General features: G+C 47.4%; 1 protein-coding gene across 1 annotated transcript; it reads right to left on the bottom strand.

Moving 5' to 3' along the window:
• Positions 1-20,347: 20,347 nt before the first annotated feature.
• Positions 20,348-70,681, bottom strand: ZMAT4 (zinc finger matrin-type 4). Its single transcript, XM_064731133.1, has 7 exons — positions 70,548-70,681; positions 56,593-56,694; positions 43,919-44,008; positions 38,931-39,087; positions 31,899-32,126; positions 27,270-27,366; positions 20,348-20,796 (listed from the first exon to the last, which is right to left on the bottom strand). Exons 2-7 carry the CDS (start codon positions 56,692-56,694, stop codon positions 20,781-20,783), a joined length of 690 nt encoding a protein of 229 aa, XP_064587203.1. The 5' UTR covers positions 70,548-70,681; the 3' UTR covers positions 20,348-20,780.
• Positions 70,682-71,878: the final 1,197 nt, after the last annotated feature.

The raw sequence follows: 71,878 nt of genomic DNA, 5'->3' as shown, positions 1-71,878 counted from the left end.
ACCAGGACCTGTACAAACAAACCCTTGTGTCTGCTTCCAGGGGTGGGAAGCAGCTCTGGGTGTGAGCACTCCCTGTCCTGAATCACCAAGGACTAAACAACAGCGAAATGGGAATTGTGATTGTGTCAGTTTGATGCCATTCCTCATGAATCATTAAAGAAAATCCATCCTCAGGAAAATCCATCCTCAGCATCCTCAGGAAAATCCATCCTCAGCACCAGCTGGAGGCTGAGCAGGTGGCTGAGGGTCCCTGAAGCTCCAGAGCCTCAGAACTGGGCACACACCTCTGTCACACACCTCTGTTCATCTGGGTACATTTGGGGTAAATCTGCAACACTGACCAAGCCATTTCTCCTCCTGAAAGCTCCCATGGGCTCTTATTTTTATCTGGTCCATAACTGATGGTTCTGTGGCAGAAACTCACTCCCAGCTCTGTCAAAGCCCACAGAAATCACAGCACAACCTTGCCCTGAGCTGGAGCATCCAAAACTCCACACTCAATAAATTCAGGGCTGCAGCAGACAGCCTGACAGCTGGGTGCTGCAGCCATTTAGCAGATAACCACATTTTATCCTGACCCTTATTTCATCCTGCAGCAATTAGCCAGGAAAAAAGGGCTGCATCCCACTGTCACTTCAGCCTGGTGTTCCAGCATGTTTAGTGAGGCAGAACCCAGGCATTCCTTCTGGATCCTGAGTAAAAACACCATTTTCTGCTGGCCCACAGCAGTTTTCACAACTACAGCACGAGGGGAAAAGCTGCTGCTGGGTTTAGCCAGCTTAGAGGATGATTTTGAAGAAATCTGAGGCAATCCAGTGAGCCCTGTGCACTCTTGGTGGGGCAGTGCAGCAACCCTGGCCTGGGGATGAGCCCCCCACCAGCACTCAAGACATTTATTGCATGTTAGATCCTTCCCTTTGCTCCAAACATAAATTTGATGTCCATATTCCAGTTTTCTGAAATGATTTGATGTCCATATTCTACTTTTCTGAAATTATATCTTCCCCATAAATATAATCTCAATAGTCCCAACCCCAAGCCCAGCTCTAATAAAAATGCTCTTTATGGTTATTAGACAAGTGAGATGTCCCTGGACTCAACAATTACTTTCAAATTTCTCTCCAGAACAGGCTGGGAGTGGAAATCAGCTGCTTCCTCCCCAGGTACAAATCCATAATGAGGATTTATTTCTGAGGCAGTGGAAATGAGGTAATCCCTCTCCTTCTTGAGGTGAGATAAGGAGAAGGGAAAAAAAATAAAATAAAGCAAGAAATTGTACAAGTGAATAGTGAAGCAAATGATTTGCAGGAGGTAGGGGCAGGAGAACAGCTTTGGGTAAGAAGGGAAAAATGATGGATTTGCCTAATCTGACCTGGGTGGGGCATGTCAGCCTCTCAGTTATCCTTGGTTGCTCTAACACCCACCAAAAGCAAACCAAATACTGAAATCAGGTACTGAAATCAAATACTGAAGTCCTGGGGAAGCCTTGATGTGCTGTTCCTGGCAGCTGACAGACAGACAATGCTCAGGACAGACAGACACCAACAGGGCTGAGGTTACTTTGGCACAGGAATAATCTGAATTTCTGGGCATGGCCCCTTTCTGCCTGCTTTGTTTCAGCAAATTCTTTACTATAATAACCCAATTTCTGTAAATAACAGAAAATTGCCATGAAATGAAGCAGATGAGGAGAAATTAAATCATTGTGGAACCCAAACTGATGCCCAGTCTACCACAGCAGATCTGTGCTGCCCTGTGCAAATGTAGTGATTTAAGAAGCTGTGCAAATGATGATAAAGGTGTGTATTTATGGGAGAAATTGAGGAAAAGCACCTTGGCTCTCTCCTGGGATTCACACTCCAGGTTTGCCATTGGCTTTGCTCTCTGCCAAGCCCCAGCAGCTCAGAGGCAGAATCTGTTGATGCTACAAAAAGCAAATTCATGCAGAGCAGTCAATGGGAAATAATGGATATCAATTACACAGCTTGAAGTGCCGACTGGATCAGGTTTTATAACTCCTTATTCTTGCGGTCTTCTTAATAAATCCATTGGGAGAGATGTCATATCCTTTATAGCAATGTTTCAATGCTTTATTTCCTATGGAGGAGCAAGTGGCCACTTTACAAAATGCTCCTTGGAGTTTCCCACAGCCTCATGAAGGACTCAAAACGGTGTGAGATGAGCAGGAGCTGTTTGTTCTCTACCATTTTGCCATGAGGTTCAGCTATTGCTGCTGGAAATCACATTAATTCCTTTCCTTATGCTTCAATCCTGTTTATAACACGGGCAGCTTCTGAAGGATGTGGGAGCCTCACAGAGAGGTGCTCAAAGCTCAGGTCACCCCAAAGAAAATCACACATTGAGGAGAACCGACATTTTTGTGGCAGGCAGAAAACAGCACCAGTCTGTGGGGGTGTGAGGTTTTCCAGCCCTGCAAGTGCAGGGAAAGAGCAGACACATCACTCAAATGAAGGTAAAAAATTCACATTGAACAGGGGTACAAACCCCCCTCATCTTTATCTATCACTTGCAGTCTCTTATCTGCATTTTTATTTCAACCAGCACTAGAAGCAGAAATGCAGCTTTCTTCCATGGCACCTTCCCTATGGTAAATCTAATTAAACAGACATTAAAATGTGTCTTAGCTTGATTATATCAAGGTGACCTGGAGCTCCTGCTAAATGTTAGCAGCAGCATTCCCCAAAACTGGCATCCAAGAGGGAACAGGCAGTGCTGTTTCTCCTGATGTGGCCTTTAGATGAATGTGGTTATTAAAGTGCTTTGTGTACAACAGATTTTCAAATAAATGAGTCTCATTTTCTGGCAGCTGAAGCGCTGTGTGTGCCCCTCCAGTGCTCCCAGCCAGGGCTGGCATCCCAGTGAGCATCCCAGCTGGACTCTGCAGCACTCCAGCAGGATGGGGAATGGCACACGGGGACAAAAAGGCAGAGCAAAAGTGCTAAAATGTCAGAAAGGGGAGAAGAGAGAGCAGAGTTTTACCTGCAACAGCCAGAGCATCTTCTACCTCTGTGGAAGGACATTCCACCTGCAGACAGCAAGGCTGATTGCTTCCCAGCCCAAGCAAACACCTGGTTTGGAGTTTAAATATCTTTAAATCCCTAGGTCTCAGTTCGGATTAAAGTCTAGAAACATTCAGATTAAAGTCTAGAAATATTTCCTTGATTTTCACTGTCCTGACCTGCGGTGTCAGAGCCACACACAGTTCATATCCGTGATGCAAAACTCTGTAAACCAAATTCCACATCTCACAACCAGACCTGCTAATGGCCAACAAAGAAATAGCTGTTTTATAAGCAATTTATCATGCTCAGGTTAATGAGAGCAAAATGCTAATGATCAGACTGAAAACAGAACAGTGTCTGTTGATTACTGCAGGTTTTTATCATGCACCCTAAGAAATATCATTATGCTAAAGAAAATGTTCACCAGGTAGTGAATCAGAGAGATCTGCAGCTAAAAAAACTGCTTCTTTTGGTTGTTACCTTATGTTTGACTTCACAAATTTATTCCTTTAACTGCAGCTACAGTTAAAAATAGGAAATATCCCACCAAGCTGCAAACGAGCTGAACAGGTGGGAAATGTCTCACTTCCCCCTTGCACATGTCAGCAGCCACAGTTTGGGCACTGGGGCTCCTTGAGTGTGGAAATCTCCCCCCACGCTGTGTGCAGGGGGCTGGGGAAGCTGGAGGCACAGGAATGATGAATTCTCAGGTGCAGAGAGAAAAGATTGAACTGGGTTTAAAAACAAAATGAGAGATGGAGCCAGGCAGTGGCACAGAGCTGTGGTTCCCTGGGTTTTGGAAGCCTTGGGAAGCCTTGGGAACACAAACAGCCTTTGTGGGCAGCCCACACAGATTTGCTCAGGGCACCTTGACAGTGCTCACAGCTTAAATTCTGCCTCAGCCCAAGGTGTGACAAACCTTCGTTTTCAAATTCAGTATATTCAAATTCAGTGTAGGAATGTGCCCTTTGTTGATGGAGTGACAAAACTGTCCTTTGTCCCCTTAAAGAGAAAATAAACCCAGAAGTTTCTCTCCTCAGTTGGGTAAAAAGACATCTCATAGGATCTTGAGGACTTCACCTCAAAGTCAAGGATACCCAACTGGACAGAAGCCAAAAAGTCTTGTATAGGAATGTGCCCCCTGTTGATGGAGTGACAAAACCATCCTTCGTCCCCTTAAAAAGGAAATAAGCCCAGAAGTTTCTCTCTTCAATTAGGTGGAAAGACATCTCATAGGACCTGGGGGACTTCACCTCAAACTTTAGGACAGGAGTGAAAAAGTCCCACCTGAGCAATTCACTAGAAAAAGAAGAGAACAAAGAAACAAATTGCTTTTGTGAGGTAACAGCACCTCTTGCACCTGGCTGGGTTTTTCTCTGTAAAGAGTTTTGTTATTTTGCCTTTTATTAAAACCTCTTTGTTTCCAACACTGTCACAGAAGCCATCCTGCTGATTTTATGCCTTCTGAGGTAGCTGAGCTCTCTTGGGTGTGAAATAGATCTCCAAGAGCTATTCAGAGAGGGAAGGGGATGAGGTACACAGCAGGGAAAGGGGTGATGTACAGAGGGAAAGGGGTGATTGTTGGGAAGGGTAAAAGTTTGACAAGGAAGTCTCACAGATATGTGTGCTTAGCAGAAAGATTTTTAAATGTTGAGGCTGATGAAGGAATAGAGATGGAAGCAAGTTTTCATATGGAAGAAAATAATTGCTGAGCCAGTCTTGTTGGATAACCAAGGAGGCAAAGGGTGTGTTAGTTAGAAGGGGTTTTTATGGCTTAGAGCAAAGGATAAACCCACCCCAAACAAGAAGATGTTTTTACCAAGCAGAAAGAGAGCAGAGGCAAACAAAGTTGCAAGTAGAAAAAAGTCTCCGAATTTTCCACTTCAAGAAAACTGAAAAACAACTTCTAGCTTAAACTGTAATGTACTGACTTTTAGTGATTGGAGAACAGTAACATGAATATGGTAATTGCAGTAATTATGATAGGCTGTAGATAATAGTTAAGGTATAGATTGGTTCTGCTGTATGAAGATGCTCAGCTAAGAAAAGTAAATAATGCATTGTAACCAAAAGAAAAGTAAATAATGCATTGTAACCTAAACCAAAGGGTCTCCAGGCCTGCCTGCAGCTGGAGCTGACAGCTGTGGGCACAGCTCTGTCACCCATGGCCCTGGACTGCTGTAACCTCTTGGATGGAATAAACTGCATTTTGTATAAAATAAACTGCATTTTGGAGAGCTCCTTGAGTCCCACATCTCTTATTTCCGCTCTCCCAGTGGCGCTCAATGTGGGGCGCCATCAGTAAGAGCCTGAATAAGGGATGTGGGTCTCCAGGCCTGCCTGCAGCTGGAGCTGACAGCTGTGGGCACAGCTCTGTCACCCATGGCCCTGGACTGCTGTAACCTCTTGGATGGAATAAACTGCATTTTGTATAAAATAAACTGCATTCTGTATACAATAAACTGCATTTTGAAGAGCTCCTGGAGTCCCACATCCCTCATTTAGGCTCTTACAGGTGATGAGCATATAGCAAGGAAAGGGGTGATGCACAGAGGGAAGGGGCTGATGGACACAAGGGCAGGAGGTGATGTGCACAATCCATGGTCACCATCAGCTCAGCTCCAGCACAGGGCACACACAGTGTGGGGCTCACAGCCTGTCCCTGCATGGTGAGAACCCAAAGCTGAGCTGGGCACAGCACTGCTCCACCCAACCCCTGGGGCACAGCATGCCCCAGGCTGCTCCCACCCAACCCCTTTGTCTTCCCCTCCAGGAAGAAGAGCAAGCTTGGAGGATCCTGCCTGGAAGGGACATGGGGAATAAAGGAGCATCTCTGTGCAGAAATCTACTGTCACAGGGGGTAATGAATTAAATGAAGTGGAAAGCATGGCATGAACGGGAGATTTGCTGTAGTGGCTAATGTAATTAACCTCTATTGAAATAATTAAGCCTCCTGATTTGTGCTGCATGAGCAGCACAAGTGCAAGGGCAGGTGTGGGCAGCACCCATCACACCGAGGGGGCCTCCTCTGCTCTGTGGAGCTGCTGGGCTTCTCCTGCAAATAAAACCCTACAGGTTTAGGAAGAACAAGCCATGATCACAAATATCCCACAAAATGCTATGGCTCGTTCCTCTTGGACTTGACCTGCTTCCTCATAAACTGTGACATTTTTCCTGCTTTCAGCACAGGATTGCTTTATGCCACTCAGAGAAGCAGCGTTTGTTGTCTCTAGTTATTAATTTACTTTTATTGACTGCAGTGCCTTTCCTGGTTTTATTACCCAATAGCTCACAGCAGCAGAACAGCTTTTCTTTTAGGTTACACATAAACATTTGACTTTCCCAAGCGGGCACCAAGGAGAGGCAAAACCACTGCAGCTCCTGCTGGGTGCATCTGCTGCCCCCAGGAACACCAGACCATGTCTGTCACAGCCCCATCCAACCAGCAAAAATGCTGATCCCTTTCCTCCCCTTTTCACTGCTCAAGCCACATGATGAAAAAGCACAAGATTTAGATTGATTTTTTTTTTGTGCGTCCTAAAAATATGCTCTGAAATGCTCCCATTGTCCATGTGCTGCTCCCTGTGATAAGGCACACTTTCCCTCCATAGCAATTATTTTGAACACCACTATTAGGCTGACAGTGAAAACCCAAGAGCACCACAGAAGGTTCTGGGGATGTTAAACCATCAGGTTCCCTGCTGCTGCTGGACACGTCCTGCTGAGGCCAGGACAGCAGGGAGCTGCAGAGAATCTTTTTTTTTTTCTTTTTTGACAAAACAGACAGCTGAAATGAGTCCTCCACTTAAACAACTATTTGTGCTAAAGCTAAAAAAATAAAATAAAAATAAAAGCAGCTCAATGCTTGGCTGGCTTTGAAGCCCAACAGAGGAAATTCCCTGGAGCTGTCAGGGATGGGGAATTGAAGGTGGTGGCTGGGAAGGGAAAGGCAGCTCAGCAGGGACATGAACCTGGGAGTTCTGTCCCAATTCCCAGCATGTTTAGGGATAGGAGCAGAGGATTAGCAGTGTGCCAATGCCAGGGTGAGGGGCAGAGCAGGGTGGAGGAAATTCCCTGGAGCTGTCAGGGATGGGCAGTGCAAGGCAATGGTTGAGAAGGGAAAGGCAGCCCAGCAGAGACACAAGCCTGGGAGTTCTGTCCCAATCCCAGCACATTTAGGGGTAGGAGCAGAGCATTAGCAGTGGGCAGAGCAGGCTGGTGGTGCCCAGTGCTGCTGGTGGTGTGTGCCAAGGCTGGGTGAGCACATCCCCACTGGGGCTGCTGCTGCAGCATCAATTCTAACTCACTGCATCCCTGTCAGCAGTGCTGAGCAGCACAGCTGCTCTCTAAATGTGATTGTAGCTGAAGATTCACTGCGTTCACTGCTGAAGATAACTGGGGGACGTGTCATCAGTCTTACATCAAGTACAGCATGTATTTTGTCTTTCAGTCATATTTACTTCAACTTCACAAAAGGATTAAATGAAGTTTACAGTGATATGCAACAACTGTTGTGAGAAGGTGAGAATTCAACTGAGAAAGAGGGAAAAAACCCCCACAAACAGGAAAAAATTAGCTCAGCAGTGTGTTATCCTCCCTTTCTCACCCTGCTGGAGATGATTTTCCCAATTCCACTCATGTGCACAGAAGAATTCTGAGAAGTTTAGGAGAAAGTGGCCTGGTGCAGGTTCTGCCAGAGTTCTGAGTCGTCCCTCAGCCCTTCAGATACAGCATTTCACCTGGAAAAATGCCCTTGGATCCTTCTCCAGAGCCCTCAGTTCTGAGTTGTCCCTCAGCCCTCCAGACACAGCATTTCACCTGGAAAAAGGCCCCTGGATCCTTCTCCAGAGCCCCCAGCTCTGCTCTTGAAAGAGGCAGAGCTGAAGATATTAAAGGTTTGTTCATTTGTTTGGGGGGTTCACTTCCCTGGAAGATTGACAGGCTCCCACAGAGTGTTGATATGAATCCATTGAGTCTCTACATTTAATTACACTTGACTGAGTGCATTAACACAAGCATGAAATTTTAAAAGGTATCAGTTTGATTCTGTTTGACTCCAAACCTGACAGTGAGTTGCTTTGCAGCATATCCTATCCTCCAAAACCTTTTCCCAGGTGTCTGCAGCTGAGCTCTGGCAGCTTCTGAACCCCCCAACACCCCCCTGCAGCAGGAAAACACCAATTCCAGCCCACAGGATAATCCATGTGCCCTGAGTCATGGCAGGAAAGGCTAATTACAGGGGAAAAATGCATTAACAAGGCTGAGCTGGCTGAAAGATGAGCCCCATGCTCTGGGTCAGCAGCACTGTTAGAAATGGCTCCATTAGAAATGCCCTTCACTCAGGAATAATTAATTTAATTCCCAGCTGCTCTCACACATGGGACAACACAAAACTCCCCCCAAAGAGCCCAAATCACCTGCAGGGCACCCAGGGGGAAGCACCAACCTCACACAAACACACAGGTAATAACTGAGCTCAGAGCAGGGTCTGTGACGGTGTTCACAGAGATCTCAGGGTGAGGGAAGAGACAAGGATTTTTTTATAATTTTGTTTACTGCACAAAAATATAAACTATCTCAGAAAGCTGCTCTGGATGACTTTTTAAGGATTTTTTTCACCTGTAAAGCAGGTTTCTTGGAAGGATTTCACTATGTGAATGAAAGACTCTTTCATCCACCTATTATTTGGAATTTATCCCTGTGCTTGCCCCGTGGAGAACCAACAGATTTCCAAAAAGTGAACAGTTTAAATGCTACTGACAACACACACAAACACAATCATTTAATTTCAATGAGCTGCCAATTTAAGAAATGAAGTGGCATGAAGTACAGCAGGAGGGGAGTCTGGCATCAGCAGGATGGACAGGGAGATTTTCCTGTTGGTTGGAGTCTTTCCCACAGCCTGGAGAGAGAGAGGTGGCATCTTGTGCTATTTTTAATCTGCTCAAAACACATTATTTAAATGCTGTGAACTTTAAGTAAAACAAGAATATCTTATAAACATTAGCAAAACATGCAAAAGGCAGCTGCTGCAGACAGAGGAAATCACATTCTGGAGATTAACAGCACCTGAACTTGTGGAAAGCTGCATTTGGAGTGGCCATTGAGCACTTGTACTGCCTTGTACCTTGTTTTCTGCTGCCTGAGCGGCCAAGTCAGCCTTTAAATAGGTGTTTAATCGCTTGGTAAATGGGGCAGTTTATTACCTTCCTGCAATTCTGCCTTCCACCTGCACTGCAGCACGACTGCTGCAGCACAGCCCCTGTGCACCTGCACTTGCAGACACCTCCTGGAGCAATTCCCAGCAGAATTGTTGGGAATTATCAATTCCCAGCAGAATTGTTGGGAATTGTCCACCTCAGGGCCAGGTGAGGACCCTGGACAGCTGCAGAAAGGGCTGCACTGCATGGTGGCTTCAGTGGTTCAAGGTCTTACAGCTATAAAAGTATTTATGACTATAAAAGCTCCCAGGAGCTGCACTTAAAGCTTTTCACATCTTAATGGCATTAGAAGGTGGCTGAGTTAATCAGAGAATCCCAAAATGGCTTGGGTTGGACCTTAAAGCTCATCTCATCCCACCTCCCTGCCATGGGCAGGGCTGTAGTGGAAATTTTTGCCCCTGACGAAGGAGAGGAATGATGAGGAGGACTCCATCTTATCAGAAGGCTAATTAATTACTTTATTATACTATATTAGTCTATACTATATTACATTATATTACATTACATCTAAACTGAATCTGCCAAGCACTCAACTCTGCACAGAATCTTGTGAATTTTAGCTGACAGTCCCCACACACACTTGGCCCTGGTAGGCCAAGGAACCACAACACCATCACTCTGGGCAAACAATCTCCATATTGCATTCTACTTTGGCACAGAACAGGCACAGCAAATGAGATTAAGAATATTCTTGGGAAGAACTGTGCCTTGCTTTTCTCTGTGAAGAGAAATGTGGGCCTACAAACTCGGCCCTGACAGGCCAAGGAACCAAAACACTGGGTAAACAATCTCCATATTGCATTCTACTTTTGCACAAACACAGGCACAGCAAATAAGAATTGTTTTTCCTTTCTCTGAGGTTCAGAGAATGTGAAACCCAGGAATATTCTTGGGAGGAATTGTGCCTTGCTTTTCTCTGTGAAGAGAAATGTGGGGCTACACACTTGGCCCTGACAGGCCGAGGAACCAAAACACCCTATCTCTGCATATTGCATTCTACTTTAGCACAAACAGAGGCACAACAAATAAGAACTGTTTTTCCTTTCTCTGAGGTTCAGAGAATGTGAAACCCAGGAATATTCTTGGGAGGAATTGTGGCTTGCTTTTCTCTGTGAAGAGCAATGTGGTTACAGGTGAGTGATAACAGCGTCAGGGCATCGATTCCAGCGTGAGGAGCAAATGGAGAAGGATGGCACCTTCCAGCTCATTGATCCTGCCTGTTAGCCAGCATGGCAGCTCACTCCATCCTGCACACGAGGGGATCACAGCCTCAGCCACACGCCTTTGGCCACAAGGGACATCTGAGGTGCTGAAATCACATTTGCCTTTAAACCCTCGGTGCAAGGGGAGCAGCTCCACACTCACACACAGCTGGGCTCCCCCACCAAACACCCCATGGCACCAGGAGTGATCCTGAGTGCTGCCTCATCCAGCTCCAGCCCTGGGATAAGTGGATCTCCTCCCTTAACACACTCAATTATTTCACTCCAAATCCTCTGTGATCCTGCCTCCCCTGCTCTGATCACAACAACTGAAATCTGGACTTGGAGCCCAGATTAGAAAGCCAGTCCTCTGCCAGTGACAAGGTGATGTTTGGGGTTTTTTTTAAAATCTATTTCAAGTTACAGTTCATGCACTGTGGTTTAATTGCATTTGCCCTCCAGCCTTCCCATTAAAAATAGAACAGAAACCAGCACTTCCAAGATGGAAATGAGAATGAGAAAAAGGCCTTTTAAAAAGGAAAATGCTATGTTTGGAGAGGAAGAATAATTATTGCCACAGGTATAATAAAGAGGGGAAATAGTTGGATTCTGTGTCATGTCCAGGGGCCAAATGCAAGTTATTCAGACCTTTCAAAATGAGGTCACACTGTCACTGGAGGCAAAATGAGAACTGCAGGTAATGGCAGAGCTCACAGATTGATCTGTTCTACCTGAAATTCTGAGATGCTAAAAACCCTGAGCTGGAGAGAATTCAATCCATGATTTTAGGGAACTTCCCCTGAAATTCTGCTCCATGGCACTGAACAAGGGCAGTCACCAGGAGCACTCAGGGAAAGCTGGGCCCCAAAAGAGCCATAGGGGAACTTTAGGAGGACACAGCAGGGAAACCTCCACCCCAAACACCCTCCCAGGTTTCAGAAGGAGGAGGAACAAGGGAGGATTTGCAGCTCAGATGGTTGAGACCCACCATCTCCATGAGGGCAGGAGGACACATCCAAGCCCAGCTGTGCCTGCCACTCTTCACTCAGGGCCACCTCTCTTGTCTCATACACTAAGAAATTGTGGTGACTCAAAACCTTGGAGGCTTGTGGCCCTGAATATTAACCACCAACATCCCTGCTGGCTACAGCTCTGGAATATTAAAAAAAAATATAAAAATCAGATTGTACCTTCAGATAAATCATATCACACTTTCCACAGGCTGAGCTCAGTGATGTGGGATCTCTCTGGGGATGTCTCAGCAGGGACACACTGACATGTGCCTGGTGCAAACACATCTCCAGGCTGGTTTGGTTTTGGTTTGGATTTCTGCGCTGCCATTAACGTGTGCTGAAGCCACGGGGAGCTTTTAAGGCAAACTCACCGGGTTTATGTGATGATGTGAAGCGTTTGTTCCTCCCACGCTTCCCCTCAGTCCCAGCTCCCACCCAGATGGGCTTTGCCTCTTCAGCCCACTCGTCTGTAAAGGAGGCACCAGGCTTGGCAAGGGGAAAATAAAGGCAGCAGCTTTCCACCCAGCAGGGCAGAGGAACTGGGAAGGAAGGGGGAACAGGGAGAGTGAGTTTTAATGGATGGAATGGGCACAGAGCAAACCAGGCTGCAGAAACTCATTGTGCTGTGTGGACAAGTTTTAGACTGCAGATTTACAAAGTTGGATGCCTAAAAACCACTAAGCATCAATGCTGCTTTCTCACACCCCAGCTCACCTCAATTACTTTTTAGTAGAAGCTTTCCTGCCTCTACTCAACGCTATCCCCAAGTCCACACACAGCAGAGCCATCATCCCTGGGCATGGCTGGGGTTATTATTAGTATTCCCTGGGAATATTGCTGGGAATCCACTTGAGTGAAAACCCAAACATCAGGGAAATAAACGTGCCAATAGCAGGACCCCCTGCTGCAGCGTGTGCTGGCAAACAGATACTGACAGAGGGAAAACAAACGAGATAATTGACTGAACATTAAAGACATCTCAGCAAAGCACTTTCACCAGGAAGAGACAGACACAGAACTGGCTGCAAGGAGAGCCTGAAACCTGCTGGTTTGCTATTTAAGATACTTCTAAGGCTATTTAAGATATTTCTCCTGCAAAATGCATGTGCAGACATGCATGGACCCCTTCAGCTCATCAGGTCACCTGCCTGGGAGCACAGCAGCAATCAAAGCAGCACGCCCCTGCTCTGCATCTATTGCAGCTGGCAGGAACTGCTCTGCAGCCCAGCCAGCCTCTGCTAGACAGCAGCAACAGGAATGGAAGGAGCTGATGAGCAGCAGACTACAGAGTTCCCCAAAGCCTGCTATTTTTGGCTGAGGCATGGTTAAACACTAGCACAGACAGCACATAAAACCCAGCATAAAAACCCAGCACATTTTGCACTCTGGATTCATTCTCTGGCTGATGGGGTTTTTTTCTACACAAGTCTGTCAAGCTAGTATGCAGGAGGCCAAGAAAAATGAGGGAAAGTTTGTGGGGAGGAGACCCAGGAGATACTGAATGCCCCAGACTGATCAGCAGCAGAGACAAGAGCACCTCCAGCCCTCAGGGCTGCCCTGCTGTGATGCTCTGGCACAGGCACAGCTTTGTCACAGCAATAAATCTCCCCAAGGGCCCCAATGACTTCATAATCCTTGGGTTCTTCCAAGCAGGAAAGGGCAGGGACTTGCTCTGGGCACCAGCATCATCCCCAGGGACACTGCTGAAGCTGCTGGCAGCTTATTGCTCAGCAAGGAGGGGACAGCAGTGCCCTGGTGGCACTCTGAGGGGCAGGGCAGGCACAGAGCATCCCTCTGCAAGCTGCAGATATCCTTTAAGTGTGTGTTTAATTAAATAGAACGCTGGTGTTTTGTGTTAAACCCGCACGGCAGCTGACTATTTCAAACATGCACACTGAAGCCAGCCAGCAGGGAACGGCTCCAGAGCTGCTCTCTAGATTGACTTCCAAGAGAAAATTCTGTTAAATGTCTCTGAGGCCTTTCTAAATGCCCCTCCTGGGATGGGAGCCTGGTGTTGCTATGCAGAGAAATGGGTCTGAACCATTGGGTCTGAATTTAAAATATTACTTTATTACTCATCCCCATGAACACACTGAGGCAACTGGCACGGAGGGGAGGCAGGGCTGGCCGGGCTGTCAGCACGTTTGCACGGTGCTGAGAGGGTGATGGACGATTTCCTGAGCTCCGTTTGCTGTTCCCAGCACTGCTGTCCCCTGTCCCCAAGCAGGGATGCAGAGATCTGGGCTCCTGTTCCAGAGGAAACCTCAGAGAGGAGCAGGTGGGACAGGGAGAGGCTGGTGTCACCCAAACAAGCATGCTGCAGTGCCAAAGCCTCTCTGAGATGAACAGGGTTTGGCTGGGGAAAGAGAGACACAGCTGAAATAAATCCTCACAAACCCCGAACTAATCCAACCATACAGCAGCACGGTGTAAAATAATTCATTTTTAACATTCCTTTTGCAATGCACCTCTGTGTTTGTGCTTGCACAGACACAAATATCCTGTTCTCAGAACAGCAATCACCACGTTGGGCATTTTCACACACAAGTGCATGATGCTGAATGGCAACAGAGGGGTGGACAAGCCCCCAAACACAACCCTCAACATGTGCAACCACAGCTGGCACTTCCTACTTTCTGTCCAGTGCAAAACAACAATTTCATTTCAATCCCTATGAAATTAGGTGATGGTTGTAACCTCCCAAATCTGAAATTTTAAATTAGGTTTATACTACTTAATTTTACAGGGACTTACTACCTTTTGCCCCACACTGTCTAATTTGTTGCCATAATTACATTAAATTAGAGCTGATTTTTTTCTAGTCTAGATCTAGCTGGAAGCTTGTTGTTCCTACTCTTGATTCAAAGAAGAATCTGTTGTTGCCCTAAAGCCTGTCTGGATACTCTAATTTCACTATAAACCTTTGTCCTAGGTTGACTCCTTTGGAGATTCTTTGCAAAATTTGCCCTGAACCAGGACAACCTTATAATACTATAGTCTTAGATCCTCACTGATAGTAAATTACACGGAACTAATTATAAGGGTGAAATAAGCACCTGAGCAGGGCCAGAGAGAGGCTGCAGATATTTGGGATATTGGGAGGGGAAAACAACCTTTGGGCACAAGAGCAGAGATTGATTTACCTTCCTGTTTCCAGAGCCTGTGGGCATTCACTGGTCAGTGGCCAAAGATGCTCAGTACAAGAGGGAGGAATTGTTTGGGTGTTGTATAATGAGCTTTGCCTTTTCACTGAGATCCATTTTAATGCATTACTGCACTACTGAACTAAATATCTGCATTAGAAAGTGACTCATGGTGGGAGCAATCGAGACAGCACACCCTGGTTTAGAGGTGCATGCTGTGTGCTGGATTCTGGCCAGACCTTTCCAAATTTAAACTGCAATTTAAACTGCAGGAGCCGCCAAAGGCATTGCCTGAGCAGCCTGTGCCACTGCTGAGGGAAGAGTCCACATGGCTCCTGTTCCATCCACAGCCCTGCCCCTGGCCACCCCAACCAAGGGGCCCAGTGGCACAAACCTCTCCATCCCTGCGCTCCCCAACACAAAGGCAGCATCCTCACAGCACCCATCCAGAGGTCCCACTCACCCCTGACCACGTTTTTGGCACTGGCAAAGATGCTTTTCTGTAATTTAATCCTGTGCACCTGCTGGGTTCCACATTCCCCAGCACAGATAACAATTTCCTCATGAGGAGAAGCTGTTGAATTGGCAGCAGAGGGTGAGCTGAGGTTGTCTGTCTGTTCAGAGCAGCACTGCCCTCAATAAATGTGTGTGTGCAGCACTGCAGCTCTTCCTCCAGCTCATTTCATGGAGTGCAATGCTTTTTCCTCAGGGCTTTTTCCTTGGCATTTTCTATTTCCATAATTCTCCTTTATCACTGTTTGAGCCATGCCATGAGCTCTCCCTCATCCCAGTCCCCCTGTGCATCCCCTGAGGAGCAGCAGCCCTGTTCCATCTGCCTCCTGTGCCACCAGCACCACCACAGCCCAGGCCGGCGTTTTGTGGAGATACAGCCAAAAACTCCACAACTTTTGTGAAAGTTGTAAAGCTGGGATGTTTGTTACAGCGCTGGAGGCATGTGGGAATTGTTCCCCTCAAAATGACATGAGTAACTCTGGGAACTTCAGGTCCCTTTTTATCCCCCTCTCAGATACATATGCATACAATTTCACAATAGGTTCATACATATTCATTTTTATGAATTTCGCATGACATTTGCTGCTAGTTCTTCTTTATCAGAAAGAATTCCCAGGTCAGGTTGAGCTGCTCTCACAGCAGTGTCTGTCTCTCTCTATCACCCTCTGTCTCCCCTCCTTATCTCTGTCCTTCACTGAAGCAGCCTGGGTTCTGCAGTCAGGCTAAATAGCTGTGGTTTCTAACCACAGACTCAACTCAAAAATGTACATTTCACCTAAATCAAAATGGATTTCTACCCTGGAAAATTTCCACTTTGCCTCACTGGCACTGGGATGGATGGGGAAGCCAACACAGTGGAGCTGTGGAAGGCTGGAACCTGGAGAGCACTGCCATAATGTTAATTATTCTTCTGGGTCAGCTGCAAAAAATGGCTCCCAGAGCGGGGCCACCTTTTGTCATTTTACAAAAGTCAAAGGCACTGAACAAGACTGTTGTATTTAGCTTGGAGCTGTCACAACAGGCACAAAATCCTGTCCCAGGCTCTTGTTAAATGATCCTTGTTCTAAAGGGGAAAAAAGAAGCTTAATGAATGCATCTATATGAGCCATTAAGAGCAAAATAAAGGCAGAGATAAAGGAAGATAGAGACAAAGAATGGACGATCCTCAGACATGTTTTCTGCCAAAGTCATTCTCTACATAATAGATGCAGTTCCTTTCTCTCCTCAGATGGGAAGATGGGCTTGACACCATCTCATCAACAGCAGCTGTAATACCAGCTCTTTGCTATTAATATGCAAATTGAAATGCACACACTGATTAAAAACGTGTTAGACAAAGGCTTTTGTCAGAGACCTGCGAGTGGGTGCCAGGGTTCAATGAGGGAGCAGTGCCCCACTACTGAATTTCTCCTGCAGGAACTTCATCAGGAGCACACCGCAGGGTTAATGGACATTTGTTTCTCTCTGGAGCTCTCATTTAACCCCCAAAGTGGGTCCTGCTTGTCCCCAGCCCCACTCCAGCCCTGGGCACTCCCCACAGCCTCTTGCAGGTCCCTGACCTCAGGCAGGTGCAGCCCAGAGGAAGAACCAGACTTCCACATACTTCATTTGAAGCTTATGGAAGGTGGTTTTAAAGGTCAGGACTTGCTAATTAAGTTGATGCAATAGGAACTTCACAAAGGAAGCACCACTTAGGTAGCAGGAGCATTCTTCTGCCATGATTAATCTCTGTACGGAGCTGCTGCCTCAGGGCTGCCTCAGGTTACACCCTGTTGCCATAGAGCTCCATTGCCACCACATAAGGAGCCCGATAAAACCACATTTTATTTGTTCTGGGCTGTGACTGAGCATAAAACACCACTGGAAGTCAGTGTCCTGGCCCTGAAACACAACCTGACTCACAGCAGACTCTGGAGAGCTGCCTCAGTAGGGCCACATTAATGAAACACTTCTAAAACATCACATTTCCTTGCAGCTGTCTCCCAGTGCCACCTGCATTCCAGTTAGCACTGACTGCAAAGGCAGTCTGGGGAGAGACCAAACCACACTGAAGATCTATTATTGAGATTTAATTTCTTTACAGACTATCTTGCACAGCATTTTAAACCAGTAAAACATTTGGCCAGAACAGACAAAAATCAAATTGTTACCTGTAGATGTTCTGCATGAAAAATGCTGAGTGTGTTTATGGGGTTTTTTTAAATGAAGAAAATATACTCAAATGTTTTCACCCTTCAGTTTAAAGTAACCCAGGGGGATGCAGTGGTTGCACTGAACCATTTTCAAAGCTTTCTAACACATCCTCTCACTCATTTCAGCCTGGGGCCATTGGACCAGGCTTGACATCAGAGATCTGGCGTCACTTCTACAAGGATCACTGGCTTACCATCAGGAAATTTGTCTTTTCATGTCTTCCTTTGAAAGCCTAATGAACTTAGGAAAGCCAAGAGATTAAAAGGATTTAGGAACCAAAGACCTGGACAATATTGGCAACAAATGGAAATATTGTGCTGCCCTGTCCCTCCAGGGGTGTGATGGGGCAGCTCAGCTGCCTCCCACTCACCTGGGCCAGGTGCTGAGGGGTGGGAATCCCATCAGCAGAGCTGAGCCTGCTCTGCAGTGCCATGAGACACCAGAGTGACACCAGAGTGACACCAGAGTGACACCTGGACACCCCAGGGAGAAGAGCCAGCCTAGCAGAGCCTGAGTCCAACCCAGCTCACTGCAGAGCTCTCTCCATGCCTGCCTGGGGAAAGAAATTGTGTTTGTGCTGTAATTAATTTGCTGCAATTAGCTGGTAGTGATTACTAGAGCACACAGATTTTTGGACTTGTCTCCTGACAAAAACGCCTCTGCAGCACCCTGGATGCTGCTTGGGGGAGGGCTCCTTTGGGGAAAGGAGGCTTGGAAAAGTCAGGCTTGAACCCACATGACTGATGTGCCCTATTTCTGTAAATCATTCTCTCTGTAAAGAGGCAGTTTAGCTTCAGGAACACTGGCAGCTCGTGTTATTACCCAAAACACAATAAATGAAACCACCCCACAGCTATGAAACCCAAGGAGATGTTTACTCATCTGTGAAAAACTCATTCTCCTCCACACATGAAAGGCATCGATGCAAGAGCACAAATTAATCACACAGAGCTTCTGCAGTGCCTCTGAGTGTCCCCAAAGAGGGAAGGAGGTGATGCTGCAGTGCACCCAGGCTGTCCCTCCACAGCTCTGGAGGCTCAGGGACAGCCCCGGGGCTCAAGGGGAAAAAACGGCAAGAAAATGGGAAAAACTGGGGGAAAATCGGCAAAAATTGGGGGAAAAATGCTGGAAAATTGGAATAAAGTGGGGGAAAAAGTGGGGAGAAAAAGGGGAAAATTGGGGAAAAATAGGAATAAAATAAGAGGAAAATTGAAATAAAATTGGGAATAAAAATAGGGGAAAAATTGGGAAAAAATAGGAAAAAAATTGGGGAGAATTGGGGGGAAATGGGAATAAATGGGAGAAAATTCCCTTATATGGACTTTGCCCCACCCCCATCCCCTTATTTGGGGTTTAGCCCTCCCACATTTCCTTATTTGGCTTTAGCCCCACCCATATTTCCTTATTTGAGTTTAGCCCCACCCCATCCCCTTATTTGGCTTTAGCCCCACCCATATTTCCTTATTTGGGTCTAGCCCTGCCCACATTCCCTTATTTGGGTTTAGCCACACCCGCATTTCCTTATTTGGGTTTAGCCCTTCCCACATTCCCTTATTCGGTTTTTAGCCCTGCCCACATTTCCTCATTTGGGTTTAAGCCACTCCTACATTCCTTTATTTGGGTTTAGTCACACCCACAGCCCCTTATTTGGGTTTAAGCCCCTCCCACATCCCCTTATTTGATTTTTAGCCCTGCCCACATTCCATTATTTGGGTTTAGCCCATCCCACATTTTCTTATTTGGGTTTAGCACACCCATATTTCCTTATTTGGGTTTAGCACCTCCCACATTCCCTTATTTGTGTTTAGCCCCACCCATATTTCCTTATTTTGGTTCAGCCCTGCCCACATTCCCTTATTTGGGTTTAGCCCCTCCCACATCCCCTTATTTGGGTTTAAGCCACTCCTACATTCCCTTATTTGGGTTTAGCCCCTCCCCAATCCCCTTATTTGGGTTTAGCCCTGCCCACATTCCCTTATTTGGGTTTAAGCCACTCCTACATTCCCTTATTTGGGTTTAGCCCTGCCCACATTCCCTTATTTGGGTTTAGCCACTCCCACATTCCCTTATTTGGGTTTAGCCCCTCCCACATTCCCTTATTTGGGTTTAGCCCCACCCATATTTCCTTATTTTGGTTCAGCCCTGCCCACATTCCCTTATTTGGGTTTAGCCCCTCCCACATCCCCTTATTTGGGTTTAAGCCACTCCTACATTCCCTTATTTGGGTTTAGCACCTCCCATATTTCCTTATTTGGGTTTAAGCCACTCCCACATTCCCTTATTTGGGTTTAGCCCCTCCCCAATTCCCTTATTTGGGTTTAGCCCTGCCCACATTCCCTTATTTGGTTTTTAGACCTGCCCACATTCCCTTATTTGGGTTTAGCCCCTCAGGGACAGCCCAGGGCTCAGACACAGCCCAGGTAGGGCTCAGGGACAGCTCAGGGCTGGAGCTCCTGGCCAGCAGAGCTCTGGGCACTGCCCAGGGGCTCAGGGACAGCTCAGGGCTGGGGCCCCTGGCCAGCAGAGCTCTGGGCACTGCCCAGGGGCTCAGGGACAGCTCAGGGCTGGGGCCCCTGGCCAGCAGAGCTGTGGCAGCCCCAGGTGCAGAGCACTGCAGGGCTCTCCTCACACTCAGCTCCTTCCCTGCCCAGGTGCCCAAAGCAGGACGAGTTGCTGCAGGGCACAGCTGGGTCAGTGCAGGGCCAAGCCCTGTCCCTGCAGGTGCACAGGGCACCAGCCTTACCTGGGAGGGCCTGGCCAGCCCAGCCTGTGCCAAGGCTCTGGTGGCACCTGCAGATCCCCCGGTGGGCACGGCAGCATTTGGCCTCGCAGCAAAGTCAATAAAGCAAACAGCTTCTGCTGAGCCTGCAGGAATCCTACCAGCAGGAAAAAGAATTCACACTTTCTTTTCAGTGTTCTTTACTCACGGAACCCATTTGTTTCTTTAGAGACAAAGAGGGAAGGAAGGAACTCATCCATTACACAATCCCCACGATTCACTGCTGCTGCTCTGTGTGTGTTGACACAAACCATGCTGGAGAAGGTGAAGAAAGTGTGTTTATTTCTGATTGAAGACTGATTACATCACTATCATGGATAATGTAGTAGAATAATCTTATACTCTTGGGAGAAATCTAGGAATAAATATGAAAAAGTAAAATAGTTTGTTTCCACTGTCCCTGAAGATGACTGATGAGTAAGTGCTGTATTTACAGGATAGTTATCATACTCTAGACTCTGTGCTGAATAAATATTGTCTTGAAAGGGTAAAAAAATCCATCGAAATATTTTAACTCACCACAAAATTAAAAAAAAAAAGAAAATCCATGTACTTGTCCAAAGTAAAGGTTAGTTACATGTTAATTATTGAATCCACATAGGATCACTGTCCAAGAAAGCTTCCTCTCCTGCTGGCCTGCTCCCCTCCACAGAAGCAGCATTAGTGCTTGTCCTCTTCTCCACTGATGAGCCACTATTGGTTCTTCAGGCTGCAAGAGAGAAAAGAAGCCCAAGTCACGCTCCATCTTGGTGTGTTTTATGAAAGAAAACCACCACAGCAAATTGGAAAAAGTCTCCTTTCTTTAGGTCTTAAATTTGAACTTAAGAGCCTCACAAATCCTGCCCAACTCGCCTCCTCAGCTGATGAGGAATTCCTCACTGGAATTGGCATTGGCAAGCTCAGGTTTGTGCTTTGAGCAATTAACCCAGTGTTTGGGTTTTACATTAAAATGATTAATCTGTACACCCCACACCACAACACAGAGCTGTACAGGCTGTTCTGGGGCTTTCAAATGATGATCAAAACAGAAGATATCAGAGATATCTTCATTTTCACTTACATTAAAAGGGAATGGAGACAAGTCAGATCTATAATGAGGGGAAGTATTACATTCCCTTTCTTCACAGGCAGTGTAATTATTCAGCTGCTCCCTGGAAGTGAAACTATGACAAATTAAAATGCCTATCAATTCGATCTACCTTTTGTAATTATTCATCTTCTGGAGCTGTTACTGCTCTAAAGGCTCCTTTACCATAACCCACTATACACTGCAAAAAGCACATGGAAATGTTACTATTTCCAAGTGTTACTGTTACTGTACAACAAAATTATTTGGCTTGGGTGTGAAGGGCACAATACAACTCATTTTAATTTCCAGAAATTTACAGGCAATCTTCTGTCAGAGAACACCTTCATCCTGAGTGAGGATGTCTCAGGTTTCTGTGACTGAGATGACCCCTGAGGTATTAAAAAGTCTTTTTTCCCAGCCCTGTGACTGAAGAAGAAGCCAAGAATCGTTGGTTCTGCTTTTCAAGGCTGTTTATTTTCTCTCATCTATTCCATTCTTTCTCTGACCTGCTGAGATCTGTCCAGCAGGTTGGTTTGAGGCACAGTCCCTGCCCTTGGGGTGCTGTTGGCTTTTTATACTAAAAACTACATGTACTTTATTTACAATAATTTTCCAATACCTAACACCTCTGTTAGACAGTCTGTCTCTACTCTAAACCAATCCAGAAGTGCCACCATCACAGCAGAAGATGGAGGACATGAAGAAGGAGAAGGAGAAGAAGGAGAAGAAGAAGCAGAAGCAGAAGAAGTAGCAGTAGTAGTAGAAGAAGAAGAAAGCAGGAGGAGGAGGACAGGACACACCCAGATTCCTCCATCTTGCCTCTTGAACCCCCATTCTAAATCCCCAAAATTCTACTTTTTCACCCTGTGACAAATTCACTATCATTCTACTCAAACTCTTGTGGCTTGTAACTCTTCACACAAAGTTGGAAATTGTTTCCATGGGCTAAAATTGAAGGCACATCTGGTTTTGACTCTGTGCCAAGACCTCTGAGCCCCCTGCCAGGGTCTTGAGTCCTCCAAAGGAATGTCCTGGGTTCCATCAAGGATGTGCATGAGGAGCCCAACCTGCTGGCAGCAGGGACAGGGCTGGAAGCACCCAGGAGGAACAGAAACACCACTTGGCACTAAATCTGACCCAGGTGGAGCTGGGCCAGGCAGCCCCAGAGCTCCCCATGTGTTGGCTGTGCCAGACACACAGACCCTGGGACAAGCTTCAGCCACAACAGGCTGTCAGTGTTTGTTCACACCTTCTTAAATAGATGGGAAGAGTGATGTAAATGCAACCATGGGAAAGGGTGACATTTCTCCAGGCATGATATTAACAATATTTTGATCAGCTCATGCCTGAATAGCCAAGCAGCTTATGTTGATAAATACCCTGTTCCAATTAGACATCTGTGTTCTCAGCCTGAAAATAAAAAAAGAAAGAAAAGAGGAAAGAGCCTGCCCAGGCCTAAGCCTGCTGCCTCTGCTCTTCAGCAGGACATCAACCATCAGGGTTTCCCTAAAGTCAAGGTGAGAGTTGGGCAGGAAAGGCTGCAGAGCCACATCCCCTACTGGAAATGACCACTCTTAACCCCTCAGAATGAATTTTTTTGAATGGTTCAATTAACCATTGAATTGGTTTTACCCCAATGGTGGCTGCAGGACTGGGTCCTCTCTCTGCAAAAATCCTGAAATTAACCAGCAAGCCTGAGTCTGAAAGGGAAACCCTTCCATGTATTAGCATCTATGAAAGTGCAAATGAGTGATCATAAAAGCCTGGAATACATTTGTGAGCTCTAGATGTGGCAGAGAGGTCTGGCTGATCAAAGAGACAAAATGAAGGCAAGAAGACAAAGTTCTTCTGTATGGAAGTGGGAATGATTATCCCCACACAGGCAGACTGTTAATTACCAGGGCTGGATCTCAGCCCTCTGTGGCTGCCAGCCCAAGCAGAGGAGCTCAGAGCTCAGCTCTCATTCTGGCACCTGTGACAGACCCACAGCTGGCCCAGGGCTGACACCACCCCAAACCTGAATCTGGGCTCTCTGCCCTGCCAAAAGCACCTCTGCTCCTTGCACCCATGTCACAGACATCTTTTATGGAAAATCCTTTCCTTAGGATTTTTCCTCCTGAGAAGCTGACAGGCCTCAGGAACAAAATGTAAACAATGATTATCTGCTGCTGTGGAATGCAACAGGTGCATCTGTGATTGGTCTCATGAGGTTGTTTTTAATTAATGGCCAATCACAGAGAGTCCGAGCCACAAATCTTTGTTATCATTCTTTCCTATTCTATTCTTAGCCAGCCTTCGGATTAAATCCTGTCTTCTATTCTTTTAATATAGTTTTAATGTCATATTTATCATAAAATAATAAATCAAGCCTTCTGAAACATGGAGTCAGATCCTCATCTCTTCCCTCATCCAAGAACCCCTGTGAACACCATCACACCCCAACACTTGCTCAGTGCCAGCAGCATCACCCATGGGAGCCTGAGCTGAGCCCTGCACTCCCCACATATCCACTGAGGCATTTAACCTTCATTTTCAAATTAGGCTCAAGTACCTGGAGAAAAAACCAGGAGCTGGCAGATAGATCTGCTTTGTGCCTGCACAGCTGGAGGGATAAGGGCCAGCTCAGTATTAGCTCCCTCTTCCTGCATCTTTTATTTAACACCAAAATACCAGCCAAGAAACCTCCAGCTTCCTTCCTAAGCCCTATTCCCTCCTCTTTTGGTCAAAGAAATGCAGTCAGAAGCACTTGGGGCAGCACCTGAAGTTCCTATGAATGGTTCATTTCTGCTGGTCAGACCACTCAAGGAACAGCAGCTCAGCTGCTGGGTACAAACCTCAAATTGTGTGCTGCCCATGGACCCCCAACCTTCAAATTGTGCTGCCATGGAGCCCCAGGACCCCCAGCCCTCCCCAGGGCAGTGCCAGGCTCCTGGCTAACACAGCTGCCGAGCTCCTGGTGAGTGTGGTGGGTTATTTAAGGCAGCTCTAACTGGGGCTCTCAGCTCTGCAGAGCTCTCAGGAGCAGTAATAAATAACCACAATGCAGCTCATGCCTCATAAAAGTTCTGAGCTCCTGAAGCAGCTTTCCAGGAAACTCATCTGCCTGGTATTTTTTGGGTGGTGTCAGCTTCCAGCCTGCAATCACTGCTCCCTGTTTTGCCCTTTGTCCCAAAGCAAAATCCCTGTGTCCCTTCAGCCCAGCCCTTCACTAACTGCCCCTTTCTTCAGGTTTGTTTAGTTTTTAACTGTACGAAGTAGGACAGCTACATAAAATGTTTTGTTGCCTTGGCAACTGCAGTCCAGTGGCTTCAGCCTGAGTTAGGAGGCAGAGGACAGCCTTGACATTAAGCAGCAATAATGAGAACAGCAGAAACCAGGGGGAACACTGGCTGAGGAGTGAGCTGGGGATGATTCTCACTGAGCACAGAGCACAGTGGGATCCACAGTGCTGCCATGGGACACCACAGCTCTGGGAGCTTAGCAAAGGACCAGCTCTGCATTCCCGAAGTCCCTTTCTTTGTATGGAAGAGGCAATTGCTTGGAAAAGCTAGGGAAAGACATAGATACAGCCCAGAATCTGTTTGTGCTGCCCAGCACATTCCTTTGCTGGACCAAGCACCCTTCTGGTATGGGGACTGGTGACACATCTTCCTGAAAATCTCCCTCCCATCCATGATGCTGCCCTTGTTTGAGATAAACTTCTTCATCTGGAACTGGCTGAGCCCAAGGCACATGTGTCATCTGTCACTCCTACCACAGTCAAAGCACAAATAACTTCCCCAGGTGTTCATTCACTAGAAATTAAGATTTCTTCATCTCTGCTAATTGCAGGAGACTGCACAACAGAGCAGAGGGTGTGGGGAATTAGACACATCTTCCTGCACATCTCTGTCTCCCGTCCATGAGGCTGCTCTGAGTTTATCTCTGGTTTGAGATAAACTTCTTTATCTGAGAACAGGCTGAGCCCAGGGCAGGTGTGTCATCTGTCACTCCTGCCACAGTCAAAGCACAAATAATTCCCAAATTCATTAACAGAATTAGAAATTAAGATTTCTCAATCTCTGCTAATTGCAGGAGACTGCACAACAGAGCAGAAGGTGTGGGGATAACCCAGAGGACCCTTCTGGTGTGGGGGATTGGACACATCTTCCTGGACATCTCTGTCTCCCCTCCATGAGGCTGCTCTGGTTTGAGATAAACTTTATCCTTCACAGTAATACCAACAGCAACCACAGCAATAATCACACAGACTTGGAAGGATTGGAAAGGATAAATGACAGCTCTGGGCCAGGGCAGCACAGCACAGATGCTGCCATTCCAGGTTTCCAAGAGGAAAAGCTCTCAGCTCTATTTTCCAGCAGTGGGAATTTGTTGCACTGGGTGTGGATTCTGACCCTGTCCCTGCTGCTCCTGCATGACCTGGCTGGGCAGGGATCCCCCAGCTGTGATGAAGAGGAGGAGATGAAGGCAGCCAAGGTCTCAGACTGTTCATGGAACAGCGCAAAACCACACCTGGCTCACTCACCTGGCCCAGCCCTTGCTCCACGACACACCTGCACTGCCAGGTGTGCTGCACCACTGCACTTGGAAGGCATTCAAATAAATAAATAAATAGAATAAAGCTAAGGTGAGTAATACCAGGAACCAGAGAAGGTCTGACATCAGCTGGGGAAGGGTTGGCTTTATTCTTTGCTGGCTTAAGCAAAATGAGCCATTAGCAGTCATTGCTACTTCTGCTCATCCTGCTCACTTTTCTGAGTACCCTCAAAGCTACCTGAAGCACTTCAGGTATATCCCTTTATATTCCTCTCCTAATCTGGGCAGTTCCAAGTGATTCAGCCTCAAATGGCTCCCAAAGCTCACATATAAGTGCATTAAGAGCAATTAGTTCATTAATCTAGTCTCTGGTATCATGTTTCTCCATCACTTCATTTTAATAATTTGTGGTAATTGACAGAGCAGACTCCCCCCAGTTCTCATAGCTGGGTAATGCATAATTAGTCTAAATCACAGCAAAAAAAAACCTGTTTCACTGGGAAACACCTAATCCCCTTAGGCTCATGGTGTGTCTTCTGAGGTTCCACACATGAAAGAAGCTGCAGACTCAGTATCATTATCCACAAGTCACTGGGACTCCAGCAAACCCATGTAGGTTCAGCTCCGTATTGGAATATTATCAATATTGCTGGATGGGACGTGCATGAGCTTGTCTGGCCCTTGGTGCTGAAGCAAATAGTGGAAACTGTGGTGTTTCACCCCACAGACACTTTTGGCTGGCTGGGTGTGTGGTGTTTCACCCCACAGACACTTTGGGCTGTGGGTGTGTGGTGTTTCACCCCACAGACACTTTTGGCTGGCTGGGTGTGTGGTGTTTCACCCCACAGACACTTTTGGCTGTGGGATGTGTGGTGTTTCACCCCACAGACACTTTGGGCTGGCTGGGTGCTGCAGCTGGGCCCGTGGGGACAATTCCAGGCCTGCAGGAGCTCTGGTGGTGCTGGGATGGAGCTTCCCCCCATAACAGGGGCTGCTCCTCAGGTTTCCCTCTGTGGAGAAGCTTTAAGGTGATGGTGAAGGAAAGGAGTCGGTTCTGATGGAGGGTTTGGATCCAGAGCTTTATTCTGGCCCACAGGCCTCTGAATGCAGCAGCAGCTCCAACAGAACTCCCTGAGCCCGTGGTTGCTGCTCCTTTAACCCCGGGGAGAGGGGCAGGGAAGGGGCAGGGAGCCACCAAGCAGGGACAGGAGGGGAGGGACAAAGGGACAAAGGACACCTGGATGGCCCAATGCCCCCAGGGGTAGAGGGCATCCTTTGGATCTGCCAATTCTGGAATTCCAGGACTGACAGACAGTGCTGGGAGGGGGAAGGAGAGGTGCCTGACACATCTGGCAGGGAATTATCAGGGGAGGTTCTAGGTAAACCCTGAAATCACAACACAACAGCCCTGCATTCCTCCACCTGGAGGTGCCTCTGGTACCTGTGTTAGCACAGCCCCCAGTGCTCCTCTGCTGAGGGAGTGGAGGGCAAAGCACTGTCCCAGAGCATCCCACCCTGACAGACAGACAGACTGACTGACTGCAGCCCCTGGGAGAGAGAGGCACAGGGACACTCACTTGGTCTGGTGTTTGGAGCCCTTCAGGTGTGCATGGTACTGCTCTATGGAGTTCAGGGTGACGTTGCAGATGTTGCAGGTGTAGCTGCGTTTCAGGCCTGTGAGGAAAAATAAAAATTAATTCATTGTTAATTAATTAATTAAGGCTTGGCTCCACCTGTGCCACGTGGTGAGGCCCAGGGGAGCACCAGAGGGAAACACTCTGGGCTACAGACTGTTCAAAATGGCAGCTAGGAATAACAAGTAACTGAAAATGACTGAAGAAAGGGAGAGAAATAGGGGGAAAAAAAGCAGTAACCTGTGCTCCAAGCAAACTTCTAGTTAATTAGAAGCTACTTGGAGCCCACATTTCATTTCCATTTTCACAGACATTTCTCTTTACAGTGACCCCTCTGTTGACTTTTCCAGGCCAGGCTATCCAAGCATTAGAGAAACCTAAAGGATATTTTTAGAAAAAAGCCAGGTTCAAAGGCTCATCCCTCCTGAGAGTGTGCTGAATCTCTCCTGTACCCTCCTCAGGGCACCATCACTGTGCTCACACTTACAAAGCACTCCAGGCACCATTTATCCCTCTGCTTTTTGGTAGTGATCATAATTCAGAGCAATTCCCTGTTAGCACATCCAGCAGCCAGATCACTTAGGAGCTCTCTTCTCCCCAGAGGGATCCACTCTGATTTATCCACCACAGTGAACCAGCCAAGCACAGATTCTGCTCTCCCACAGCCTCTGGCTGAAGGTCAAGGCTGGCAGCCCCAAAAAGCCAAAGCAGGAGCTCTCTCACCTGCTGGGCTCTCTCCTGGCTGCAGAACAAGGGCTCTGCTTGAAAACACTGGAGATTCCTAGCAGGGATTGCTGTGCTCCTCAGCAACACTCCTAATGTTTCTTGTAATAGTCTCTTCTGGCTTTCTACAGTATTATTTCTTTGCCAAAATTGTTAGAACGACCCATTCAGAACAAATAAAGCGTGGCATTGTCAAATTCCATCAGTCCATGCTCACCATAATTAACTGCACAGGTAATAAACACACTGACTCCTCCCCAGCTGGACCTGCCTTTTTTGGATCTTAAAAATTCCCTTGTCTTGTTCTGCACTCTAGGCACAGCTACACCAACAGCCCCATTTTTCTCATAATATCTCCCACCCAGGAATTTGGCACAACTTGAAAATCATCTTTAAATAATATTCCAAAATCATTCAGATGAGTGCTTGAAAACAACAAGCCAGCAACTGCAGAGGTATTTAAGTAGTTTCTGTATTTCTGTGTCACGACGTGGCACAGAACAAAAAAAATCGATTTGCAAATGTGCATATGGATTTTCTCCTCACTGAATTTATTCTTGATGAAGAAGTGATGATTTTACAGTCACGCCCTTTGTCCTGTTGGCAGCTCCTGTTTTCCTTTATTCAACCAACAGGCATCAGAAGCCACATGAATCTCTCAGAAGGAATGGGAAGGCCGCAATGGGAAGGGCAGGAATGGTGTCAGCACATTGCAGCAGCCTCAGAACTTGGAACCCACCAGGATCTCCACATCAGGAGTGGGACTGGAGAACTAAGAAACAGGTAATTCTTTAATTTAAGGTAATAAGGTTCTGCTGCTCAGCCAATTTAGCAGCACGTTAAGAGCAGCCTCAGTGAATGTTAATTACTGGTGTAGGTGGAAACGCCTTCAGCAAAGCAGCTCCTAAGTGGGGATGATGATTTTCTCCCTCAGCATGTCAAGGCTACTCACAGAGATGAACCAGGGGGAACCCTGCTCCCCCTCCCTGTGGAATCTGTGCTGGTCCCTGCTCTTCCCACAGGCTGGAAGATGCAGCCCCAAACTGGGCAGATCCCATGAACTGGGATGGAGATGGAGATGGAGGAGGAAACCAGCCTGAAATGAACAGCAGGATGAGACCACGGGCAACAATCACTTCCAGGATTTAAAAATTACCACAGTCTGAGCTCACTGGAGCTCATCAAAGCTGCTGTTGGCTGAAACTGGTTTTATAAACTCCCCAAGCAGTGCTGAGCTCAGCCCTGCAGGCCATGAGATGTCCCAGCCTGACCAGTCCACACTGGGAGCTCTGGGCTCTGCCTGTGTTCACATCCCCTCCTGCATCCTCCAGACACATCAGCACTGCCTCCCCTGCAGCGTGACATGCATTCATGTAAAATTGAATGTCCTCCTATCCCCATTAAATAAAATATTAACAAGTCGAGTTATTAATGTCGTCCTGCATGAAATGAATTAAAACCCATTCCAGGGGAGTTCTTGTTAAGCAGCTTCTGACTAACCACAAGTGACAGCACAGAATGAGAGGTATTTATAAGGCATACAAAGAAATTATGAGCTGGGATGAAAAAGGCAACACAGCTCATTGCCTGATGCTGGTGCATCTGCAGCACCACCAATTCACCTGAGAACACAAAGGCTCCAAGTGACATCATCTCTGTGCCCTTGTCCATCTGTCCTGCAGAGGCTGCTGTGCTTTATTTTAGGGATTCAGAGCACCTGTTGCAGGGTTTTTTAGGGATTCAGATTTATTTCAGGGATTCAGAGCACCTGTTGCAGGGTTTTTAGGGATTCAGATTTATTTTAGGGATTCAGAGCACCTGTTGCAGGGTTTGGGTGGCCCCAAAACCTTCCAAACCAGTTGCCACTGCAGAGCCCACCTGCCTGGGAGAGGGAACAGGAGAGCTGGGCCATGGGGGACACCAGCCATGGTGAGATGTGAATTGATGGAGGAAATTTGACATTCCTCCTGTGCCAGGCTAGGGAGGGTGAGAGCTGTCAGATGAAGCCCAGGGCTGCTTCCACCTGAGCCATGGCCACTTTGAGCTGTGGAATCTGGGGCTTGGTACCCACCAGGTTTTGTCTTCCTATGACAAAAGGTGCAGCTGTGCAGGAAGAAAACTCCCAATTCCTTCCTCTTTCAGGGGTTCCAGGTCAGCCACACAGCTGGGTGGGTCCCAAAGCAGCTGTGCCACAGCTGGAAAGCCCCACAGAACTGCTCTGAGGGTGAGCTGGACCCTGCATCCCACCCAGCCAGGGAAAAGGGATCTGTGTGCCCTGTGCTGCAGCTTTAACTCAACACAGACTGCAGAAACAATGCTCATTTCTCCTCTTTTTTCCCCCCTCTCCTCATTCTTATTTCTGAGAAGAAAATAGGACTTCAAAATTGCAGGATGAGCACTTGGTGACAAGAATCAATGTTTTTGTTTCCTATAAATATCAATTGTCCAAAAATATATCTCTATTCTTATTTCTCTAAATATACACTCATGTTTATCAATAAATATTTTATTACAGCCATTATCAAAACATCAAAGGCTGCTGAAATGTTGTACTTCAACTGACACTGCCTATTCCAGGCTCACACAATGCATCAAATGTTCATCTCCCACACTAGTCAAAATAGAATTAATATTTAAATTGCGATGGGAGAAGCCACCGGGGATGCAGAGGAAGGAGATGACTTTGCAATCCAGGGAAAACTGAGGCAGCAAAGACAGTGTGGAGCAGGGAGAGTACGGGGATGGTGTCCCCAGCACATGTCCTGCTGCCACTGCTGCCCTGCAGGCAGAAATGATGTCACCTGGCCAGGTGAGGCTGGGTATCATGGTGTGGTGGCCACTGCAGAGGCTGCTTTGCACACCTGTCAACATCTGCTCTGATCTTGCAGCTAAATGCAAGGGAGGGAGGGTCTCCAATTTCAACTCTCCCAGGAGCTAAATGAATAAAACACTTCCCAATTGATTTATTTACACCTAATGACATTCCTCAGCCACTCCTGAGCTTGGCACAGCTCAAAGTACTGAGCACTTCCACGTTATTGTCCCTCCCAGGTTTTATTCCCACATATTTCCAGCAGCGGGCAGTGACTCAGCCACCATGAATCATTGATGGCACTGTGAGTCACACTAGGTAGCACAGGAGGATCAAGATAACCATTACAGGGTTTATGGGAGACCAAGAAATGCACAATATACTGTACAGTCATTAGCACCTAAAGAAAAATTATTTCATTTAGCAAGGAGGAAGACCCAGGTGCATCAAACTGTTATTGCAAAGCCTCACTGGCAAACCAAAGCTCTTGCACATAGCTCTGAATCAACCTTGTCCTTTTTCCTCAGCTGCCTGAGTCAGTCCTTGTGTGCACATAGGATTGTGACCCTGTGCCTACAGCCCAGAGCAAGCAGGCACTTGTAGCAGACATCGTTTATGGAAAATCCTTTCCTTAGGATTTTTCCTCCTGAGAAGCTGGGAGGCCTCAGGAACAAAATGTAAGCAATGATTATCTGCTGCTGTGGAATGCAACAGGTGCATCTGTGATTGGTCTCATGTGGTTGTTTCTAATTAATGGCCAATCACAGCCCAGCTGGCTCAGACACAGAGCCCAAGCCACAAACCTTCATTACCATTTTTTTCTATTCTTAGCTAGCCTTCTGATGAAATCCTTTCTTCTATTCTTTTAGTATAGTTTTAATATATATGATAAAATAATAAATCAAGCCTTCTGAAACATGGAGTCAGATCCTCATCTCTCCCCAGTCCAAGAACCCCTGTGCACACCATCACAGGTACTTGTCAGAATTCATTCCTGGACTGAATCAAACTGCACCTCTCCATCACCAGCTCCTCACCTCGCAGCTCCCCCAGGTCCAGGGTCTTCCCCAGCTGCTCCAGGAGGTCGGCCCTGGCCGCGTTCTTCTTGTGCTTTTTGCCCTCGTAGTGCTGCTGTGCCATCAGGGGGTTGTTGAACCAGGCTGTGCAGAGCTGGCAGTACCTGTCCGAGTCCCGGCGCTGCGGCGGCGGCGGCACGGCCGCGGTGCTCTCCGTGTGCGCCGGCTTCAGGGGACCCAGAGCAGCCTCTGCAACACGCAAAGGGGACACGTCAGTGTAGCCTTCATATTCTCTGAAAAATCTTTTCCTTAGGATTTTTCCTCCTGAGAAGCTGGGAGGCCTCAGGAACAAAATTGTAAACAATGGTTATCTGCTGCTGTGGAATGCAACAGGTGCATCTGTGATTGGTCTCATGTGATTGTTTCTAATTAATGGCCAATCTCCGTCAAGCTGTCCGGACTGTCTCGTCAGTCACAAGCCTTTTTTATTCATTATTTTCCTATTCTTAGCTAGCCTTCTGATTAAATCCTGTCTTCTATTCTTTTAGTATAATTTTAATATAATATATATCATAAAATAATAAATCAAGCCTTCTGAAACACGGAGTCAGATCCTTGTCTCTTCCCTCATCCTAAGACCCCTGTGAGCACCATCACACGTCAGCTCTGCTGGGCTCCGGAGGAGCGCCAGAGCCTGAGGCAGATCCCACAGCAGACACAGGGAATAGTTAGCTGCCGTTACAGGGTCCCTGTGGATATTTTGGATGGTGCTGTGTCCCAGATTGCAAGGCAAGATGTATTTATCACCATCTGTATGTCTTTTGTCAAATGGGAAGTTTTCCTTATCTCTTCCACATCCACTCCTCCCTCAGGGGAGACATCTGCTGATAAGAGGCCGCTGAATGCCACTGCATGGCTGATAAGAACTACAGCATCCCATTGGGAGATGTGAGCCCAGAGGGAGGAGCCAAGCATTCCTACCTGGATATAATCTGGAGATCCAGGAGCACCAGCCAAGCATTCCTGGCTGGATATAATCTGGAGATTCTGGAACACCAGCCAAGCATTCCTGCTGGATATAATCTGGAGATTCTGGAACACCAGCACGGCTTCTCCACTGGATTTCCCAGAGGAACAGGAGCTGCCTCTTCTTCCACTGGACAGTCAGAGGAAGACTGCAACTTTCTACAGGATCCCTACTCCAGGAGGGCTGCAGCCACAATTCCAATGGGTCTGCCACCAACACCCTGACCCACAGGATGTCAGGTTGTGTTCTGACTCTGTCAGTGTTGGTTTAGTTTACTGCATTGTTTATTTTATCCTTTTCTTCCCTAAAGAACTGTTTTTCCCCGCTCCCATAATTTTTGTTGCCTGAGAGCCCATTAATTTAAAGTTTATAGCAATTTGGAGGGGGAGTGGGTTCATTTTCTCCATTTCAGGGGAGGCTCCTGCCTTCCTTAGCAGGCACCTGTCTTTCCAGACCAAGACATGCTGCTTGGAAAGCTACCATTTCTCATTAAAACAAGCATCATGAAAGGACAGCCCAGGACTGTTCCTCAGCTTTCTGCATTTCACTAACTGGGAAGGAGGATGCTCTCAGTGCAATTACACGTCTTATCACTGTTCTGACTAAATTTGCTAAACTTATCCTGCTTCAATTGCTACTCCCAGGAAAAATCATCAGTGGAGAATAAATACACCATGCAGAGCCATCTCCTTCTCAGGATAGAGAGACATATTTATCATTATCTCAGGATTCTTATTTTTCAATTTACTTGGTCTCAGAAAGAATGGGAAAGCCACAGTCATTGCAAACTGTCACAGATGAAAAAAAAAATTACAGTCAGTCCCATCCTTCACATTGTGAACTGTCAGGCACCAGCAACACACAACCTTAATTTAATTCTATTTTCCTTCAGATTCATCAAAAGCCCATCCAGGGACACAAATATGACCCCCAAATCATGCCAAAGAAAAGTGAGTGATTAGTCTTTATATAATGGAATGCACTTTATTCAACAGAGTTTCCCAAGTTTGTACAATACAAGTCACAAACCCATGGAAAAAAAGAGTTTGAAGTAAAATAAAGTTCAGGTAACACTGGGACACAAAAATATACAATGACTAGCACTTAATTATCACACTTCATTCAAAAATTCCCTTTTATGTGGCTTTCCTTTTCCTTTCTTTTCCAGATGAAATGTCTGCTCTTTAAATAATTAACAACCTGCTCTCTCCATGGTACTGCAATAGGCACATTTGGAGGTGTGTGGTGGCTGTCTTTGATCAGGAGATGATCCAGCTGAGCCCAGATGAGCACACAGGGCAGCAAATGCCAAACCCACCTCAGTGCCTGACACCAGGAACAGCAACTCAGGGATATATTTAGACATATAATTATGCCTGGAGCCCACTGTGATTGACTCCTTGCCTTGGGAAAGTTAATATTGTTATAAATCTTCTGCTGACCTGCTCAGTAAGGGACACCTCCAAGGAAATTCTATCTTACATATAACATTACTTACAACCTTATCAATTTCCAGGGGTTTATAACCTTCTATTGTTTTTGATGATGACTGCCAAGGTATCAGAGTTCCAGCAGTGATGACGCTGCCTCTCAAGAGCTGCTCCAGGCAGGGTCTGGCTGGATTTTGCTCCTAAAAAAAAGTCTTTTCTATGGTTCCAGCAGGGAGAGACACAGCCCAGCCCCTCCAAGGTGCATGCAGAAGAACTGCCAGGGTGAGCAAAGAGCAAAGCCAGCGGGCAGCACAGTCATTAGGAAGCAAATTGGGGAATTGCAGTATCTCCAGGTCAAACTGGGGTTACACAGACTTTGCACCTGCTTGACTCATGAGAAGCAAGCACAGCTGGCTTCTTGCAGATGTGTTCCTGATGTTCCTGCAGGAAGGGGTCCATGTCCAGAGCCCAGTGATGCCACAGGGACTTGGAACAGCCCTGGTGAGTCCAGGGAGCCAGACTGAGTTGCAGAGAAGTTTGGAGCATTATAAACAACCAGCAATTTCAGCAGCCCAGGAGCTCTGCAGCACTTCTGACTTGCTGTTCCACAAGCCCCAGGCTATAGAGTTAAATCTATCCAATCTTTTGGCCAGCTCTCTCCTTGTTTCTATGCACACTGCTGCCCGAGGGGGACCAGGCAGGCTGAAGCTCAGGGAGCTGGTGATGTCCACAGGAGTTAGAGTTCCTGCTCACTAAGGAAACCTGACAGGAGCATCTCTGCTCTCAGCCCCTGGCTGTGCCTCTGAGCCCCTCTCCATGAGGCTGGTGGGTTGTACTCCCCCAAATTCCATGCAGGAGTTTGGCATTCCTGCTGCAGGGGATGGCACCAGAGCCACCCATGTCCACCCCAGCCCTCATCCACAGCTGGCTCCCATGGGATCCTGGGCTACAGCTCCACAGCAGAGTCCCTGCATCACATGGGGGCTGCCATGGGCAAGGATTTCCTCTTAGCACTCACAAAATGCCAAAATATTTTCTTTGAATTCACATTCCTCAGGTCCCACTGACAACCCCCACCAGTCCTAAGGTGTGCTGAGCCCAGCCTGGCAATTAATGAAAGCATCCCAAGCCTACCAAATTCTCCCAGAGAAACAGATGAAAGTTGACTTCTCCACAAATGTGAATTTATCATTTTGATATGCACTACATAACTGCTGCAGAACAGCAAATGCCATCATTCCCTGAGCAGCGACATGAAAATTAATAATAAACACTCACGAAACGTCAAAAGTTAAAAATGTTTCTCTATCTAAAACACAAACATAAAAGCTGCGAGTTTGACTATTTCAAGTATTTCAAAATGCTAAATAGCTCATGACAGTCTGCCTTACGTTCCCTTTCGCTGTGGGAGGGAAGTGAGAAAGTCTTACTTTGCTGCAAGAGGCAAAATACAAAGTTAGAAACATTTTAGCACTCCGGCAATGAACTAATGTTTGACTTCTTTCTCACATCCAAAGCTTTTTATTCCAAGCTGGATTTAAATGGCACCCAACTTCTTCCATTGGCACACTCCAGAAACTCAGCTTGAGGACAAGAAACTAAGTGAGCCACAACAAGGAGGCACTGGGAAACTCACTTTTTTTCCAGAAGAAATCCCAGAAATCCAGGACTAAAACTTCAGCCACTGCTGGAGATCCTAGCACCAAAACAAAAAGCCATTTGCTCAGTCCCTTTTGATGTCCCAAAGTCTTTACTCTCTGTAATTGATGAAAAGTTGCAAAGCTTTGGAATGGAGAAGAGTTTCCTTTTATCTCCACATCTGACTCTTTTTAATATCTTCCCTGTCATTCAAGTTTTCCTCTCAAAATGGCCTTGATTTAAAGCCTATTGAAAACAATGGAATTCCACTTAAAATGCGTGCCTATGCCTTGATTATCACAATGTGACTTTCCAAGAGACAGCTAAAAAGAACAAACAGGGGCACCACCACTTTCCTGGAATGATGCCTGCAGGTCCTCACACTTGGATGATGAAGACAGCAGGTCTTCCCCACAATCCTTTGGTTTATAACTCGTGGTGATGATGGGATGTAAACTGACAGGGGATGCTGGAAATGACTGGAGAAATTCATCTGCAACAGTGCTGACATGAAGCCTCTGAGGGCTGCAGCCTTGTAGAGCAGAGAACAGGAAAGATCACAACTATTTCTCAGTCATGATGAGACATGGTGTTTGTGAGAAACCCAACTGTTGGGCCACTTCTTCTCCTGAAAGCACCAGCAGAGAACAGGACATCTGTGCTCCATCTGGATGGTAACTGTGAAGGAGAACGTGGATCTCCCTAAGGGGTCTAAGAATAGATGTGATTTTCTTTGGGACTGATGAGACAGAAACCCCAGAATATCCAGCAGCAGAATCTCCTCCCCAGGAGCATCCAGCACGCTCAGGGCTGTGCTTGGCTGGCTCTCATGAGCAGGGGAGTCTCTGCTCTGAGAGACTTAATGCTCCCTAGCGCCAGCCACAGAGGACTGGGACAAAAACCCAGTGAAAATTGCTGGGTAGGAAGCCCAGAAAAATGCTGTGTCCAAAGGGCATTCTGCTGAGAACTCCTGGAGAGCAAGGAGGTGCTTATTAATGTATTCCTGAGCTCAGCTTCATCTTCCAGATCAAGTGTCTGTAAGAGCTGATGAGTCCTTGAGCTGCTCCTTCCCAGTGATTAGGATGGCTGAAGAGCCCATTACCCCAGAGCAGGCAGCACGGCTCACTTAGAGCCTTGTGAGGCTGATCCAGATGATTAAAAAGTGAGACAAAAGCCACAATGCAAGGCTGCAGCTCTCAGCAAGCCCTGCCTTGGCCAGGCCCCGCGCTGAAGGGTGAATCCAAATAGTCAGTGTAACACAGGATCAGCACTGCTGCGAACATCAGCTCACCTGGAGCTCACTGGGGGTGCCAGGGCTTGTGGCAGGTCCTGTGGTGCCAGAGGAGGAGCTGCTGGCAGGCTGAACCTGAGGGATGGGGATCCAGCAAGCCCTGATGTGAGGGTGGTCACAGGGGTCTTAAAATGAGGGAAGAGACGTAGATCTGACTCCGTATTTCAGAAGGCTTGATTTATTATTTTATGATATATATTACGTTAAAACTATACTAAAAATAGAAGAAAAGGTTTAATCTCAGAAGGCTAGCTACGAAGAGAATAGAAAGGAATGATAACAAAGGCAGCTGTCCCAGACTCTCTGTCTGAGCCAGCTGGGCTGTGATTGGCCATTAATTAGAAACAACCACATGAGACCAATCACAGATGCACCTGTTGCATTCCACAGCAGCAGATAACCATTGTTTACACTTTGTTCCTGAGGTCTCTCAGCTTCTCAGGAGGAAAAAATCCTAAGGAAAGGATTTTTCATGAGAAGATGTCTGTGACACACAAACACCAAGCTTGAGTCCATGCCAGCTGTGTGCCAGCTGTGTGCCAGCTGCAGGAGCCCCACATGAGCCAGGTGGGGATGACCATGACAGCTCAGTGAGAGCCTTCCTCCTGGCTACCATGGCTTTACCTTCTCCTCCACAAGACACACTGGTGCCCCAGCATGGTTTAACCCACCAAACCACCACCTAACACAATTCCCCCCATTCCCTCAGGCAAAGGGGCCAGCAGCTCCCAAGCCCACCCTTGGAAGGCAAGCCCTTGCCTTTCCAAGTCCCTGGCAAAGGACAAATCACACTCTCTGTATCAGCATCTACAGTCTGTGAAGTTAAAAAGGCAACAAAACCACACACAGAGAGTGTCAACCCTTGTTATCTAATCACATCTACAGCACACACAGCTCCATTTGTATTTTGTGCTGAGGGAAGTGCCACTGGCAGCAATTCTGGGTCACATCTGTCTGCAGGACCTCAGCCCAGCAATCCTTCCTGGAGAAAGGTGAGTGATTTGTTCAAGCATTTTCTGCTTCCACAACCGCAGAGGAATTTTTTTTTCACAGATTATTAGTGGTTTTCAAGGACTTTATGGTTAAGCAAACAATAAGATGGTTAAATTGTCCAATTTCAACATTTGACTTTTTAAATGTGAAAGTTAATAGGCTGCATTACTAGAATCACTGTGGAGGAAAGCACAAAACCCATCTGGGCAAAAATCAAGAGACAATCAATCCAAGGGTTTTTAAAGGGTTTTTAAAGCCTGGCTTTCCCTCTGTGGTAAGAGCTGATGATGCTCTGTACTGTACAGCAACACCAAAGGTTTATTAAACATATTAGCTGGGCTGATAATTAAACTGCTGATAATTAAAGCCAGGCTTGGCTATCTGCACCCAGTGGAGACATTGTCCTCCACTGAGAAAACACTTTGGAAGTGTGGAGCTGGAGATAGGGCTCTGGCACCAGGGCCAGTCCCAGCTGATAAAGCCCTAATCTACATAAACAAAGCAGACAGTAATGAGCATCAGGAGTTTGTAAAGGTTGTTATGACAGCAACACAAATGAATAGCTGCTTCTGCCAGCTCAGCTTTCCACCTTGTTCCCATTTTCTGCCTGCACACACCCAGCCAGCCCCTTGGCCAACCCCCCATACCCTCTGCACCAGCCCCTCTGCACCTACCTGTGGCCTTCAGTGCTGGTTGTTCCCCTAGCAACAGTTTTAACCTTTTGGCATGGATTTTCCCTTGGTAATGCGATTCTGCCACCACTGCTGAGGTAAAGGACATGTTACATAGCGTGCAGCATTTGTTCTTATCCACTGAGTCACCATCACTGCCCTGCGTGGAGACAAAAACACAGACAAAACAAAGAGGTGTGTGAGCACAGCCACAGAGAGAGGAGAGGAAGAGGAGTAGGAATCGAGGTTGGCATGCCAAGGGGTTTCCCTTCCTCATCTCTCCCAGCCTTGCTTGTGCTTCATCCCAGCTGTGTCCAGCTTGGGGACACCTCCAGCTGCCCAACACCTCCACTCTGGTGTGCACTGTGAGCTCAGCCTGTCCCTGTGTCCTTCATCCTGCTCCTATGTCCCTCAGCCTGTCTCTGTGTCCCTCACCCTGTCCTTGTGTCCTTCAGCCCATCCCTCAGTCTATCCCTGTGTCCCACAGCACGTCCCTGTCTCCATCAGCCTGTCCCCGTGTCCTTCAGCCTGTCCTTCAGCCCATCCCCATGTCCCTCACCCTGTCCCCATGTCCCTCACCCTGTCCCCGTGTCCCTCACCCTGTCCCGCAGCCTGTCCCCGTGTCCCTCAGCCTGTCCCTCACCCTGTCCCCCTGTTCCACATGGCCCTGGAGCTCCTGGCACACCCCAAGCCTCCCTTCCCTCATCCTCTGCTCCTCCTCTCTCTGAGGGAGTCACACAGACCCAGAGCTTCCCCTGCCATCCAACATTGGTGCTTCCTCCTGATGCACTTTTTGAAGAGACCCCAAAACATCTGGGGGGACACATCTGGAGGGCACAACCCTCTCTGCAGGTGGGAGAAATAAATGAACTGTCTGAAAGCTCTCAGGTCCCTCCAGCAGGATCCAATACCAGCCTTGGGTGAACCCAACACAGAGTGGACACCTGACCCACCACTGAAGGTCATTTTTCGCCCCCAAAAAATCCAGTTTTAGAAAAATGAGTGATTTTCATCACTTTTTTGTTGTTGATAACTGTAAATCAAACCTTAGGGAGGAATCTCAAGAGGTGTTTAGTACTGTTCTGAGTGTAATTTGCACTTCTTTTAAATAGCTTTCTCTCAAGATATTTTATGCCTTCAAAGGGAAATCACTTGAAAGTTAAGAGCAGAGTAGAAAATTTCCAGTATCTATTGATCATCAGTGGCAACACATAAAGAGCCTCCAACAGAGCTCGTTTGAAAAGCTGATACACTTCAGTGTTAATGCACCAGGGTCTCTTCCTCTGCCAGGGCTGCTCTTCAGTGACACTTTTTCCTTTTCAACCTACTTTCTCAGCTAGACTGCAATTAAAAATAAAAAATTAAAGCCCCCTCAAAGAGCCTTCCAATACCTCAGGGTCCCATTTACACTGACCCACAGCTGGCTGTGCAGCTCACCTGGGTTCACCCAAGTTTCTGGGCCAGCACCTCCATGTGTGGCAGCCACCAGCAGGACAGGGGTGTCCCCAAAACATGACAGACCTCTATGATGCAGAGGTTTTATTTTTAGAGCAGTTTTATACACCAACACGAGATATTTGGGCTCTGTTAAGAATTTCCCCAGGTCTGGATCATCCCTCAGCAGCATCACTTCCCTTCCCTCCTCCACCACCCAAAGCCCTGCACAGAGCCAGAGGTGCTGCAGCCCTGAAGGGTAATTATGCCTTCTCATTTGTCAGGGGCTGTTTTACCTGAAACCCAAGAGGGCAGGGGGAAGCTGATCCAGGTGTCTTTTGTCACCTGCTGAATGACACGGTGACAAAAGACACCCAGGGCTGTGCAGGTGCTGCAAGCACAGGGCTCAGCTGGGCCACAGGGCTCTACAAGGGGCAGCTGGCTGCTCCCTGGGGGTGTTCTGACCCACAGTCTCCACTCTTGTGGCATTCACATTCTCTGAAAAATCCCTTTGTCCAGGATTTTCCTGCTGGGAAGCTGAGAAGCCGCAGAGAAAAAGGAAAACAATAATTATCTGATTTGCTTCTCCTCTGTTTTGCTGCTTTGGAATGTGTTTGGAAATTGTTTACCACAGGTGATTGTTTTATTGGATTCTGGTTGTTTTTACTTTGGCCAATAAGTGCCAAGCTGTGTTGGGACTTTGGAAAGAGTCACAAATTTTCATCACTATCTTTTTAGCATTGTCTAAGTATCTATTCTGTATTCTTTAGTTTAGTATTCTTCAATATAATATAGTATCATAAAATAATAAATTAGCCTTCTGAGAACATGGAGTCAGATTCATCATTCCTCCTGCCATGGGGGTCCCTGCAAATACAAAACACTCCCAGGAATGAAAGAGTGACCAGGCACTGACAGCTCTGGTCTGTAAATCCACCAGCAGCTCCTTAACCCCCTGCTGCCAAGGGATATTTCTACATTCTGCTTCTGCAGCTTCCTCCAGCCCATCCCACCTCACAAACCTTCACTGCAAGGCAGCACAGAAGCCACTGGCTTCATACAAACTGAAACACAACAGAACACAGCACTGGATTTACATCTGTCTCCCAGCACTGACATCCCCACTCCTCCCCTGCTCCAGCCTCATTTATTAGGCTGCTTTTTGTGATATTAGAAACTTCAGTCTCATATATCCAACAGAATTAACCTCAGTTATTTGGCTGCCTGTTAACAAGGCATAATCCTCACACAGGCCATTCCTTAAGCAATCCACAGGAAAAGTAAGGATTTTCATTCCACAGATACAAATCTGCTGTCTTCATTTCCCAAGTTTTACTAAGAAGAAAAGATTATACAAACCCTAGAACAGAGCAGCATAAACCACAGCATTAAAGTGCTGCAAAGTAACTTTGAAATTTGAATTAATTTTTGGTGCTGCTGTAAAGAGCTGCTTTCTGTGCTGCTCCATAGGAAATTCAGGTCATTTCTGTTCTGGAGCCTGTTTTTGTCATGGTACCAGCAAAAAGCAAGTACCAGCTCATGGAAGGTGAAGACATGAGGGTTTTCCCCTCCTGCACACCAAATCAAACCAATGATGAAGAGCACAATAATTGAATAATCCGTGGGAAGACCACTTGTATAAGGCTTCTACTTCAGGGGTGTTTTGGAAATACAGGTTTTTTGCAATCCTCAAACAGCAGCCAACCCCTCCCTTGGCCTCACAGAAAGGTCAGGAAGCAAATTCTGTTTCCAATCCCATTGCACTGAGTACCCACAGCTGCTCACAGTATCCTCACCCTCCTGCTGCCACCTGGCAGAAGGACAAGGTGTTAGTTCTGTGGTCAGCAGAACACAAACCCAATGGCACCCAGCCATGGAACAGTTTTGATGAAAACAAAAAGGCTAATATTCCCTTTTCAGCTGCAGCTGCTTCTACAGAAATTTAATTGGTTTTCATGGGTTGTTTCTAATGCTCATTAAAGTCTCTGTGCCATGGCCTGAGTGACACTGCTAGGATTAGGCACTGCACTGCTTGTGCACGTGGTAGGGATGCAATTGTGCAGCATTAGAGACATGCTAAATAGTTCTGCTCTCTCCAAATGCAAAGGCTTGTATAATATCTGATCAGCAACAGGCCTACTCTGAGCTGGAAATGTTGGCAGATTTTCCCTGCTATATTTTTACAACACAAATAATTTTAGCATTTAGGTCTGGCCTAGCCTGGCATTCACCTAGAACATGAGGACACGTTAATCCACCCCCACTAGGGCTGCCCTTGGGAAAAGCATCAGCAAACACAGAATTACATTCCTTCTCCACGTTGTCTTTCACAAAAACAGTGGGAAATAGTTCAAATTTGACTTATTTGAGGTTTGATTGGTTCTCTGTCCTCCACATCCCATGAGGTGCACATGCAGAACGTGGCTCCTTGTAATGAAACCCCTTAGAGGACCCTGTTCCCCATCTCCATGTACCTGTCCATTGTAATGCCCACACTGTTATTAATGACAGTAAAAAGAATATATTTAAAAATCTATTTCTATATATATATTTTAAATATACATAAATATATAAATATAAATATTTTAAAATATATAAATATATTAAAATATAAATTATTATATTTATATAAAATTTTAAACTATATAAATATATAGAAATATATACAAATATATAAATATCTTTTTATAATATATTTTAATATTTATATATTATACAAAATAAAATATTTTATTTTGTTAATAAAATCACTGCAAGGTCCTGCTGTGGAGGGACACATTGCATCTGCAATTGGCCTGTGTGCAACAGAAAAGTTCACTGTGTTTCAATTTTCTGTGTGCAACTGAAAAGTTCACTAGGGTTCAATTACTACGTAAATGAGCTTTCAGATTCCTTGGGCAAAACTTGCATGCTTCTCCCTTTAATTACAAGATATCACACTGAATATCAACAGCTTTCAGCCCCAGTCACACTGAACTGGTTTGGGAACCTCACTGCAGCAGAACGTGGGAAGGAGCCAAATGAATAATTCCCCATGAAGCCATCTCTTAAAAATTCAGCCTCCTCCTATCTACTGCCTGACAAATGGCTGTGAGCTGGTCCAATTCCTCACCTCCCTTTGTTTATTGGAACACAGCAGAGGAAGCCAATGGCCAATCTTTAAACTTGCAGACTGAGAGCAGAGGTGAGTGAGGAGCCTTTGGATAAAGCACAACAACCTGGAGGCATTGCCCCTATCACCTGCCCCAGCTGCTCACCAGCACACAGCCTGGTCTGGAAGAATTGGAAGAAATGGAGCAAGCCCTGAGTATTTGCTATCAGCACATTTTTTTCCTATGAAAGAACATTCAAATAACTAAAAACACAATTACTGCTGCTGAGGCGCGTAATAATTCTTGTGCAGTTTATTGAAAATTATTTCCAGTTACTTTGCATTTCAGCTAATCTAAATGTTACCTCTGGGCACCTGATCAGCTGTGGCTGTAAGAGAGAATGTTGTAGGCCAGAGTCAATGATGCACAAAGCAGCTGAATAAACAGGGCTGGGGTTGTACCCACATTTTCTGAGCGCAGCTTTTTGGCCGGGCAGCCTCCATCCACGGGGTGAAGCATGTAGTACAGGCGGACTTTGCTGGCATGCTTCCGACTCTGGAACGCAAAAAAAACCAAAAATGAAGTTACCAGGAGCAAGAGGCTCTGCTGCTGTGCTCACTACACCAACCCACAGTCAGATTTCACATCCGCCTGACACACATATCCACCACTGGGGAGAAAGGCAGAGGGATCCAGGTGAGGAGCATTTGCACTTCTCTGAATTTTCACAGAGCTCTGCACCCAGCTGGAATGAGCTGTGGGATGAAACCTGCCATTAGGAGAAGAAATAGCCCACCCTGGCCCCTCTCCAAGTCACTGACTGCCAGGGAAGGACAGCATTTGTTACCAGACCATTTCCATAGGGGGGCAGATTAAAAGGTGGGGGTTACTGAGCTTCAGCCAGCGACACAGCAGCATCCTGTGGTGTCAGAGACACATTTTATGAAAAATCCTTTCATTAGGATTTTTTCTCCTGAGAAGCCTCAGAGGAAAAGAAAAACAGTAATTATCTGCTGCTGTGGAATGCAACAGGTGCATCTTTGATTGGTCTCATGTGGTTGTTTTTAATTAATGGCCAATCACAGTCCAGCTGTCTCAGACTCTCTGGTCAGTCACAAGATTTTATTATCATTCTTTCCCTTCCTTGCTAGTCTTCTGATGAAATCCTTTCTTCTATTCTTTTAGTATAGTTTTAATAATAATTTTCTTTTAATATAATATATATCATAAAATAATAAATCAGCCTTCTGAAACATGGAGTCAAGATTCTCATCTCTTCCCTCAACTAGGGACACCACCACAGGCACACACACAGACCAAACCCACAACGCCTACACTTCTAGAGTAATAAAACATTAAAAGGGCAAAAAAATCTCCTGTGAGGGAGACATGAGCAGGTTTCACAGCTGGAGCTCATGGGCAGGTGAGGGTCAGAACAGACAGGAGCTCCCCTGGTGACCCCAGCAGCAGCAGCCAAAGCAAATCCTCCCGACTGGCAAGACTTAAAGGAAGATTTTAAAGCTTCTACAGCAGGAGCACAGACATAAAAACCTTCAAAAGCCTGACTTACATCAGGTCTTGTCTTCCAGCAGATGCAGGGGGGAAAAGCCTGCAGCCACAAAATAACTGCACCCAGCATATGGGCAGCAGACACATGGGGAGCTGTTACCATGCAAATGTTTCCTTTGAATCACCCTCTCCTACTGCCCCAGAGAACAACAGCACCGTAATGTTATAATTCCACATCACAGAGCTGCAATTTGAAAATATTAAATTACCATTAGCATGTTCTGGAACATTCTTTTTCCTGTGGTATAAACTTGGAGCTAAATTTGCAGGGAGCTATATTTGTATTCGCATGCAGAAATGTGACTGTGCAATAATTTTTTCCACAGAGCAAATCAGTCAAGACAAATAATGTCAAATATCTGTCCCCAGCTTGTCTTCCTGCTGCATTTAGCAAAAGTGACCTTCCATGGTCAGAGCTAAGTGCAGGAAACCCCAAAGCTCCAGCTATTAAATGAGCAGCCCAGACAGCGACTGCGTAATTAGAAAACGACAAAATAAAATGACAAATAAGGTTTGAAATGCACAGGACAGAGGTGCAACGCCACTCCTGAAGCGATGCTCAGCCCTGCAGCACACAGGGCCAGTCAAACACAGTGCAAAGGCAGCGTGGCCAGAGTTTTTCAGTTGGATTTGCTGCACCCTGCAGAGCAGTCAGCCTCCCTCGAGTCATCCTCCCCAGAGTCACGAGGCTCTTCCCTCGCCCGGCTCCATCCAGCACGTCACCATGCCCACGCTCACACAGCCACAGCCTGCTCTGTTTGGAGGGGCAAAAAAACCTGGGAGGGGTTGCTGGGTGTGTGCAAGCTGCAAAGATGCCAAGAGGAATCATTTTTATGGTTCTCAGCTGGTCCATAAATGGTGCCCAGGTGTCAGAGTTATAAGGCAGCAAAGCTTCAGACTTCTGTACAACACCTCTCACCTTTCTTGGGGCAATTGTTTGGATTGGTGAAAGCCAAGTAAAGGAATGACTTGTGTTTGGTATAATTTAAAACTACACAGCTCCTTATGCAACCTTATTATCTTATGATCATAAAAGTGGAGCTTAAAATCATCCCTGGCCTCCGCGTGTATGTGCTGAGCATCTCCTTCCCTCTGCAGAGCAGAAGAAGCACAGCCCATTTGTCATCCACTTTATCTCTGGCATTTTCTACATTTACATGTGTATTTATCATCCCAACACCCCAGCAGGAGCACGGCAGGAGCACAGTGATTATTCTGAGCGTGCTGCTCGCAAACAGCACTGAGGGTTATCCTCTCTCCCTGCTGAAACCCTGCGAGGAGGGCAAGTGCCAGACACGGGGTGGGGGAGAGGAAGAACCACTAACAGGAGCCAGAAAACTGGGATGAACTGGGAGGAACTGGGATAAGGGCACCTCCAGCTCTCATTCTGACCCATCTCACTGCACCCACAAGCTTTAGGAAAGACAAAATCTTGCCACATCTGTAAATCTGTTATCCTCTCCCTGCTGAAAACCTGCAAGGAGGGCAAGTGCCAGACACATGGGGGGGCCAGAGGAAGAACAACAAACAGGAGCCAGAAAACTGGGATGAACTGGTAGGAACTGGGATGAACTGGGATGAGGGCACCTCCAGCTCCCATTCTGACCCATCTCACTGCATCCACAAGCTTTAGGAAAGACAAGACCTTGCCACATCTGTAAATCCACAGGATTTACATGGAATGAGCACTCATGGCTCCAACAGCCACCACAGCCTCATTTTGGGTGCAATAAGGGGGTTTCTGTGTCCCTGAATATTTCTTTTGTGCAAAGGGTTATACTCAAGGCATTCTCACTTTCCTGTCTCTAGTGGGAATAGCACCTGTGGAAGAACCACAAACAGGAGCCTGAAAACTGGGATGAACTGGGATGAGGGCAGCTCCAGCTCCCATTCTGACCCATCTCACAAGCTTTAGGAAAGACAAAACCTTGCCACATCTGTAAATCCACAGGATTTACATGGAATGAGCACTCATGGAATGAGCATGCTGCCTCGTGCCCCAACAGCCACCACAACCTCATTTTGGGTGCAATAAAGGGGTTTCTGTGCCCATGAATATTTCTTTTGTACAAAGTGTTATGCCCAAGGCATCCTCACTTTCCTGTCTCCAGTGGGAATAGCACCTTTTCAAGGCACTAAGTCTGGTTTAATACTGCAGGCTTGAAAACCAGCCCTGACTATGCAGGGAGCTCAGTCTGTTTTCACACAGCTGCTGCAGAGTTCTGCATTGCAAGCTCATTGTGAGACTCATCAATAACAGTAAATAAATGGATCATTTCTATCTCTATCAAATCTACTCCAGTACAGAAGATCATGGCAGAGACAGCAAAGTTCTGGAAATTCAACCCTAAAACATAAAAAGGGCAGAGCAGAGCGAGATTGTGCTATGAAATGCAATTTGATTTTGCATAAATTGGGTTTTGCAGCACGCTGTGCCTGGAGCAGGCAGTGAGGTCCCTGTGGGAGCAGTGGCAGCTGGCAGGACCTGGAGCTGGTTTGGGACACAGCCCTGATCCCCCTGTTTGATGGAGGGGCTTCTCATCCCTCTTCCCACCCTGAGCAAGAACAAAATATGTTGTTAAAATTATTTTTTTTAATTTGCATTAATGACTTGAGAAATCAAAGCATCTCTTCATAGAAACATGGAATTTTTGACGTTGGAACGGACTTTAATGATCATCCAATTCCAGCCCCCCATGCTGCCCAGCCAACCTGGCCTTGCATGGAACCAGCTCCCCCCTGTAGGACAAGCAGGGTACAATCAGATTTTCTGGCATTTGGCTGCATGGCTGGGAAAGGACAAAAAGGCAGAAATTAAAGGTGCACCAGTGGCTCTGGGGAGGACTGACCCATCTCCCTTCACTGATCCAGGTTAGGCATTAGGGGTCTCCAGGCTGCACAGACACACACAGCTCATCCCTTCTGGGGTCTGGGAGAGGAGTCCCCTCACAGCTGAGGAGCTCAGACCCCACCACGGCCCTGCTCCCTCTTTACACCACGATTCCAGCTGATCCAGCAGTCTAAACCACTTTGCTTGTGAGAGCCTCTTCCTGTCTGCTGGCATCAGGCTCAAATCAACTATCTCTGCAGCTTCCCTCAGGCTGTGCTAGCACATAATCTCATTTCCCTATTCCCCATATATCCCTTCATCAATCCTTGCTCCCTCCTGTGCTGGCAGCTTTATGCTTTTGGGCAGTTTCGCTTTTCTCTCCTGCTCCTCTTCTCCACTGAGGAGCACAAGCACCAGCAGAGACACAGGTGAGAGATTGAAGGAAGGAACTGTGGCAGCCCAAATGGCTGCAGCTTCTTTTACTCTGCATTAAACTCTTTTTCAGAAGGCCACTGGTTGGGTTTTAATCCTTTTAGTGTACACTGTGTTGGTTTTTTTGTGCGCCGGCAGTTTCTTAATTAAATTGCCATGCAACACGCAGCCACGTGATTATACCAATTTTATTATCTACTAGTAATCTCATCAAAGGAGAGAAAGTTATTTTGGCTGGCCCAGTTGTCCAAACTTTGTGCAGAAACCCAGTTCCATGGTCCTGCTGTGCCCAGGAGCTGTGCCAAGCTGGATTCCCTGTACAGGACCCCTGGCACTGCCATGCCTGGCCCTGTGCTTGCTTCCTCCTCTTCCTCCTCCCTCCCATGCCCCCAGGGTCAGCAGTGACAGCGCACAGCACGTGGCCAGCACACTTCAAGCACCCACTTGTGAATTAGTGGACCTGCTGACCTGAACTTCATCATTCTGGAATTTGTAATCGCTGCCTAACAACCTCTTCCAAATTTCTACTGGAATGGAACCAATCTATTTCTTCCTCTGTGATATAACAACATCCTCTGCGTTTTTTAAATAGACAGGAGAAGTATTTTCAGCAAATGCCTTCCCTTTTCTGCCTCTACTACCCACACAACAAACATTGTCAAGATCCCCGTGGTTCGCTGCAGAGCTGAACTCCCCGGCTGTTATTCCAGACACTGCTGGATGCCAATGTCCTTTTTCTCCCTTTGTAATTTTTGAAAAGCCTCATTTATAATTTATGGTCATTTCTATCAACTTCCCCTTTTTCCTCCACGAGTTAATTTTTTAAAAAGTGTCTACTCATGCCTTTGCCTTCCTGGGCACACAGAAATGTGCCTGCAATTCCCGAGTGCTCAGCTGAATTTGCACCCCCATCAAACCAGCTGCTCCAAAGCAAAGAAAGGCACATTACTCGTTTGGACATTGATTTGTTTACACATTAAGGCAACTACTGAGGATCTATTCAGCCAAGCAATCACTAGCTCCACTTCCTTATATCTGCTTATCCTTTAGATCATTCCACCTGGATGGCCAGGCTGACTCCAAGTGGGGATCCTACACATGAATTTTCTGTCTCAGGAATCACCATGTCAGCTGTGATCTTTAGCTTTACTGCTTCCTCTATTGGTTTTGACTGTAGTCAAAGTATCTCTTGTCCAACACACTGCTGGGTACCCTGTGGAGAGGCAATAACTCTCCTTAGAGCAGCATGGCAGGAGCAGCCAGGCTCAGCACCTGCGGCCACCACAGGCACCTGCTCCTCCCTAAACCCACTACTAGTCCCTTCTGAGGGCCTCACATTCCTTCTGCAGGTAAAACTTACATCTACACTAATGCAAACATGCATTTAATCCGTTGGTATTACGGGATTTTTCCAGGCAATGCACCTCCCTGATTGAGCTGAAGGTGTCCCTGATTTTGGCAGAGGTTGGACCAGACCCTTAAATGTCCTTTCCAACCCAACCCATTCCAGGACTCAGTACAGATGCCAACGGAAAGGGGATGCAGGGATAGAGTGAGCAGGCTGGGAACTTTTGATATTGTAAATCAAAGCCAACTCCGATGAAGGGGAGAGAGAGCGATGCATCTGACTCCATGGATATTAGAATTAATTTACTTATTAATTACTTTATTACACTATACTATATGCAGTTCATCTAAACTGGATCTGCCAAGCACTCACCCTGCACACACTGCACAGAATCTCGTGACTGTCCTAAAAGTCCCGACACATACACACCCCCTGATAGGCCAAGGAACCAAAACATCATAACTCTGGGTAAAAAATCTCCATATTGCATTCCACTTTGGCACAACACAGGCGCAGCAAGTGATGAGAATTGTGTTTTCCCTTTGTCTGAGGTGAATCTCAGAGATCCTTGTGAAGAATGGTGCCTTGCTTTTCTCTGTGAAGAGAAATGTGGCTCCACACAGCAAGCCAAATTCTTGCTGCTCACCTGCAGCTCATCCTGGGTCACTCTTGGGGACTGATATTCGAGGCATGGGTACAGCCCCCCATCCCATTACCAGCAGGCAACAGAAGAGTTAACACAAACACAGTGCACATGAGCTGCCCCACAGCAGCAGCACAGCAGTGCTGCTGTTCCCATTCCATCCCCATTTGATCCGTGTGGAACAAATCCCCGCGTCAGTGCCAGTCACTCCTGAGCGCCCGAGCGCACGGGGGCGGGTCTGTCACAACACACACAGAGCTGCAGACTGCTGCCAAACACCCAGAACCCCGATCCAAACGCGGGCTGGGAGCTTCAATAATGAATACAGGCAGGAGTGAATACCTGGAACAAAGAGAGGTGCCCTCCTGTGCAGCAGGATCAGCAAGGGATGCTGTGGAAGGGCAAGAGTTGCAGGAATTCATCTCCCAGGGATGCTGGCCAGGGTGAGCCAGTGCAACCTTTCTTTGTTTTCATTCCATGTAGCTTTAATGTGACATCCCTTATGCCTCCCCACTACTGCCAACCCTGGGGTCCCATTTTCCCAGTGTGTTTTACTGCTGCTCTGAAGGACCTTTTAACTTCAGCTATTTTTAGACAGCAATAGGTCTGTGTGTGCAGAGGTGCCTGGGAAGGGAGCTGTGCACAGGGCTTCATCTGCTCTGCTACCACTGCTGTTTAGCAATAGATTTTGACACTGGGAGTGCATTAAAAATAATGCTCAGCCATTAATGTTGACAACAAAGCAGTAACATAGAGCCTTGTAAAGTCCCATCCCATCTCCACTGGCTCCCAGCGTGATGCAGCAGCTGCTGCTGCCCTGCATGCAGAGAGAAGCACGAGCCTTGTGCCCTAAAACCCTGGCACCCACCTGTCTCCCTCACACACAATGGGTGGCCACGTTTTCCTCAGCACACTTTAACTGGGGCTGTCACCACGACACAAACTGCCAAAGAATATCCAGGCCTGCATGTGCACACCAAAAGAACAAAGCAGCACCTTGTCATCTCTGCAACACAAATATGCCCTCTTTATCAGTTTTTAGCTTTTTCTCCTCCAGCCAAGGTTCTTCTATCCAACACCAGCACATCTGCAGGGTAACAGCAATGTTTGAGCAGCCACCAAAACCTGTGATCAGCAGAGCAGATTCCAGCTGTTGATGGCAACAACAGCCAGGGTGTCCCCTCCTCTTTCATCCTCTGAAGGATTCACATGTCACTGCCACCACAGCAAGACAACATGGCAGGTGAGCAGCAACACACATCACAGATCATGGCCAGCAAATGTCACATTCCCTTCCATGATCACTGACACACAACAGCCCTGTGCAGCCTTTCCCTTCAGCTACAGCACATCCTTTCCATCCTCCACCCTGGAAATGCTTGCAGCATCTCACTCAGGGAGCTGGGAGCAGAAACATACCATTCCAGCTCCTTGCTTTCTAGCACAGCATTTATTTTGTTAAATAGGGTATGTGCTCCTTGCAGCACATTAATATTTCAGACACAGGATTGCCTCTCTGTGCACACACATCTTGATCCTTAAGGCACTAATGTGCCAATAGTAAACAATGTTTATTATTCCTTCAGACAAGCCATTGCTTTACACGTTTCCAGCCAAGGAGAGCCCAACTGGAGGCAGATTAACCCCAGCACCACTCCAGCCCGTGCACACAAGGAGCACTGATGAGGCTGTCGATACCGCCCGCCTGCTTTGCTCTGGAGACAGAGTGAGAAATTCCACAGTGCACAGCTCCAGAGAGCAGCCAAGGGGCACTGGCACTTGATTTGTTCTCCCCAGTCCCTTCTGCATTTGAATTTTAATATGCTTTGCCCTCTCCTGCTGCTCCGCCACAAGCATTCCAGCAGCATCCCATAAGGTGACACTTCCACAGGCCCCTCCTGGGCTGCTCTTCCTCCAGACCTGGCATCTTCCTTCATTTTAAATGGAAAAATAAAGCACCCTCTGAACACCTGAAGCAATAAAGATTATGGAGGAAATGGAGAAGAGCATTACAGCAGCTTGAGGAGCAAATGTGGTGATGAATGTGCAGCTCAGGGTGAAATCTGAGAGCAACTTTGTATATGAGGTAATTTTCCTGCAAGATTTTCAAGGGGAAACATGAAAATAAATGGTAACATCTTCCTAATGGCTGTGAACACTTCTACATAGAGATGAGGACTCAGAGCTAACTAAGAAACCTCAGCTCTCTTTGTTTTAGCTTTTTAATTTACAGAGCAGCTCTCCAAAGTGATTGAAACAACCTCTCTCAAAGACAGAGCTGCAAGGAAGTGTTAAATTACAGGTAATCCAGAGGGAATCCAGTGCCAAAGAGGCTTCCTGCTCCAGAGGAGGGAAAGATGCAGAGACACAGAAAAGAAAAACCTCATTTCTGCAGCACAGACTTTCAATGGCATTGCAGCAAGCACTGCACATTGTTCACCCCTTGGACCACAAGGTGTGAAATACCCTCAGGTGTGAGATACCCTCCCTAAACTCTGTCTGGCCACCTCCTGCAGCCATCCAGCACCTGCAGCACATGGATTCCTCACCAAACAGCCACTCTGTTCCCTTTTGTTCCTCCCGAGGAGGAAAGGGGAGCCAGGGCAGCTCAGGGATGCTCGGCATTCAGGGATTGTCTCAGGCACCCGTACTTCCCTGCTTCATTCCAGAAACAGAAGGGAGAAGAGAGTTTTCTGATACTTCAGGGGACAAATTAAGGCAGTAATTTGCTTGCAGAATTAAAATATGCAAATGCACACTCTGCTGGGCACCGACAGTAAGGTTTGCCTCATCCCTCACTCACAGCTGCCCAGCAGCAGCCCCTGGAGATGCTCAGCACTGCAGAGTGAGCTGGGCTCCTTAATTTGGGAGCCAAATCAATACCCCAAGGCTCAGCTCTGTCCTGGGGTGAACCCTGGAGAGGAGGGCAGGACCTGGCACTTCCAGCAGCATGGCAAGGAGAGCCAGGGTGCATCAGACACATCACACAAAGGCAGAGACACAGTTGCATGAAGCACATGTAATAAAGGCAGTATTTGCTGTATGTCAGGCTGGAAGCACAAAGTGCTGCAAACACTCTGATCCTTTTGTCATTTTTTCCACTACGCTTGCCCTTGGAAATAATATCACTTAATACTGCGTGACTGACATAAAATCATTTTTTTATTCCTGGCAAAGTAGCACAGGAGAAAAGTTATTGGTTGGTGATTTGGAGAAGGAGATGAGACAGCGATTGGAACTGACTATTCCTGTTTGGCAAGATAAAAACGTCCCCCTTTCATAGGCTGCTTCCCTCTATTTTCTTACAGAGAAATGTCTTATTTTGCATGCACAGAGAGCCAAGATTCCAGTCCCTGGCACAAGGGCTGCAGAGCTCACTTGACTGCGCTAGTGAGGCAGTGGATCAATTCCCTTTCTCTCCAAGCTCTCTCAGGAAGGATAAGGGCACTGCTGACCAAAACAAGCCCAGACAGAGCCCTGGCACCCACCAAGGGTCCTCAGCACCCATGGGTACCCAGGGCTCCTGGAAAGAGATTTGCAGAAAATTCAGTCTTCTGAACTTGGTATTTCCCCCATGAAAATAATCAGTTTTTAACTATACAGCACTTTCTAAAAGTAAGAAGAAAAAAAAGAAAGGTGTGAAAATTGTGACCAGCTACTTCATAATTAGAAAGAAGCAGTGAATTTTACACTCCTGCTATTAACTACTGGCCTGCAGCAAGGGCTGGCAGTCTCAGGCAGGATGGAGCCCTCAATTCCACCTCCCTGGAGAACCTCAGGGCAGGTTTCCAGCCTCTCATGTGCCTGTGGGCTCTTGGCACCAGGGTGTCAGAAAGTTACCACAAGAATGAGCATCATACTTGGGAGTGGTGACCAGAATAGCTGCTCCAAAGGGACACTGAGAGCAGCAAAGCATGGTACAGCCACAGGGCAGAGGCACTCCCAGCCTGTGGGACACCAGAGGGGATCCTAAATAGTCTTTACAGCTGTTCTAGATTGCAAGGCAAGATGTATTTATTACCATCTGGATGGCCACTGTCTTTTGTCAAATGGGCAGTTTTCCTTATCTCTCTGAGTGACCACAACCACTCCTCTCTCTGGGTAGACATCTGCTGATAAGAGGCCATTGAATGTCACTGCATGGCTGATAAGAACTATAGCATCCCATTGGGAGATGTGAGCCCAGGGGGAGGAGCCAAGCATTCCTGCCTGGATATAATCTGGAGATTCTGGAACACCAGCACGGCTTCTCCACTGGATTCCCCAGAGGAGCAGCAGCTGCCTCTGCCCCTGGATCTCCAGAGGAGACTCCACCCTTGTCCAGGATCCTGCTCCAGCAGAACCAGCCCTGACACTGCAGGAGGGCTGAGCCACAATTCCAATGGCACTGCTGCCAACACCCTGACCCACAGGGTGTCAGGCTGGGTTCTGACTTTGTCAGTTTTAGTTTACTGCATTGTTTATTTTATCCTCTTATTTTCCTCCCTATTAAAACTTATTTTCCTGCTCCCATAATTTTTGTTGCCTGAGAGCCCCTTAATTTAAAATTTATAGCAATCTGGAGAGGGGAAGGGGGTTCCTTTTCTCCATTTCAGGGGAGGCTCCTGCTCCTGCCTTCCTTAGCAGGCACCTGTCTTTCCAAACCAAGACAACTCCAAACTCACTCCAAGCCTCCTCCTCTCTGTGTTATGTAACCCAGCAGCAAGGTTTGGGAATGACATTATTGTGCCCAACATCTCAGCGTCTGCTGGGATTTCACAGCGGATGACAAACGAGCACAACACCTCGCACTAAAATATACAACAGAAAACAGTGTTGTTTTCCACATTTCAAAAACATCTGCTATGAATTAATGATTCAGCTCATACCTACAGTGACAGGCGCGGAGAAGACGAGATTGGCTGAGCACCCTGAGGCTCACCAGGAGCTGCTCCTGCCTCCTGCAGGCAAAATTTGGCATCCACACTGCCCAGTATCAGATCTGGAAGGTGTCCCTAAAACTGCAGCCCTCAACTTCACAGAGTTGCCAGGGATCTCTGCTGCACACAGAGGGCAGCCAGAGGAGCAGTTACAGAAGAGCTCCTAAGAAATTCACCAAAACAGACATGTAAAGTGCCCTACAAGCACACGTACATTCTTGTTCCCATTGTTAATTAATGCAGCACAGCATCCTCAGATCATGTACATTAAGGTTCCTGCACATCCTCTGCTGGCCACACAATTGTCTCCCTCGTATATTAACTGAAAAACACTTGAGTCAAGCCTGGGGTAACTTCATCTTCCAGGTCCCTGTGCACAAACTCTGCATCTGTTGGAACTCTGGGAGTCTCCATGTAACCAAAACCAGAAGCAAAGCACTCCCCTGAGTGCAGAAATCCCTCATCTCCCAGCTCATCACACAGAATCACAGAACTGTTTAGGTTCAAGAAGACCTCCATGACTATCAAAATTATTCCATATTATCCAAATATCTGTATTATCTCTATTTTATATATTATGAATATACAGAGTTAATATACTTTATTCTCCATGTACAAACTATATATTATGAATATACAGAGTTAATATATTTATTCTCCACATACAAACTATGTTTTATAGATAATGCAGACATGCATCACTTCTGGAGCACCTCACATGCTCCCAGGGGAGGACAGTCCCTTCTGCACAGCCACCACACAGTGACCCTGCACCTCCTCTGCATTTGAACCTGAGAATCTCTGTTCAAAATCCTCTCACCCTGGCAGGATCTACTCCCAGGCAGTGAGTTTCCTTCCCTGAAGGATTTCACAGCATCATATCCCTCCACAATTTCCTCCTTGTTTAATAGGAATGTATTTAAGTTTGTTTTGAAGATATGCAGTGCTGTTAATTGCTGTTCTAACATGTCTCTAATAATCCATCCTTTCTAATTATTCATTGCTCACTACCTCTTAAGTGCTTAAATACATTCACAAATTCTAATCTGTTCTCTGCACAATCAGTGATTCCTACTCACCAAACCACAGTGCAGCACATTTAATACAACCTGAGCTTGTTTTTTGCTGCACTCTTAATTGCTCTCCTTGCTAACTGTGCTTCCTTCAGCCCTGATCAAATTGCAGGCTGACTTGGCAAAAAACAAAAGGAAAAAAAAAGCCAGACATGCAGCAGACACCGCTGCAGTGACATCACTGACAGAGTAAGTGTAAAAACAGGAGAAAAACCACAAAAAACAAGGGAAAACCAGGAAAAACAAACAGTAAAAACAGTTCTTCAAATGCTGAGTCTTCCAAGCAGAACTGAAACAGTGGAGTGAGAAACCAAGAACATCTTACCTCGTAATGGGCCACGCGCTGGGACTCGGAGATCAGCTGAGCACTGCACACCTTGCAGTAACTTTCAGTGAACAATTCTTGGTCGATGTCAGAGGATTTCATCTGTGCACGACAGAGAGGAGAGACAAGAAGCAGAATCAGTCACAGAACGCAGGCAGATGTGTCTGACAAGGCTCCTATAGAGCCAAGGGCAAGGCAACACTTGAGCCAAAGCAGTTCTTGTCACCATGAGGGAGTGAAACCAATGTTGTGCAGGTGTAAATGCGACACACAGACCCTATCACAGTCATATTTTCTAGAAAAATCCCTTTGCCCAGGATTTTGCTCCTGGGAAGCTGAGAAGCCTCAGATAAAAAGGAAAGCAATAATTATCTGATTTGCTTCTCCTGTGTTTTGCTGCTTTGGAGTGTGGTTGGAGATTGTTTCATTGGTTTCATGTGAATTGTTTTGACTCATTGGCCAATCAAGGTCAAGCTGTGTCGAGGCTCTGGAAAGAGTCACGAGTTTTCATTATTATCTTTTTAGCCTTCTGTAAGTATCCTTTCTGTATGCTTTAGCTGCTCTTCATCACCTTTCCTGTCTAGGAGCACCAGGCACAGAACCAGCTGTGCCAGAGATCCCTCATGGCTCAAAACACGCTTGGCCATTTGTTATACAACAGTAAAAGAGCTTATAAAAGCTTTTATAGAGAAGGCAAACAGCAACACAACCTGGAGGAAGGTGGTTTTAAGCTGGAAGAGCACTCTGTTGTAATTCTCGATTTAGATGTGGAAGAGAATTGTTTGGATGATTTACTGGGCTGTGCTGTTCCCCAGCAGCTGTTTAAATATTTATGTGCTCCCCAGAACTTTCTAGGAGGACACTTGCACCTTTAAAACCAGCTTGCAGAGTGCTCTGATTCACAGGAACACATTGCTCCTCTGCCACTGCAGGTACACAGATATGATCTCACAATCAAGGGGGGGATCAGGAAAGTTCAGGCTTAAAACACACTGAACCCAAGCAGAACCAGAAGCAGCTACATAGCGAGAATATTTAAAACCAACCCCTATGCAAAGTAAGAGGGAAAAGAGAGGCTGGTGCCTTCTCATTAATGCCAAGATAAAATCTATTAATTCACAATCATAACAAACCCAGGCATAATGAAGACTGATAATACAGGTTTTATAGAGCTCATCCCACTGACTGGGAAGAAAAATAACACGGAAATGAAGAGGCAATGAGTTCTCATTAGCAGACAAAGCCAGGTGCAGGAGGGTTGGTCACTGCTGGGCTGGGCAGCAGAGCTGGAGGTGCTGATCCCAACCTCAGTGTCCTGCCACCCCACAGTCATTGTTATTTCTATTTTATGAAAACAAGCAGCTGAGCTGACAGAGACTGCCAGCCTGGAGAGACCAACTGGCCCTGAGCTCCAGGAAAAGGTTTGCTCAGGTGTTCTGGCTTACCAGACAAAACCACTGATCTCAGAGCTCCTCTGCTGCTACACTCACTCTTTGTTTGATTCTGCAAAGACATTTCCTTGTTTTCTCTTGCTATCTGCTTAGTTTTAATCCTCATTTACTCTGTCCAGAGAGATGTTGCATTGAGAAACTTTCAAAGACACCAAAAGACCCTTTTAGGAATACAAGCAGTGTTGCAAAATTGCATCAAAGGCAAAACAAAGTGGGAGGAAGAAATCTCACTTAACTCCAACAGATTGGCACAAAGCAAACCAAAGAATCTCATTAAACCTCAATCCAGCAACCAAGCCAGAGACAGGTAACACCACCTTCATTTGCATGCAGCCTGCAATGCCAGTACAAACCCTCATTGCAAAAATCAGAGTAAATCAAAAGCTTCTCAGCATTAGTTCAGCATTCTGCGCTCTGATAACAGAGCCAAAGTCTATTTTTCTCAAATGGAATCCTCTGTCCTCCTTTATAGCAGCAAGGGCTGAACAGGCTTATCCAGGAGCTGCATCTCAGGCATTTTCTCTAAGCAGCAAGTTCTGACACAGGTGTGGGATGTGTTCCCCTCACATCACAGGCTCAGCACCAGCAGAACACGGTGGTTCTGCTGATGGTGCGACTGCTGTGCACCACCATTCATGTGTAAATATTGAAATCACCTAATAAAAGTCTCTCTGGAATGGGAGACCCTCACATAACACACCCAGAGCAGAGTTCCATGTGAGAGAAGCTCCTACTCTCCTGCCTAACCCTTCTGTGGGTTAATCCAAGCAGTGATTTATTAACTTCTTCTGCCTGCAAGTGTGATAAAGGGAGTTCAGAAGCAATTAATATTTATGTATTTCTAATCACTTAATACCACTGTGACTCTCTCCCTGCCCACACATGCCTAACTGCTCCAGGACTGACCAGCCCTCAGCTGATCCCACCTCACAGCCCATCTGTCAAAATGCAGCATGGAAAGGAGGGGTGTCCTTGCCATCAGCTGTGAGGGACATTCAAGGGCTGAGCAGGGTGGGACATGTCCCTGAACACTCTCAGAGACTTTTCTTGCTGAGAATTGAAGAGCTAAATGGCGTTCATAACTTTGGCACTGGGACACAGATGGTGATGCTGAGCAAAAGCATTTGAGGTATTAAAATCTGAAACTCCTGGTGTCCTCCTACTCAGGTGGGGCCTCTCCCAAAACTGACAATGGCTTTGTGGGGTCTATTATGGCACTCCAGTGACAAATTCCCTCCCTGCCCCAGATCCATGGCCCTGCAAACGTCAGCTCAGCATCTCCAGGAATGGCTCAGAGTGTCACAGAGACCTCGTCTGCAGCACCTTGTGCCATATGCTTGCAATTCTCCTCAGCACTTTCAGTGACTGGAACAGCTCAATGAAAAATCAATTTCATCACCCTGACGCCAGGTTTTGGCAATGTCCAGGAAGGTGCTAACTAAGGTGCACTAAATTTTAGAGGACAGCAACTCACAGCTGACATCAGAGACATGTGCAAAGCCAAATTCCTTTCTAAGGAAATGCTGTGCACCAGCTGAATCCCTCCAGGTGAGGTCACATGCTAAATGTGTCCCTGTCACACAGGAGAGTGCTGGAAGTGCCCTGGAATTCCTGTACACATTCATTTTTTCTATTGCCCAATCGAGGACAAGGAGCGCCACAGAAAACACAGGGTTCAGCAACTTGGTTTCCTCCAGTCAAGAGGAGAGAAGAAAAATATGATCTCTTACCTGATTTACTCTTGAAGGCCTACAATCACTTTTTCCAAAATTAACAGCCTCCAAAATCTCCACACCAGAGCACAACAGAAGCAGCAACTGAGCATGTGCAGGAATGCCAAATGCAAACAACAAGCCAAAAATTAAATGTCCTGATTTTCATGTTATGAATTATTTGTGGCTTTTGCTGCTGCCACTCTCCCATGGATTAACATCTCATGTAACACCTCCTGTTTTTGTCTGTTGTTTAATTTGTCTTGCAATAAAAAGAAAAAAAGCCTTTACTAATAATTAATGTGCTTTGAGCAACTCTGTCACTGCACTTACATCGAGGCATCTGAAGAAATGCAAAACTGCCTTTTGAAGTGCCTGATTTCCCAGCACGACAAGACAATGGCTGAGCCTGTTCCAGGAGTGCAGTTCTCCTCCTATTTTTATTGCCTGGAGACATTTTGGGTGCTGGAGGCCACAGCAGCCAGGAAAAGGGCTGGGATGGGGCAGCCTAGGCCAATTCTGTGCTGCAGACAGGACAGGACAGGAGAGGCCATGCGTGGTGATGGCAGAGCTCTGCAGCCCACCTGAGCTGGTGCAAGAGCCCAAATTCACAGCCATGTACCAGCACCTGAATTTCTTTGCTGTCCCTCCACAGTCCCAAAGAGGTGGAACAGGGCAATAACAGAGCCCAGATAATCCTGTGTCCCACAGGTCATGGCAGTGTGTCCACAAAGAGCTCCCTACCAGCCACATCTCCAGAGGATGTGTGTGCTATTTTTAATTTTTCCCATTCTCCTGCCAAACCAAGATGTTCCACGTCCCTCCAGCTGTGCTGAACATCTGCTGTCTCCACCACGCTTCACCTTCCCTGCAGTTCTTGCTTGGTTTGGGGTTTATCCCAACTCCCTCCACTCCCTAAATCCTCCACAGAGTCAATTTGCTTCACTTCTGCACTGAGCCTTTGATGCATTTGGACACGCTTTATTGGAGCCCTGAAAATCAGAACAAGATTGTGTGTGGCACGAGCTGGGGAGCAGGAGAGATCCTGCACGTGGCTGCTGCATGTGGCAGCACGGAGAGGAGAGGTTGTGGAGAACAACAAGGGGGAGACACAGCCTCAGTGCACATCAGGCTCACCCCAAATCCTCACTCCACATGATTTTCCCCCAGTGTAAGCAGGCAAGCTGCTCATTTGCTGGGTTTCTTGATAGAAATGCCCAAGGGAGCCAGGCAGGATGGCCCTTGGAGAAACCTAAACTAGTGGAAGGTGTCCGCACAGGGGAATTGGAACAAAGTGATTTTCAGGTCTTTTCTAACCCAAACCATTGTGGGATTCTGTGTTTGCCAGGACTAAGAAAAGTACAGTTACACAACAATGGACAGAGATGGTGGTTTTGAAAAGAGCCTCTCAGCTTTCATGCCACTGTGGGGAGGAAGCTGCCACGATGTCTCACTGAATTCCCAACACTCACGAGCTCTGGGCTAGGGGGAAAGCTGCCAGATGTTCCCATCTCCTCACCTAACCATCAAGGTGCCATTTATATAAACTGAACCCAGTCAGGAAACAGCCTGATGAGCACATCAGGAGAAGGAGGGCTCTGTGGAAGAGGGAAGCCAGGGAAATACCCTACTACAAACTATGTGCAGTTTATTTACAATAATTTTCCTCCTGACAGAACAGCAGCAGGGTCACATCTCCAGGTGTGCCTCTGCATCCCCCACCTGCACCACAGCACCCACTGATGGGGAGCAGAAGGAGACTCAGCTTATGGCACTAAAATGCAGCTGGTGACTTTTTGACCTGCCTGTTCGAAGGGGAACAAAAGGCGAGCAACAGAAATTACAGGAACACAGAAGCAGAGAGCAAAGGACAGCCAGATGTTCCCATCTCCTCACCTAACCATCAAGGTGCCATTTATATAAACTGAACCCAGCAAGGAAACAGCCTGATGAGCACATCAGGAGAAGGAGGGCTCTGTGGCAGACAGGCAATACCCTATTATAAACTATGTGTGCTTTATTTACAATAATTTTCCTCCAGGCAGAACAGCAGCAGGGCCACATCTCCAGGTGTGCCTCTGCATCCCCCACCTGCACCACAGCACCCACCTGATTATGGCACTAAAATCCAGCTGGTGACTTTTTGACCTGCCTGTTTGAAGGGGAACAAAAGGCAAGCAACAGAAATTACAGAAGCAGAGAGCAAAGGACAGATCAGTGGAGACAAGCCCTCCATGCCCCAAATGCCTCAGGGGACATGAGGGAAGGGCACTGCCAAGTTTAGAGGGAGCCACGCTGCAATTCTGGGAGCAGCATCATTCCCTCCCTACAAATTCATTAAGCACATGAATTTTTCTAATTATTCACACTACATCATGTAGCAGGGTTTAATTGCAAACATGTGCTGATTTGAATAAAAATACATTTAAAAAAAAAGAGATTGATATATTGTGACTGTTTTAATACAGTTTGCAGGAACTCAAGGCAGAGCAATCAGATTTTGTGCTGCAGGACTCTGTGCCCAGCACACTTCAAGGACAGGGCTCTGTCACTCACTCCAGCATGGCCAGGTGGCACAGCTCAACCCTCAGCACAGGGGACAGCCCAGAAACCTCCTGAAATAAGCATCAAAACAGACCTGAGCAGGATTTGCAGAGGTAGAGGGGCTGCTGGAGTCAGAGGGGAGTAACTCTTGGCTTTCTGTGGTTGAGATGACTTTTTGAGGTACTAAAAGTCTTTTTTTCCCAGCCCCACGACTGAAAAAGTCGAGATTTGTTGGTTCTGCTTTTCAAGGTTGTTAATTTCTCTTATCTATCCCACTGTTTCTCTGACTTGCTGAGATCCGTCCAGCAGGTTGGGTTGTGGCACAGTCCCTGCCCTTGGGGTGCTGTTGGCTTTTTATACTAAAAACTAGCTGTGCTTTATTTACAATAATTTTCCAATACCTATCACCTATGTTAGACAGTCTGTCTCTACTCTAAACCAATCCAAAAGTGTCTAAACCATGTCTAAACCATCACAGCAGAAGATGGAGGACAAGAAGAAGAAGGAGGACAGGACACACCCAGATCCCTCCATCTTGCTTCCTGAACCCCCATTCTAAATCCCCAAAATTCTACTTTTTCACCCTGTGACAAATTCACTACCATTCTACTCAAACTCTTGTGGCTTGTAAATCTTCACACAAAGTTGGTAATTGTTTCCATGGGCGAAAATGGAAGGCACAGCTGGTTTTGACTCTGTGCCAGGGTCTCAAATCACCCAGAGGAATGTCCTGGGTCACGACACAAAACCCTGGCATCACTCTTGCTCCCATCCCACCACCACCAGGGGTGTTTTTGGCAGCTCTGGGTGAGCAGGGCGGCCGCAGCCCCCGGGCTGCCCAGGGACCCTGGCGGGTGTCGGGGCACAGCGCGGGCTCACACACCACAGCCAGGGCTACCACGAGATGCTCCCCGTTGCCATGGAAACGGTGGCTTCTCACAAAAAGACACATAAATAGCCTCAGCACTGGCTGAGCGTGGGCACACACAGGCTGGGGCACCCCTCTGGCTGGGTCACTGCTGCCCAGCCCAGCCCTGCCAGGACCACTCATTCATTTTTGGGTAAGCAGGGCCTATTTTTCCACGGCTCCCTAATACCACAGAAAATGGCAGAAAGTGAATCCCATGCAGGCAGCCCGTTGCCTCTGGTACTTTGCATAATCAGGGCTTGTCAGTCCCCATCAGCTTCAGCTCAGAAACCCAAGAGGAAAAGCCATGTAAGGTGGCAACAGACTTAGAAGAAGCCTCCAGAGAACAAATCTGTCCATCGCTGATGGGGGATTATTTTAATTCTGGATCCCTGATAAAAGGCTGCATGCTTGGCTGGCTGGCTAAGCTAAAGCACCTCATCCCAAAACCACAATCAGGCTCAGCAGCACTAACCCCAGATGAGTTTGCTGTCACTGCTGACAGCTCTAAATGCTCCCTGCCCAGCAGACTTTAACCAGAGGCAGAGATGCTCCGGGTCATCCACGAGTTTTGGTGCAGCAGGTGGGCTGAGCTGCTCTCCATCCCCAGGATGGCTCCTCTCCCACCCTGTGCTGCCAGCAGAGATGACTCACTGGCTGCCACCTGGTGAGGATTTACAGGAGCTCGAGTGCCACCAAGGCAGTGAGAAACTCCAGCCAGGAACCTTCCCTGCCCGCGCTGAGCGATGGACTCTGCTCCCTCCAGCCACAGCTCCCTGCTACAGCACAGCTTCCTGGCATCAGTGAAATGATTTAGAAACAAGACACCAGGAATGCAAATGTTTCCAGAGTTAGCACAGAGCAGCTAAACCTCTGGCCTCATTAAACTGCACATCCAAATTCCACATCCTCTAAAGGGTATCGGCACATTTCATTAAACTCCTTCTTATCATCATGTAATCTGTCTATTAGCTTTGTGAGCACCAGCAAACAAGGAGCTTTATCTTAAGTAAAACATAAAACATTTACATCCTTCCTACAGCACTTTCTTTATCTTTGCCCATCTTTGCTTTAAGAAAAAGAAAAACACAAACCCCTCCTTTTGTTTACATTTGCTTTCTTCTAAGAAGCAGGAACATCTCCCACTCTCAGCCACACTAAACAAAAGCATGCTGGGCTTTTGCTTTATGTTTTATAAGTTTTTTGTTTTATGCTTTTTATTTTATGAGTTTTATGTCAGGCCTGTCTTCCTTGGGAGCATCTCAACAAGCCACTCAGATAACTCTGGAAAAAAAAACACCATTCTGTCCCTTACCAATAGATGAGCAATGGTTCATCAATGCCCACTGCAGTGCTCCAGCCCCGTGTGCCAAAGGGTCCCCAGAAATGCAAATTGTTCTATTTCTGTGAGAAATTAAACTGCAGAAGGGCTGGAGCTGGGCACTGGCTGCTCCTTTCAGAGAGCAGCTCTGACTCATAGGTTTGGAAAGGTCTCCCTTTCCCTGCATAGTCTGGGGACTCCAATTCGTACAGTATTTATTAGGCATCCCCTGTGATACTCAGAAGCAACAGAAAGGCATTAAAACAAATTAATGTGTTTCATATACCATCAGTTTTCTAAGTGGAGTTTGTAGATTATCCTGCACCCGTGGCTGCCAGCCTCATGGTCTGGCTAGGAGGAAAAAGGGCTCAAAAATGCTCCTTGTATGTTCTGCAAAGCCAAAACCAGCCCAGCTGCTTTGCAAGGTCCTGTCTAACCCAGTGTCAGGGCAGAGCACTGTGAAGGGCTCCTCACATCCCTCTGTCCTCATTCCCGTTCCCAAATCTGCTGGGAGCAGCCCAGCACCTCCTCAAAAAGCACAACAAGCTCAAAGTGCACTGATAATTAAACAGAGAAAATAATGGGTCCCCACACTCTGTGTGACTCCTGCCCCCGCCAGACTACCATGAACTACAGCTGCGTGCTTGAAAATTAGACAGATTAATTATTGCTACAATTAGTACTATTGTGGATCATCTCTGGTGGCAGGAAATAATATTGTCATAAACTTGTCTAATTGCTCAGGATTTCCAAACGAGCAGTTGAACCCACAGTTATCATCTTGATGCTTTCACTAGTGACACTGTGGGGTGGAAAACATGGAATTGATTAATTAGTTTTCATTTTAAGTCAAACTAAACTCTGGCTTCGGTGCTGTCACTGAAGCCAAGACTGAAGCTCAGAGGTGGCATCCCCAGTGTCCTGAGATCCAGGGTTACAGCTGAGAGCAGGGAACTGCCAGCCTGAGAAACCCTGCTCACACAGCCAGGCCACAACAGCTTCTGCCTCTAACACAATCAGCTCACATGTGCTCATTGTATATCAAATAATAGAGGGGCTTGCACAGCACTCTGCACAGCAGCAGCTTTAACCCACTAATTTATGGTTTCAAAGGCTGTGGGTGTTCAATTCCACCCCGTTCCTGGGGGTTTCTGACAAGCCACTCCAGGTGCTGCAGATCCAGCCCTCCAAGCTTTTCCCGTTTTCTCGGTGAATTTTGAAAGCAGAGCATGTCTCACCTTCACAGCTCACTGCTGGGTGTCATGTCTCTGGCTGCATCCTCCAAGCTTTAAATACCAACGTCTCACTTCACCACCAGGTCCACCCACTGTTTTTAAGCGGCTGGATCAAATTTAGGAGCAGTTTTGAGTTCACAGTGCAGCTCCTCATGGTTCCTGTCACTTTCTGAGAGCTGTGGGTGCAGCTCCATCACACCCAGCTCACGGGCAGTGGGCTCAGGTGCCCTTTGTGGCACACACAAATAACATGGATGGGATGTATAAGCAAGTAGATCAAAGTGACACCTCTAGGGTGTCACAAACTGGAAAGGTTTATTTATACTCTCCCACCTTCAGGATTTGTTTCACCAACAAAGATGCATTGGCAAAAAGCAGGTCTAAGCTTCACCATACCTTCTACACCATTTCCCTTTAAACAAGGCAAAGGAAATATATTTCTCCTTCAGAATTAAGAGCAGCAATATCCTTCTCCCCTATTGCTTTCTAAATGAAGCTCCTGAAGAACCCTTTTTGAAGCTTCCCAAACTCATTTCCAGACCAGCTCCCCGCTGTGCTCAGGAGAAATGGATTAAACAAGCCTTTTGAAGAGCAGCTGCCCGTGAGCTGCTCTGGGGACAGCTCAGCTCAGCTTTTTCCATGTCTCCTGGAAGTAGGACAGACACCAAAACTCCCAGGAGAGTTTTTGTCCCAAAACCTGCGTGTGTAGGCAAAATGCAGTCATTGGGTGAGTGCTGCACCTGAGGTTTGAGTCCCAGGCCCCTGACAGCACAATAAAGGTCTAAAACCTGTCAAGCATTGCACAACAGGCAAGTTTTGATATTGCAAATATTCATCTCCAGCCATTTCCAGTTAATGAAACAGAGCAAACTGTCGAGGAAAATGGGAACATTACAGTAAAAACAACAACAAATTAAACTCTAATGCAATTAGAGAGTAATTAGGGATCTATCCTCTGGGAGCATTTTGGAACTCTGGGTCTTTCTCAAAAATCTGATCCCTCTGCAACTTTATTCCTTTCTAGTTAATAAGGAAGAAGCGAGTGGCACGGCTCCCCCTGGCTCCCTGCAAAAAGCCATCTTCTGCTCTGCAGGAGCAGGAGGTGCTGCCAGGTAAAGCATTCACACCTCCAGGCCCAGGAAAACGCAGGTGTCAGCAGAACAGGGTGCAAAGGGAGAACAGAAACCACAGCAGCCTGTGCCTGCTGCAAGGTGACCAGAAACAGACCCAAAGGCTCTTGTGTACGAGCCAGGCTGAGCAGGCACGAGCCAGCCTGGAAAACCCTTTGTTTTCTTGCATACAGCTCAGAAAAAATATGTATTTAATATCTCTCAACTTTTTAAATGTACTCACAAAGGTACTCCTATATATCTTAACTAAACCTACTTTAACTACATATATATATAAGGTATATATATAAAAAATATATAAATATACATAAGGTATATATATAAAAATATAAAAAAATATATAAGGTATATATAAGGTATATATATATAAAAAGGTGTATATATATATGGTGTATATATATATATATATAAAGGTGTATATATATATAAAAAGGTGTATATATATAATAGATATATATATGTAAATGGTATATATATAAGACATATATATAAATATAAAAGGTGTATATTTATAATTATATTTATTTTATATTTATATTTAACCTCTCAAGCTTGCTGCAGGACAGAGCAGGGCAGCCTTTGCGCATCAGTGGTGCCCCAAACCTGCACACTCCCTGACACTCAGGAGGGCAGGGGGTGTGCAGCGTGGTACCAACAAGGCATGCAGAAAATCACAAGGAAACTGAAAGAGCAAGGAAGCACCGTCCCATTCAGCCATTTCTCCACCCAGGCTCATCCACACGGTGCCTGAGGGTTACAGCAAAGCCTGGTGCTGTTAAATCCTCCTCTGGGGGATGCAGACACTGTGAACTTCAGAGGGTGAGGTGGTAGGGCATGGAGAAAAGCTTTCTCTCCATTCCCCCAGGCTGCTGCTATTGCTGGGGGCAGCCCCATGTGCATTTCACAGCTCCAGTACTTCTCAGCAAGGGGTGTTTTTCAGGCTTTGAAAGGAGTAAGAAGGTTGTGTCCTGCCATATGTCCTGCTACCTGCCCTGTCAGGGACATAACCCCCTCTGTGTTCAGCACAGGAAGGCACCTGTGCAAGGAAGGGAGGTGGGAACCTCGACCTTCAACTGTTTCTGTGCCTAAATCTGCCCTTGGGACACCCAGAGCCCCATTCTGGCCTAGAAATTGGCCCAGTTCTGATCTCTCAAACCAGTTCTGGATCTCAAGTCACACCTCTTTCCTTGGGAGCTTAACCCAGATAAAGTGAGAACCCCAGATCCCAAAGTGCCCAGGGCAGCAGTGCAAGGACCAGCCCCACACCCCACAGCCATTCCCAAGATGGTTTGAAGAGCCTGCCTAAACGTGAAAGAACACCTTGCAATGGAAAAGAGCATGATTAGAGACTCTGAAGTCTCAAAAATATGCCAACTTTTGGTAAGAAGTTGCTTCTTGCAAAGGAATAATTCTTGCAAACCCCCACTGTTGTTGTCTGCTTTAACCACTAACATGAGGGCTGTCTGTTTTTTGGGGATCTTCCCTCCCTCCCTCCCTGCAGGGAGAAATTAAATCCACCCCCAGACCGGACCAGACATCAGCATTCCCAGGTAAATCCCCAGCAAATGAACAGAGGTGGTGCAGGAGCCATAAATCCCCAGAGAGAGGAAGCCAGCTGTGAGCAAGGTGCTCAGTCAGCAAGGACCAACGGGCTGCACCAATTCCTCTGCAAACAACACAAATCCAGGCAAATATCAGCAAAAACAGCTCCTTATACAGACACTTTTCAAGTGAGGGCAGTCAGCAGTGCTGATGATAGCTGGGGAGGTGCAGCACACCTGGAAAAGTGAAAGGCAGCAGCACTGCACCTCCTCTGTGCTGGCCAGGGCAGGAAAAGGCAGAAAAGCCCAAGGGAGGAAGGCTGGATGAAGAAGAAAAGTTAAGACTGAGCAGCTCAGAGGCAAGGGAAATGACTTCTGAAACACCCCAGGCAGGCAGGCACACGCAGAACCATGGTGAAATGTACAGACTAGGATCAATTACTCGGAGAAACTCACAAGTGAATAAAAATGGTCAGATAAAATCAATTGTGAGGCCTGAAAATCACCTCAAATTTTGAAACTGTTCCACCCCAGGATGTGACCCAATGTCAGGATCTTCCCCAGGGACAGGGATGCAGGAGGTGCTGGTACAGGGACACTTGCATCAGGAGGTTTATAACCTACAGGTTTGCACTATTCTGAGAGTAATAAAGGATTCCCAAGCTCCTGCTTCTGATAAAATCAGGGGGAAAGACCACACTGTTCTGAGAGTAATAAAGGATTCCCAAGCTCCTGCTTCTGATAAAATCAGGGGGAACGACCCATTTGTACTCTAGAAAGCTCCTGTGCTGCCCCTCCTTCCTGTCCCTTCCTACAGCAGATGAGTCACTGTCTAGAACCTTTAGCAAAACACCTCTCATTGTTTATCAGGTCCCTGCTACTCGCTGCCCCACAGCACAGTGCAGTAAGTGTCAGGCAGTGCTTCAGTTCGCTATCCCTTTTCTGTGGGATGAGGAGGAAGTCAAAACTGAAGCTCCTCTGTCCAGCATCTCCCTCCTGGCCAAGAGCATGCCCTGCTCACCTCTCACCTCCCCGGCTGTGTTTTGCAGAGGGACAGCACGTGCAAGAGCAAAAAGCACAACCTCACGCAGAAAACGCAAACTGATGGGTTTTAACTCAACGCTCTGCAAATCGTGTTCTTCACCAAATACCACGCACTCAGGCCACTTCAGCACCACGGGAGGTTCAGAGGAGCGTGTGGGTGTCCCAAGGACAGGCACCCAAGCATGACTGGGGTCAGGAGCCAGGGAGGCACTGGTGTCACTCACTGAGGAACACGAACCGCTGGCAATCCGCTCAGGGGGCAGCCCCAGAGACCCTTCCCACAGCCCGAACCAGGGGTCATTTCACTCTCGCTGCGCCAGGGACAGCTTTGGCCGGGCTCCGACCCCCGGACACCCCCAGCGCAACACGTGGGGCCCGGCAGCCCCCCCGGCCTCACGGCCCCATCCCCTCAGCCGGCCCGGCTGTCCCCAGGGACGGCAGCCCCGGCCTCCCTGCAGCCGCCCTGCTGCCTCAGGAAGTTCTCCCAACTTCCCAAACAACGCAGAGAACAGCCCTGTTTTCCTGCATCTGCAGACATCTCGGATCGCACCCCAAGAGCCCCGGGAGCTCCCGTTCCGCCGCCGGGCCGTGGGGCCGCCGGTGCGGAGCTCACCCAGGCAGAGCAGCCCGAGCTGCACCCGCAGCAGCAGCAGCACAGGGGCTGCTTCCCCAGGGTCCTGCACCCACAGGCCTGCCTGCTCCGCCCGCCGCCTCACAGGTGGATGCAGCATTCCCTAAAAACTCCGCCGGGAAAGCAGCCCGGGGATCGGCGGGGCTGGAGCGCTGGCAGGGCGAGCGCCGGTCACCGCCGGGGCTGCGGGGTGGCACAGGGGGCACAGCATCCCGGGGGCGAGCCCGCATCCCGGCTCCATCCGCAGCAGCGCTGGCATCGCCCGAACCGCGCCGGCAGTCGGTCAGTCAGTCAGTCCCAGCAGACACCGGACCGCCTCCCATCGCCCGCACCGACACCGCTGCGAGCAGCCTCCGCTGCCTCTGCAAACTTTCCTGCAACTCCCATCAACAGATCCCCGCAGCCACCCCCGCGGAGCCGGCGGGTCGCTGCCCGCTACCTTCGGGTCCGGCCGCTGCCTGCGGGGCCGATGTCCAGCGCCTCCAGGGCCGGTGCCTCGGGCGCGGCGGGGCCGCTCCAGCCGGGCGCCGGCGCCGCTGCCCCGCGCTCCGGGGCCGCCGCAGCCGCAGCTCCCGCCGCTCCGCCGAGCCCAGGCCGAGTGCGGCGGGGGGCGGCGGGCGGGGCCGGGCCGGGGCCGCGGCTCCTCCCCGGCAGCGCCATTGGCTCCGCCGAGCTCCGCAGGGCCGCCCGCCCGCAGCCCCCGGCCCGGCCCCACAGCTCCACAGCCCCGGGTCCCACAGCCCCCGGTCCCGCGGCTCCGGAGCCACCCGGTCCGGCCGCCCCCCGGGGCACGGGGCTGACACGGGCAGAGAGTGAGGAAACGTCTGTGAACGGAAAGAGGGGAGATCTGAATCAGAGGTGTGAAGAGATTCCTCCTCCCTGTGAGGATGGGGAGGCCCTGGAGGACCTGTGGCGGCACCTGGAGGTGCTGAAGGATGGGTTAGCTGGGACTTGGAAGAGTCTGGTCCAGTGGAAGGTGTCCGTGCCTTGTCAGGGCGTTGGGACTGGATGGTCTCTGCTATGCCTTCCAGCCCAAGTCATTCCATGAGTCTGTAGTTTTCCCCGCTGTGAAAATAGAAGGATGTGGAAAACACACTCCCAGACTCTTCCTTCTGCAGATGACACACTCATTTTAGTCCCCTGGATTTAAGGAAGGAGTCTGCCTGGCACTGCAGGTGTTCACCATGCTCAGCACATGGGGACAGTGGGAGGTGAGCTCCTGCACGGGCAGGAATGGCTTGGAGGAGAGCAAATGCCAAAGGCTGCTGGGTTCATCTCCAGTCAAAGGTTGGTTACAGCCGCAGGAGAGGCAGTGGGCACTGAGCAAGTGCCCCAGGCCAGGATCAGAACAGAGGAGCAAGGCAGGGACCAGAGCAAGGCAATGAACAGGGCAAGGAGAAATCAGGGGGACACACAGCCTTGCAAACATGATGGGAAGATGATCCCTAACACAGCATGAGGCATACATGCCTGGGAGTCTGTGATGCAGAGTCAGGCTCAAACCAAGCTCTCTCCCCACTCTGAAATCCAGTAATGCCTGAATCTGGAAAGAAGATGGATTTCCCTTATCTTTGTGCACACTATCCCCAGGCAAAGCCACTTCAGGATGCAGAGTGGCAGTCCTGGAAGCATCATCCCTCTGCCAAAGCACACCTGCAGTGGCAATGCCACCTTGCTGCCCTCCTTTCTCCCTGTGCTGGAGAGGAGGCTGAGGACCAGCTGCTGTAAGGGACGTTTTCTGTCCCAGCTCTGCTGAATTGGCTGGTGCCT

This window comes from Zonotrichia leucophrys, chromosome 22 (genome assembly GCF_028769735.1).
Source record: "Zonotrichia leucophrys gambelii isolate GWCS_2022_RI chromosome 22, RI_Zleu_2.0, whole genome shotgun sequence".
NCBI classification, from domain to species: Eukaryota; Metazoa; Chordata; class Aves; order Passeriformes; family Passerellidae; genus Zonotrichia; species Zonotrichia leucophrys.
This window is presented reverse-complemented; position numbering and strand designations above follow the sequence as displayed.

Coding starts and splice junctions, on each gene's coding strand:
- ZMAT4 (XM_064731133.1), bottom strand. CDS start 56,694: ATGAAATCCTCTGACATCGACCAAGAATTGTTCACTGAAAGTTACTGC. Junction 44,009..56,592: donor AGCGCGTGGCCCATTACGAG/GTAAGATGTTCT, acceptor TTTGCGTTCCAG/AGTCGGAAGCATGCCAGCAA. Junction 39,088..43,918: donor AAAAGCTGCGCTCAGAAAAT/GTGGGTACAACC, acceptor GTCTCCACGCAG/GGCAGTGATGGTGACTCAGT.